The sequence below is a fragment of the Cryptotermes secundus genome, unplaced genomic scaffold (assembly GCF_002891405.2).
Source record: "Cryptotermes secundus unplaced genomic scaffold, Csec_1.0 scaffold1385, whole genome shotgun sequence".
Taxonomy (NCBI): Eukaryota; Metazoa; Arthropoda; class Insecta; order Blattodea; family Kalotermitidae; genus Cryptotermes; species Cryptotermes secundus.
Window position 1 is genome coordinate 1,071 of NW_019729915.1, and position 72,089 is coordinate 73,159.

General features: G+C 39.7%; 3 protein-coding genes across 10 annotated transcripts; 1 reads left to right on the plus strand and 2 right to left on the minus strand.

The window, feature by feature from the left end:
• Positions 1–8,076: 8,076 nt before the first annotated feature.
• LOC111865849 (cytochrome b5-related protein) lies at positions 8,077–17,582 on the minus strand. Of its 4 annotated transcripts, none has more exons than XM_023854207.2 (6): positions 17,358–17,582; positions 14,718–14,949; positions 13,748–14,139; positions 12,254–12,445; positions 10,512–10,733; positions 8,077–9,666 (listed from the first exon to the last, which is right to left on the minus strand). In XM_023854207.2, the coding sequence occupies exons 2-6, from the start codon at positions 14,937–14,939 to the stop codon at positions 9,375–9,377; spliced, it is 1,320 nt and encodes a 439-aa protein (XP_023709975.1). In that variant the 5' UTR covers positions 14,940–14,949; positions 17,358–17,582; the 3' UTR covers positions 8,077–9,374. The 4 variants fall into 4 exon arrangements, with proteins under 4 accessions (XP_023709975.1, XP_023709974.1, XP_023709977.1 ...); XM_023854206.2 differs by lacking the exon at positions 17,358–17,582 and adding an exon at positions 16,262–16,389; XM_023854209.1 differs by lacking the exon at positions 17,358–17,582 and adding an exon at positions 15,724–15,781.
• Positions 17,583–19,688: 2,106 nt separating this feature from the next.
• Positions 19,689–30,988, plus strand: LOC111865850 (cytochrome b5-related protein). 5 transcript variants are annotated; one of them, XM_023854212.2, is made up of 7 exons: positions 19,966–20,206; positions 20,564–20,656; positions 20,774–21,004; positions 22,404–22,795; positions 26,458–26,649; positions 26,797–27,021; positions 30,061–30,988. In XM_023854212.2, the coding sequence occupies exons 3-7, from the start codon at positions 20,783–20,785 to the stop codon at positions 30,341–30,343; spliced, it is 1,314 nt and encodes a 437-aa protein (XP_023709980.1). In that variant the 5' UTR covers positions 19,966–20,206; positions 20,564–20,656; positions 20,774–20,782; the 3' UTR covers positions 30,344–30,988. The 5 variants fall into 5 exon arrangements, with proteins under 5 accessions (XP_023709979.1, XP_023709978.1, XP_023709982.1 ...); XM_023854213.2 differs by having other exon boundaries at positions 20,008–20,022; XM_023854211.2 differs by lacking the exons at positions 19,966–20,206; positions 20,564–20,656 and adding an exon at positions 19,689–19,949.
• Positions 30,989–62,378: 31,390 nt separating this feature from the next.
• Positions 62,379–62,822, minus strand: LOC111865848. The gene has a single exon (XM_023854205.1). It carries the CDS (start codon positions 62,820–62,822, stop codon positions 62,379–62,381), a length of 444 nt encoding a protein of 147 aa, XP_023709973.1.
• Positions 62,823–72,089: the final 9,267 nt, after the last annotated feature.

Genomic DNA, 72,089 nt, shown 5'->3' on the forward strand with positions numbered 1-72,089 from the left:
TTAAGAAAGGAACACAGATCAGAAGACACGGTTTACGCATAATATAAGTAAATCGACTCCCATAGTGGATGAACCCCACACAAGTTTTAATTATGACACATAAGATGAATAATCTTAACAAACTGTAGTGTGTGTAAACTCATTATAGTTGACAAATACGCACTTTTTAAATACTTTTTAAATAATTTTGTAAAGGCAAGGAGTGCAATAGATTAGCGTAATTATGGCACCTGATGATGGCACTATGTTGCCGAAACATGTCGTGAAGTAACAGGCGAAATTGAATGCATTAGAAGACGGCAACTGTATACATATCATGGATGAAAATCAGTGTAACAGGACGCTAAAATACAACATTGTGACAATATGTACTTTTTGCCTAGGATTAGCGATGCTTTGACCTCCATGAATATCGACCTCTCCTCATCTAATGATCTGCCCAACTAAGTGTAAGTTGAGTTCTAGAGAATAATATTAACTTTTTATTAAGATGATTCCTTTACGCGATAGCGCCTAACATTCCAGGCGATACTATGTTATGTGTTTCTGTCGAAATATTTATCGTAATTTATTGTAATACCTACGTATGTTGCCATTTTCTTTTGTATATTTAAACTTCACCCATTGCAACCAGTACTGACAATATAACGCTTTTACTCTACTTGTTATTGCATTTTTGTTCTGCCTACACTTTCGGCCATATTATATTCCATTCGAGCCAAAGGCGGGCCTGAAGAGTGGGATAATTTGCAGGGGCGTTAGAGTAAATCTGGTTCTTGTGATCACGTCCAACGCTTGTAGGCACAGCTGGAAATCGCTGGTTTACACTTTGCTGTGCCACAAGAACGCTTTTAGTTGCAAATAAAGTCTTTCTCTATTAACAAACGAACATATTCCATTAGACACAATAGTCAGTTGAATTAAATAACCCGTCATATATTTCTTAGATATGTGCTTCATGTATATGAAAGTATGGAAAAATTTTAGGGAAATATAATTACGTAAATTTCTCTTCGTAGTAAGAAATAGCAGTAGGGAAACATTCAAAATCAACGAATATTAAATTGTGCGTAAAAACATAGCGAAATAATCGTTGAGAATTCAAAGGAAAATGTTGAGATCCTCATCTATAATTACAATTTCCATGAATAACCACTCCATTGAAAAGTTCTTAAATATCGCAGCTCTTAAAGGGCACTTCCGTATTCATAAGAAAACTCACTGAGTATTCCTTTTTTTTTTCTTTTTTTAGAAATGCGGAGGCTGTAATATCGGCTGAAAATTAGATACCTCTTAACTGCTATTTAGCGCTACCATTTCCATTTTCTGATTCTGTTACAGTCAGAATTACGACTGTTGCAGACTTCACAACACATCATGAACCACTTCCATATATTCATACAACTAGGCATAATTGTTTAATATTTCTTTAAACGTTGAAATGAAATTTTTTAAATTATAAGGAGCTATTGTCTTTGTATTTTAGACTGGCCGTTCTCAGCGGATTGTGCAGTCTATTTGCTCGAGTTCACTAATTCAGACCTCCTTCCCCGCGGGTAATGCGGCCTGGTCGTGAAGCTGACCACTCACCTGCAACTAGTTCCGAGGTTGAGAAAGTGTGGCTCTATACATCCACTCGCACACACACCCCCTTGTCGTAGTGCTTAATTATTTGAGCACAGGGACAACTTTTCCCTACCTTGGCCACTAAGTCAGATGAGGATTTATGGTGAGTATGCTCTATAGTTGCAGTAGGTAATCCTTCCTCCCTCCCCCACTCCCACATTGTAGATGAAACCACTGCCCCACTACCCCTTACCATACTTCCCCTCACTTCTCCTGATGCGCAGTTCTGTGGCCAGTTACGTATATATCACGATCTGTGTATGTTTCACGTTCTATGGGGTACAATCAGTTTCTTGCAATGTGAGCAATTTCCTTATAAATGTGTTAAGTAAAACATAGTCTGATACGGTCCAAGATGAAATTATGTTTAGAATTTAGTACAGTGCAGATGCTGTTTCTGCTTGATGACTTAGCGTAGATATACAGAGTGATTCTAAATTATTGTCGGGGTATTCATGTCCTATAATTTTCAGACCGGAAACAACAAAATAAAAGCGCGCATATTGAAGTTGTGTAGCATTCTGCAATATGGATTCTAACGGCAATAAAACTGTATGAGTTACGCTTTCATATTCCTTAAGCAGTTTTATTTTGTTGCTTCAGGTTTGAAAATGATAGACCACGGAAACGCAGACAATCGTTTAGAAGCACCATGTAGGTTGTTGCAGATATTCGGAGATTTTTATTGTCTCCATCTTCAGGATGAATACGGTGGATAACACATGGCTGAACGCCTAGGATTCGATTTCTCATTGAGGCAGAGATTTTGCTCTTCCTCGTCGCGTACAGACCGTCTGTGCAGTGTCTCCTTCCCAGTGGATGCCCGGAGGTGGTATCACTTCCAAGAGAATTAAGCTGACAATAACCTCCAACTAGTGCCCAGGTTAAGAATGTGTGTGGTGTATGGGAAGATTTTACTATGCTGCCTGTGTCTAACCTACGCAGCGTCGAGTGGTAGTATTATTGATGAAGGATTTACTGAAAAATATTTGGAAAAATAAAGGCCTCATGACGTAATTGAGGTCCTGTCGCAGCATTTTCTTGTAGGGTCAGGAAAACCACAAAACAATTAGGATAGCTGGTTTTCCTGGATGATATTCGTACCCAGCGCCTCTCGAGTTCAAATCTTCAGCGTCATCGCTACGCTAACACGCTCCGCAAGAATGTCTGGAGCTGTAGTTCCACTCCCTTATGCGATTATCAGTATAAAATTCCATTTAAATATATTGACTGTTACGATCTGTGCATTATATGGTAATGTTTCCGCTTTGAAGCACCTAAAGAAGCGGAGTGTTTGATGCAGGTGACCCGAAGAATTCCGGTTACGATGTGACGTCATTCTTACTCCTGATCTGCAGGTCGTATGGTCCCTGCGGTTCTTATAACCTTCATCAGAGTCTAGACCTATCCGTAACCCTAGGTTGTTGCAACAGACAGCGGTCCGTGTAAAGGTTACTTGCACAATTTTATTCCTGCTTATCAATAAACGGAGGTTCATTACTCGAGTCTGCGCACAATGGCCTGACTGGCATTACCGACGGGTGAGGACCCAAATTGTTTTTTTTTTCTTACAATTTGCGTCTTTAGCCCTTTCCTCCCTGAATATCCGTTCACTGATTCACAATAAACAAGTACCAAAGGACATATTGCACATATGAAGATGTAAAGCTATCCCTGTAACAGGCCGTGGAAGCCCATGTGGTTGTGGACGTCGAGGCTCCCACATTTTTCTAGACAATCGGTTCACAGATGGCAGTGAGTTAGTCACTTCAGAAAAATTCCGAGGTATTACCTCTATCAGTCCACGAAGGCCGCCTTTCAGAACTTTTCCAAATTATTGTTTATCAATCACCGTAACATTCACCGCTTTATAGTCGGGGATATTGACTGTGTCGTAAAGTAAACCACAACAAACGCAGGGAGGAATAAACAGTTCGGTGTGGTCTTGTCTCAGAACTTGAGCAGTCACTGTTCGGCTGCATTCATAAACCAAGTATGGTACTAGATGTTTAATGTTTTCCTTTTCTGCGTAATGCGTCTAGGCAGTTGCTTCTGCTGGCTGTAGCTGAGTCCCGCTGCAGCAAAAAGTCGTAACTTTCTGCATATGGCAAAAGCAAGTTGAACAATATTCTTGTAAACCAATATAAAAACCAACCCCTTTTAAGGACCCAATATTAGCTCAGGGTGAACGCCTTAGCGTAGTTGGTTGAGACGCTATGTTACAAACCGGAACATCGCGGGTTCGATTCCCGATGAGGTCATTGGTTTTACAATTAAACTAATATTTCCAGCCGCACTATGGACCCTGGGCTCGACCCAGCCTCTTAACAGAAATGAATACCAGGAATCTTCCTAGGGGTTAAGGCTGACAACCTCACCGACATCTGTGCGCCAATTGTCTAGAAAATATGAGAACCTCGACGTCTCACAACCCTATGGGCCTCACAGCCTGTTACAGGTATAGCTCTACAGTATTAGTTGAGAGAGTCGAGAAATCTTGTGCTTTATATGGAACCCGAAAGTTTCTTTCCTCTTAATAGTACCGTATTCTGGGATGTGTCGTCTTGAAATCTAGTAGTACACCGACATTTCGGAGGAACATATTGCTTCTGTCTTCAGGGTCGAAGAGTAAAACAGGCCAGCAAAATACGTAGTTGAACAGGGACAGAAGCTGGTAACAGTAGTCAGTAGAATGTTATGTTTCCATCGAAATTTCAGTTCCCCAGATATTTCTTTCAGTGACAGGAACCCCATAAACATTCACTGTTCCTCCGTAAGGAAAGCCGTGTCTGATAGGCCTCCGTAAGAATTTCAAGCGACACGTAATGAAATGCACGTCAGAGATATGAATATCCTTACTCAACTGTCCCTTCCGGTATCAGTACGCATTTCCCACTCCGCTGTAGCCTCGACAGAAGTGCCCCTCCCTGTTTATCGTATGGAGGGGTGTTGTGCAAGACTGTCGGGTAGTGAAAGGAGCTCCGTGACAGAGAAAGTACTGTACCCCCTGTGGCTATGACGCCTCGAAGGATGACCTGCGGGCCGACGCGACGGCTGATTGGTTTCGTGGACTCTGTTGCAGCCGATTGTTTACAAGATGACTGAGATAGTTTACTGGCACGCACTTTACTGCCTCATTAGTCACTCCAAAACTTATTGGTAAGTTGAATACCTCAACAACTGTATCATCATAAAATATATAACAACAATATTTCGGAAAAACAAAATAGACATTAAGGTATCAACAGGTAGCCGTTGATGCTACATTTCGACCCTTATATTGGGTCATCATCAGGAGTATAAGAATACTAGTAATTAGTTCTTGAAATGCGCCTTACTTCAGTATGGATCCATATTCTGTCCTCATGAGTTTTATATACTTTTTTTATTGCTAGTGGGGTGGGCCTAAGTCCCTTGTACTGCGGCCACTTCTGGCCTCTTGTACCAGCCCCAGATGATAGGTGAGGGTGATTGCGGAGCAATTGGTGGAATGAAGATTGGCAGGGGAAACCGAAGTACTCGGAGAAAACCTGCCCCAGTACACTTTGTCCACCACAAATCTCACTTGACCAGACCCGGGATCGAACCCGGGCCGCCGCGGGTGAGAAGCCAGCGACTAACCTCTTGCGCTATGGCGCGGCCAACAATAAAAGTTAAAATTAAATTAAAATTATTCAGAAATTAAGATATTTGTAATGTATAATGGCTGCCCTCATTGTGTGTATAATTGATATGACACACAATAGGATGCATACAGTAAAAACGGTATGATTGACTGAAGAATTCGGTATTGTGGTAATTGTTCAAGACCGTTTCTGTGGTCTAGTGATTAGAGTTCCTAGCTACAGATCCAGAGGTCCCGGGTTCGATTCCCGACGCTACCAGATTTTCTGAGAAGTAGTGAGTCTGGAACGGACCCCACTCAGCATCATGAGCATAACTGAGGAGCTATTTAAAGGAAATAGCGGCTCCGGTCTAGAAAACCTAGATTAATGGCCGTGGGGATCCGTTGCGCTGACAAAGCCACACCATCTATCTGCTAAAGTTGGCATTGACTTCGCCGACAAGCGGTGGTCGTTCGGTCGGTATAGTTCGCTTGCGGGCTACAGGCTACGGAGTTTAATTTTTTTTAACTTAATATCACGGGTCTGGTTTAATGAATATTTAACTATATGATTGGCGGTTTGTCCATCCTTAAATTACCACCACTTTAACCAAATATCCAACCGTATGATCATCCTTGGTTCCGAGTACAACGTGACTCATGGCCGTGCTTTATTCCTGACGGCTCTGGGAGCCTTCAGAGGCCGGATCATTGACTCGTTTCGGATCGCGTAAATTGCTGCTGGTCCTTGCCAGCAGAGTTATTCTTGGTTTCGAGCCCCGCGGGACTTATGGCCATATTTTGTCATCTCACGACTGTAGGAGTCTTGCAACTTTAATCGCTCACTTGGCGCGACATATCGACATGTCCACAAACCCATCTCCTTGGTAACGCCAAGAGATGTACACCACGCCAGTTGCAAGTGCTTCTGATACGTGTTTGTTGTATACGTACAAGCTGATATACAAGTTACGCCTAAATATCGAGCTTCCGGCAACCAACACAACATGTGTGCTGGTTCGGTTGTATGATATTAGGCATTTCATACACACATCAGCACAAATTGCGCATCTCCTGCCTTCTAGCAGCAATCATTGGGCTATGTGCAGAAATTAACGATAGTGCTGCCACACCCGGTGGAAAGAAGAAGTAAATTGTAACGTTATAATGTGCTACTGGGGTTTTGGACTTTTTCCATCGTCCGGAACGTTTCGGGAACTGGATCTGTTTCCGTCTTCAGGCGAGAAAGGAAGACGCCTACTCAGTTGGACCCCTTAGAAAGAGCTAATCTCAATCACTGGACTGAGATTAGGATTAGGTAAATTGAAAAAAATCCAGTGACCTCATCGGGATTCGATTCCGCGACCTTAAGGCTTGTAGCATAGTGTCTCAACCAACCACGCTACCGCGTGCCCCCAGCAAGATGGAATATAGGTATATATGTGAGATCCTCATCTTATTCGGTAAGCACTGTATCTCCACACATTAATTGTTGTCCAAATTCAGTAAACTTCCTTAACCAAGTCAAGACCACATTGGGGCAAAATTCTTAATTCGCGCTTCTCCTAGGAAGTGTCTTCTCGCTGATCCGTCTCGAATCGTAACTGTGAAGGGGGGGGGTGTAATATTAGGTTATGTATCGTTAAAGTATCAAGAAGACAGTATATATGTAACCTAGTTAAGATATTTCAACAAAATATTAGGGGAATAAAACGTAAAATTAATGAGTCAGTCATATCTTTATTAAATGAAGAATCCAGTGCAATTTGTCTGACAGAACATCATCTAATGGGCTATGAAATGGATGCTTCACATATTCCTAAATATAAATTAGGTGCAAGATATTGTAGGAAGAATTTAAAAAATGGTGATGTGTGTATGTTTATTCAAGATGATCTGAAGTTTACTACTATAAATCTACAAAATATTGTAAGAAACAAGACATGGAAATTGCGGCCATTCAATTGAAACTTAATTATTCTCTGTATATACAGAGCCCCAGCCGGCGATTATGACTATTTTTTTAAACAAACTGGACTGTATACTTAATTTTCTTTATAGGTATAACTCAGACTTTATATTATGTGTGACATAATATTAATATTATGTGTGACAATATTAATTATCTAGAAAATAGTAATAGGAAATCAAAGTTAGACGACATGTTAAATTCTTATAATTTAAGGGATACTGTACATTTCCTTACAAGAACTGCCGATAATTCAGCCACTTTGATAGATAGTATATTTATTTATTGATAACAGAAGAAGTTATACCATTAAACCATGTATTAATGGACTGTCTGATCATGATGCACAGCTAATAACTTTTAAGAATATTACTGTACTTAATAATACTCGTATATTTGGATCTATTCTTGCTAGAAACATAATAAAAATAATACATATATTTGAATTTCAAATGTTGTTAAATTGGGAACAGTGGGACAATATTTTTGAGAATAATAATGCTAATAATATGTTTAACAACTTTCATAATACTTATTTAAAATGTTTTTACGCCTGTTTCCCAAAAAAGGAAATCGGATATAATATTATTAATAATAAATGGACTACAAAAGGGATAATGACCTCTTGTAAAAGAAAGAGAGAACTCTTGTCATTATGCAGACATAGTGATGACTTAAATCGTCAAATATATTATAAACAATACTGTAAAATATTATCAAAAGTAATTATAGCTGCAAAAAACCATATTACAATAGAATTATTCTTAATTCTAATAATAAAATAAAAGTACTTGGAAAATAATAAATGAGGATAAAGGGAAAATAAAAGGGATAAAGGTATTCATTCCATAATGGTAGATAATAAAGTAATAATGAATCAGAACAAAATTGCAAATGCTTTTAATGAACACTTTCTGTCTATAGCTGATTCTATTATATCAGATAATAATAAATATATAAGCTCCAATTCATCCAATCCAATCCAATCAGTTACATAGTGAATATGTTTAGTACACCTTTTACTAAAATGAATTGGCAGTATGCCTCCACTTTGAAATTGAAAAAATTATGAAATCATTAAAGACTAAAAACTCAAGTGGATATGATGAAATTTCAAACAGAATAAAATTAAGTTCACCATTTATATTTTCTTCACTTACTCATGTCTGTAATGCAATACTTAATACTGTTATTTTTCCTGATGGATTAAAATTTACCATAGTTAAACCACTATTTAAAAAATGAAATATATCATATATATATCATATATCATAATATATCCAACTATAGACCTATCTCATTGTTGACTTCTTTTTCTAAGATAATTGAAAAACTCATATATGTGAGATTTATTACTCATATTGAAGCAAATAATCTGTTAGTACACGAACAATATGGTTTTAATTCTTTAATTCTTTAATGTAATTTAGTCACAACTCCAAATATTAGATTTAATGAAAAAAATATCATGAGTGGAATGACATATAACTGCATTGGGCCTCATATTTTGCTGTACAAATGCACAAACTTTGTTCAAGAAGTTTATGAACTGACCATGAACAGGTCAAGATTGTTCACATTATGTTCTTATAGGTTATGGTACTGAGTATGTAGTGTTGCATATGAAGCGAATTTCCTTGTTGTAATAGAAATATTGTAGTCCTGAGAAGAACTGCTTTCCTTTTCGCTACTCCATTGACCTGGACTGAGTTCTATTTCTGCTTCCCCTCTTATGGATCTGAGTGACCACCTTCCTTGCTACCTGCATATTCTGAACCAGCACACTTCAACACTGAGCATGAAGACAACTGGTTCAGCTGCAAGACTGCATAGTGTCATAACCCAGAAGACCACAATCTGAACAGTCATTTCCATAAAATTCCTAGAATCTGTAGGACAAAATCTTGGGTATGGCAGGTAGAAAACCTGAATATAATGAGTCAACATTTGTAGGAAAGAAACTGCACAAAATCTTGAATGTCACTTGCCACAACTAACCACAGATCACTGTAGTTTCTTGATAATATATTGTTTTATGGCAAGAAAATTATTCTATGGAACCCACTGGTAGGAATTTCCTGTAGGCATCTCGAATGAAGCCCAGAAATAGCTTGTAAAGCAGAAAGAGTAATAACAATAGGGATGTGCAAATGTTAACATTTTATCATAACATTTTCAGTTTATTATCTTTTCTGGAGGGATTAGATTAGGTTCATTTTTAGCAAGCCTTTGATACTGTCCCTTAAATAACTGGCTTAACCTTAGAGGTTTATACTTGACTTCAAACTCTTTGCAGGTTTCCTGAAACACTGGATATAAATGGTGTAGATTGGTATGATCTACTGTTGGGAACAGATGATGAAGGCTGTGCTCACCAAATGTCACGAGCACTATGAACAGATTGTGAGCAAATTCAACATGGTCTCGTACAGCATCTATCTGCCCCAGACCAAAGTCACGGTCAGCCCTGTTGGATGAAAATAGGAACAGCACTGGTAAGTTGATGCCTGCAAGAAGGCTGAGATAGCAGCTGTTGTTGCGTTTAGATATTTGTATCACTGTGGCTTTCAAGTACTGTCAAAAAGGGGCTCAGAGTTTGTAATACAATATAAATGAAGGAATAGAGTCTTTTTAAAATTATAAGAAAAATTAGAAGTGCTTCATTACATTATAACTATGGGCAATAAATTACTTGATATATTTCAGAAATCAGATATCTAGAACAACAATATCAAATAAATTTGAGATGAACTAAGGCAAATACTAAATTCAGGAAATTGTACTATTATTTGGTTCAAAAACTGTTTATCATTGCATCTCGTTTTCCAAAACACTAAAGAATGACACCACACATATGGAATTGTATTTTATTTTTATTATTTATTCATGGTTTACTTAATGATGTTGGCAGTATCATAGACTACAGGATCAAATGGTAGAATGATAAATGAGGAATAAGTGAAAGGGATTTGAAATTAAGTGGATGTGGTCTTATCACTGGTACCACCCCAGCATTTGCCTGGGAGGGCTGAGAAAAACCACGAAAAAGTCAGCCAGCGTGACTGAACTGTGTGTGTGCATGCATACATGTATAAAACAATTCTGTTATGTATCTTGTATGACTCTAAAACATTGTCATTTCATTTGAAAGAGAAAAAATTTAGTTTTTCAAAACAAATGTAATTAGCTAACATACTTATAGCTTCTGATAAAAATAACCTATACAGAGGTCAGATTTATTTGAAAGAAAATATCTAAGTGAGAATACTTTGATCATCCTATAGTTAACCAAATCCAAAAATAAGGGATTACCTTGGAGCATCTCCATCATGGAATATGTCTGGATGGTGGTGTGCACCATTGAAACCAAGGAAACCAAAAATAAAACTGTTGACCCCAACAATCCAAATCCACATACAGAATGCATCCCAAAAAGTTTTTCCACTCAAAGCATACATCAGCAGCAGGGGAATGAAAGGAATTGTAATATCCAGCCTTAGAGCTTTTCTGTTTCCACATAAGATACTTGCCACTCTGTAACAGATAAAAACAAACTACATGATACAGTAATAATCACACTTTAACTGGGAATTGTACGAGACTTGAAGAACGTTTAAGACAGACATTTTTCACTCTATTTCTATATGTTGGTATAACCAAATATAACAATTGACAATCTCAGGGCAGAAGAATGAAAGGTTACCTTAGGTGTAACGGGAATGGTGAGTATGATCAGGTTATTCTAAAGGGTTTTGTTGCTGGTGTATAACTCAGAATTACTGGATCAGTGATTGAGATTAGCTCTTTCTGAGGGACCCAAATGAGTAGATATCTCTCCCCCCCTCACCTGAGGACAGAAACAGATCCAGTTTCCGAAACGTCATGCTCTCTAGTTTCTAGAATACCAGACGATGGGAAAAGTAAAAAAATCCAGTAATTCTGAATGATGAGGTTACTGTGTACAAATCGTGATACAAAAGTAGCAGGAAAATTATATGCAGAACAATACACGTATATACAAGGGTGATTCCTGTTAGATTTATTTTGTAGTGTATAAAATGATGCTGTCAGTAATTAAGGCCATATACTTTTGGTTCTTGAAACAAATAAAATTATGCTGGAGCAGTTCTTCAATACTTCATGTGTCCAAACTACTATATGCCTTTTGTCTAAACTGTGTACAGGAAGTCTGCACTAAAACCTTCTTATGAAATATTAATCTTGAAGAGAGGTTCATAGGATGTATTTTTATGCGTAAATGGATATATTCTCATATTCTATTGTGAAATGTGAATGTTGAATGTAAAACCAAAGGATTAACTCGCATGACGAGTAAGAATTTTATCTGAATACTAATATGGAAATTTGTAGGTAATTGCTGTACCTCATATTCTCCCCAAGTAATGGCTCAGAAATTGTAATTCTGAACGTAGTAGTACTAGTGATTGTGATACCCATGACTATTCATTTCATGATTCTGGTGATACCAATATATGACAAAAATTACTGTCTTAAGTACATGTGAGATTTGAGTAGTCACAGTAGTGACTGAAGAATACCGTCATTTGGAATATAATGCCTTGTAGTCTGACAGACATTTGCTGTCACTTCAGCAGAACTACTGTAAACATCTGTCAGGCTACATGGTACACATCGAAGATGACGGGAATATTTACATTCTAAATGTTTGAATAGGTTAGTAGAAGTATGTGTTTGGTTTTGAAGTAGTAAATATTTTCAAATTTATGTATGATATTATAATGTTCTGAATATTAGATTAAATTGCAAAGCTTAAACCAGTGTTTCCTAACCGCTGGGCCTCGGTCCAGTACCAGGCTCTTGTCTTATAGAAAGAGAATTTACCAGATCGCGGTGTGACAAAGGTTGAGAACCACTGGGATAAACCATAACAGCCTGAGCTCAAATTGTAGCCTGATCAAGTTTGCAAGTTGGAAATGATATCTAAATTACTAAATCAACACAGAAGAGTATGCATCAAATCAAGACATTTTAAAGTGAAAGATTAAAACTCTTGCAGAATCAGCAGATCCTACCTCTGAAGGAAAGAAAGAAAAAAGAGAAGAGCATAGATGATTGGACTGTAGAACCAGGAGCCATATCGTAACCCCCATGGTTTGTCCTTCAGGGGTAGCCATTGGAATATCTGCTCATTGAAACAAAGTTCTATGTCCAAGAGGGTGTTGGGATACATATGGTGGCTGAGAGCATGAGATACACGCCAGTCTCTGAAACACAAAAACATGAACATAATGAACTGCAGCTCTTCAGTAAGGCTGATAAGAGCTTAATATAAAATACAGATATCTGTCAGTTCTATAGCTTCTATTGGACATGTCTTCGATTTTTGTGAGTATTTAACATTACTGTGACGCATATTGTAATATGGGGTAGCAGGGGCAGGATGCATCTCCTCTAGCAACTGCTTCTGAGCTGCCAGCCTTGCCTTCCGGCAGCTCTGACACTCGACTCACAGTGGGATAACAGTTACATCATTGTAGTAGGAAATGTTGGTACACAGAGATTGTCTAGGACTTAAAAGTAGCAACCCTACCATTGCATTAGGTCTGAATTCACAGTTCTTGGGGCCCTGGGGCAATCAAGTGTTGAGGTCCGATTTAGTAACAATAAATTTAAGTTATGGCAATACTATATTTTAGTTACTATAGGATTCTGACGATGGTGTATAACACACTGANGTGATTGAGTGACTGAGGCTAGCTCTTTCTAACGGACCCAACTGAATAGGTGTTCTCCTTCACCTGAGGACGGAAACAGATCCAGTTTCCGAAACGTCGTGTTTTTATTTGTTATCTTAAAAACCAGGACGATGGATAAAGTCCAAAATCCCAACATATCAGTGAATACTATATTTTGTTCTTATTTTTTATAACAATTAAAAATACAAAGTAACGCTTCATAATTTTAGAGAAGCACATGTCTCAGTAATATCTGTGGATTCTGTTTCTATTTTCTGGAGGCCCTGGGGTAACTGCCCCAGTTGCTTTCCCTTAAATGTGTCCCTGCCCTGAACTGTCACTCTTTGGGTAGAAACTAACTGATGGAACTTCTTATTGTTTTCAGGGTATTATATGGACAAGGCCAGACTGAAAATCATCAATATGGTTCAAGCAGGATCATTTGGTGAGGCGTCTGAATCACATCTCAGTAAGTGTAATGCTGCAAAGGATGATGATAATGATGATGTAATATCTGTAGTATGATGAACTTTGCAACAATAGGTTTGCAATCACCGAATATCAAAGCTGAAGAAATACAGCACATCTTGAAATTAATGTTACGATATCCCATTCAACAAAATGAAACCCAAACAAAAACAGAAAAATTCATGAAATTGAAAAATTGAAAAGAGCTCATGAAAATTTTGATTTTACCTTTCCCCACCCGATTCAAAGCATCCAGTTGTCAGTAACAGTCTGCCAGTTACAAAGCAAGAGCATAAATTCAAATCAAGAAAAAACCACAAAGAAATTGCTGCTGATGTGTTATCATATATACTTTGTACTTACTTGCAGCTCATGAAAGAAAAGTCAAAGTAGTACATGCGCATATTATCTCTCAAGTGGAGGAAGTTATGAGCTCCTACAACTGTTAGATTCATAAGAAATCCAGCAAGAAATCCAAGTGCATAGCTGGAGGTGGCAGTTGCGAGGATAGCGGTGGCCATTGTGGTAACCATCAGTATATCTATCCATATTTTTGATCTCAGTGTTGGGCCTGTATGAATGGTTGCTATGATTGGCTCAGCCCTTCTCATGAGTGTACGATAGAAGCCATCCTCATGGAATGTGTATGGCGAGAACCGTGCACCAGTGGCAGGTTGCACATAATACTGTTTCAGATAACTTCTGACTGAAGACTTAACATGATGTGATTCAAATGCTTCAGTTATATCTGTGCCCTGGTGGAAGAAAATGTCAGTTCTAATAATTGCTACACTTAAGCAAAGAAACTGAAATCATCATCATCACTTTATTGACTAGTTATATGCTAGAAGTGAGCTGCTATTTGAGACCAGCTTCTATTAAAAATTTCTTTCCTTATACCCGTCTACAATTCAAGCTTCAATATTTAATTAAATGTAATAAAAAGTAAACAAAGTCTGTGGTAATGTTAATATTACTTTTGGTAACAATGTGATATTAACATTTTCACTGTCTCTCCCATCTCCTGACAGACTTAAGTTTACCATAGGCTTATGGTGCTTATTATATGACAGACTGTTGCCGTTGTGTAAATAATTATCATTTTTCCCTGCAGATGTCACTCAAATGCACAGAAATATTAAGTATGTCTTATGTAAGTATGAAGGAGTTGAAACATATAGTGACTGCAGTGATCATGTTAAATGAGGTATTTGTTGAAGATATAAAATGTATTAATTTAAAATCTTATGTTTGTTCATTTTATCTGAGAAATTATCTTTGATTCAGTTTCAGTCCAGAGGTGTAACATTTTTAGGTGCAGTTCTGTTCTTACCTTTGTGTAATTGAGCCAATCCGAGCCCCCTGGATGTTTGTCAATAAAAGTGGAGAAATCATACAAGCCATCATGCACTCTCCACAATCCATTTGTGTTGTCATCTATTTTTTTACCTTTCAACCAGAGATGTGTCGTTCGAATATTGTCCTTACGGTAAGTAGGTGATCTCCAGAGACCTGGCAGTGATGAACCTGATAGACTTATTTCTCTTGAGCTCATGGTCACATTTCTGTAACAATAACACTTATATCTATAGGTTCTGCAGACTGATGAGTGGGTACGCAAATAACTTTGTGTCACTATCAGACCCAAGTAAGCAGTGAAAAGTGGGTTTTAGGAAGCAACAGAGTCTCGAAGAAAATAAATATACATATTAATTAAATTATATTACATTTTTATTTATTTATTTATTTTTTGCATTTTCTTTTGTTGTTAATATTATTTTTTTGTGACAAAGTTAATACTGTAGGCAGAGATATCCATGACTTACAGTACAGGTTCCCCTGCTTAGAAGTTTGATTTCATGAAAAATAAATACTGCAATGTTCTGGTCTGTGTTTAAATTTGATAAAATTGTAGAGTTTAGGATCCAAGTACCATACAAAGTAATTCCTGGTCAAGGGTATACAATTTGTATTTTAAGACTGTCCATTTAATAAAGATTTGAACTACATAAATTCAAGTCTACAAGGTTACCACTACAGTTAGCTGTTAAGTATAATTTTTTATACCACATCTCTCATAACTTGATTATTTTTTGGTTTTATTTCTGAATGCTTACAGACATTAGAATATGACTTAGTACATATTGCACTATGGTATTTCATGTATGCACCTCAAAAGAGAATTGATTAAGGCTCAAGATAACTTATTTAAGCAGAATCATTCCTGAGTAGCTAATACTAGTTCTATAGTTAATTCTGAACAACTAGTTCAGGAAGTCAATAAATTACCTAATTTTTATAGGACCTGAAGGTTCAGTACTCTGTTCATAAGAACATACCACATGACTATCCAGAGCTAGACGAATCCATTCCACACCATTATACCACTGATACAATTGTTAGTGTATTTCCGCAATGCATGTAATTCATATTGAAAGGGCATGAATAATTTACTTATCTGTTCAGAGGTTATGGGAAACATTTCTTTGATCAATTATTTCAGACACAGAATTCATCAATACCAAATGGCAATTGTTTGTAAATGAGCTTATCCATAGTGTAGGTAAAGCTAACAGTATTTTTTGAAAATGTGTCCTTTGTCTGCAGTCTTCCTTCCATTGTCCCCCCCCCAAATTAAAATCTTATTTATTTTTATTTTGATCTGAATGCTATCACTATTTCTTATGACATATATGCAAGGTTGTTTATGAGATTTTATTTCTGCCTACCAAGCTCTTTCTTTTCATTTCAGCCCTTCCTCTGTCATTCCTACTCACATACCGTTTATCTAATTCTGCTTTAACATGGCACATTCTCTATGAGATGTATCGGAAAGTTCCTGGACTAGGTCAAAAAAGAAATGCTGGCTTAACTTACTCAATTTTGGCTGCCATCTCCTTCAGAATAGTCTCCTTGGGACAGTATACAGTAATCGCATTGTTTTTTCCATGCTTTAAAACCACCATGGAAGTCATTTTCCTTAATGCTGACTTTGTGTGACCTTGGCCTCCCCTCTCATCTTCTTTCACGAAGGCAGTTACAATAATAACAGTCCGGGAACTTTCTGATAGTATATCATAAACAATTTTGTGCTTATGCAATATTTTTTTCATTTCTGCTGATTTGCAACTGAAATCCCTAAACTCCTAAGTACTGATGTCATGAACATTCCTGTGCTCTAATTTTATAATTGGCACTCAGTTTATTGTTTAGTATTATTATCTGTATTATTGTTATTGTTCTATTGTCATTATTAGCAGTAGTAGTAGCATGACAGTAGTAACAATAGTAGTAACATTATTGAAAATGAGACTAAAATGCAGAGACTACAATAATACAATATTAGTGAAAGTATGGCTAACCAGGGAAATATTAAACATGATTCAGAAATGAATCTCATTAGAAAATAATATACTCTTATAGCCCATTATAAAATGTTGTTTATATATATATAGCACTGTGAAAGAAAAGGAGAAGATTACATAGAGGTAAAGTTTTCCCTGTTCTTAATTAAGCATGTTATAATAAAGACAATGGAGGAATGGAAGTATAGCATTACAAGTACAATCTCAGAACTTGAGTAAGGAGATAATGAGTGTTAAACAAGAAAAGTAAAAAAAAAGTAAAGCTATCCCTGTACCAGGCCATGAGACATTGAGGGTTCCACATTATCTAGACAATCGGCTCAAAGATGGCGGTAAGGTTGTCAGCGTTATGCGCTGGCCATGCTTTACTCACCAGGAAAATTACTTAATTCCTGGTACTCATTTCTGTCAGAGGCTGAGTCGACCCCAGGGACATAGTGCAGCTGAAAGGATTAGGTCAATTGAAAGAAATCCAGTGACCTCATTGGGTCTTGTACCTGCAACCTTCCAGCTTGTAGCATAGCCCCTCAACCAACTACGCTACCTTGTTCGCCCCTATACACAGTAAAAATGAGTTCTGTAAAAGTAAGATAATCGACAGTACTTACCAATATACTGAATTCCTTAACAGAAACACAAGATTTCCAGCTCCTCAAATGGATGGTATAAGTCTGTTAACTTACTGAAAGACCAGTACATTAAATCTTAGATAAATGTAAGCCAAAGCTGATTGTGTTGTTTACTGCTGACAAGTTCATAGTCCCAACATGCATTACAGATATCGTTAATCCATTTTTTATATAGCTATGGTTGAATTGATGTCTCTGCGATTTTATCTGTGATTGTCTTGTGACTTTTGTTTGACAAGTTTTATATTCAGTGCCAGTTGCACACTCTGCCAGTTGAATACTCTGACATGCTGATGTATGTATGCAAGGATGATTAGTCAGTTAATTTGAAAGACCGTGGGAGGAAACAGTTCATGGATGGGGGACAAAGTTGCTCGCATCCATGACATTCTTTAAGTCATGTGTGTCCCCTGGGTAGTGCAAAATGAGCAACAAATCTGGCAAAGCTTCCCAAAAGAAAAGTGCAAACTCTTTCAAGATGCAACAAAGCAAGAACTTGAGTGCTCTCTATTGGGAAGCAAGAAGCAAAATGGGTTAAATGATCCCAAATGCAGCCAATGGAAACCAACCAAACAACCAACCAAGAGTTCATGGATTAATTTGGCATGTTCTCCCATAATTTGTTTGGAGGAACTGAGGAAAATCGCAAACAATCTCTGTCATGATAGATGGCAACGGGTTGAGGTCTAATCACAGGATCTCCTAAATATGAAGTAGTAGTGCTATCCATTTGACTGTAATTATTGGACTTAATAACAGGGGATAGGAATACTGTTAACACTTTATGTATGTAATGTGATTCACTTCCGAATTACATTATATTACATTGAGTTCTTACATTCACAAGATACCTTGTCTAAACAATGTGAATGGAATTAGTCCATGAGACATTTTATTATATAAAAAAGCTAAACACTTAATTATAAAAAAGAATCAGAAGGAAAATGAACAAAGTCCTATGTTTAAAAGTTTTTAACTATCTAAGACAATTATAGAAATAAATCAGAGCTTTAAATTGGTTAAATGTGAACTCATTTTACTTTATAAAATATGCAAAAAAATTTCCAAATTTTGTATCTGTACACCAAGGAAGATGCTACTTCTTGCATCACTCATAATATGACTGATTTATACAGTATTGAAGATTTATCCCCATGAATGGTCTGTAATTTCAAGCTGTTTTCACAACAGAAAGTCTAACAGTTTCCAATTATTTAGCCATGTGATTTTAGAAACACTGTTCTACATGAACAGATTCTGATATTTGTTATTGCAAATCATTGATGAAATATATTAATTTTCTTCAAGCTAGATAATATTGATTATGGGTTGACATTAAGATGTAGATACATTTTGAAGGAGTGAGATTATGGTCTGATGGGAAGACTATAATATTAATATTCCTTGCAACCAGAACTTCAAATCTCATATTTTGAAGGTAAAAGATAAAGGAAAAATTATCCTTGTAACAAGAAATGAAGGCCTTTAGGGTTGTGAGACGTCGAGGCCCTCACATTTCCTAGACAATTGACTCACAGATGGCTGTGAGGTCATATTTCAAACCATATTTAAATAAGTGTTCCCGAGGCTGAAAATGTTTCAGATGCATAATACACCATGAAATAAAGTCAGTAACCGTCGAGATAAAATGCTGATCATGCATTTAGATAATGGAATGATGTGGATGTGGTCTGTATTGCTCATAATTGTCAGTAACTGTAGTGGGTTATCTGATGGCTGAAATGTGAAGCTAATATAATATTGAACTCTGAACCAAATGGCCAAGACCCCAGCTGCAAGTGATAATCTTAGTGAGCATCACTGTTCAACGACCACAGTGTGCATAAATTCTCAATAAGTAAGCACTTGTAATAAGATCAGGCATTACTTCAATAGCAGAACAAAGGATATCAATTTATGTATTGAATGTTTCCTTTATGTAGAGGTCCAGGGCCGCTCCATAGCTCAAGCAGTTAGTCATTACCTTTCCACTGCGGCGGCCTGGGTTCGATCCCGGGTCTGGTCAAGTGACATTTGTGGTCGACAAAGTGGCACTGGGGCAGGTTTTCTCCAGGTACTTCGGTTTCCCCTGCCAATCTTCATTCCACCAATTGCTCCACAATCACCCTCACCTATCATCTGGGGCTGGTACAATAGGCCAGAAGTGGCCGCAGTACAAGGTACTTAGTCCCACCCCACTAGCAGAAAAAAAAAATATGTAGAGGTCCATCAGTAGAAGACCATAAAATTGAGAAAGTCTTAAACCCCAAGCTCACTAAATAAAATTGAACTGAGGTGCTGTTTGAGATTTTGAATTCCATTAAGTAGGACCAAGGTTCAGTTGTAGGGCTTGATATCAGTGACCTTCATAGTTATGGTTCAGAGAGGGAGTCTATTTATTTGCCCAGTTTAAGTGTTAGGTCACATTTTTTTAACACTGTGATATCTCTGACATATGAAATTACTTATGTTTGATGTGAACCAGGATAATGTAATCTGTTGGAGTGCTGTGTAAGCAAACCATCTTCAAGAAGGCAAATAATAAACAGTCTGCTTAGTACCAATGAACAGGTCTGTATTTCAATAGTCTGCACATTAACTGACACACTAAACTGCTGATAGGACAAGAATATGTCACAATAGTGTGAAAATTCGTTCCATGAACAAATATTCTGTTTTTGCCAGGATTTAATTTTTGATATTATGAGTGTATAAAGAAAATATATACTCAGTTTTGTCTATTTTTATACAGTGAATTCTTTAAATTTCACAATTTGCTTGTAGTAATGGTAGTAGCAGCAGCAGCAGCAGCAGTTCTTCTTTTTAAGGTTACATTAGGTTTTGTGATATTTACAGCTGACCCACCTGCACACATTTACTTGATTCATTTCATGTTCATATTCATAGTCTACATCCAACGAGATATTTGAGTTGGGAGTATTTGCAATCAAGTGTTAAAGAACTTCAGTTTATTGTCTTGGCCTACCTTTATTTTACTGAACCATTAACTTGTTAATATATTTATACCTATCTAGAAATTCTGACTGTTCCAAATGAGTCTAGCCCAGTAGCAAGTTTCCAACTATATTTTTAGCACACCTTATACATTTAAAATTGAGTGTAATTTTATACATTTTATCAGAATCATTCTCCATGAATACCATAGTTTTAAAGTTGTCTTTCAGTCATGGCAAAAACTACGACAGTCCTGAATCACGTGAAGTATTCCCAACTGTGGATACTGAACAGAAGGAAAGTTGCACAGAAATTTTCTGCTGGTGGGTGTTCTCATTCTTCAAACTGATGTTATTGTCACACTTTGATAATTCTAAAAAATATGATATAATCGTGCTAATATCTTCATACATTTGTAGAACTGAACATTTCTCTTGCAGTGTCTGAGTATGGCACCACAAGCAGATGATATTTTGCAGTCATCTTTGCCTGGTCTCTGGAAGTATCCTACTTACAAGAAACAACCAGTCAAATATGCAGAAATTTGGATGGAGTGCAAGAAGATTGATGATAATACAGATGGTCTCTGGCGAGTTCATGATGGATTTTATGACTTCACTGAGTGGGTATACAAGCATCCAGGAGGATCTGATTGGTTGTCAATCACAAAGTTATATCCAACAGAATTCTGCATTGCACAGAAGGATCTAAGAGATTATTTTTCTCAGCATTTTTCTAACAGCAAAAAAATCGTACATAAACTATAGATTCCTTTTAGCTCTAGAAATCTTATTTTAAAATTTTTTTAATATAGTGAATATTTAATGAAGGGAACAAATTGCTGAGGTGAATATTTGTATCTTCCTGATATCTTCCAGTATCTGGCTAAACCATCGGGTAATAGGCCTTCCAGTGGGTTCGTTTCTTTTAAATTTTAATTCAGTTGCTATTTTTGGTATCACTGTTCTATAGTATATTATTAATTTTCCCATAATAGTTAAAATGGGGTTTCTTCTAAATCTATTAACAAATTTGTAATTCAACCTTATTAAAAATTTTGTTTTTAATTCTATCCCTTCTTTTCCCCTCAGTACTTATCAAACATTCATATTGTGATATGTATACCCATTGCTAAGCAACGACTCATTAAACACATTCCTATGCAAGCAAACTCACGCAACAATAGGATATCTATTGCTAGGCAACGGATCAGTAAACACACTTCCTTAACAATAGAGACTGTTTTCTGTGGCGTCCGTTCAGAGTGGTTATAAAGAAGAATTCCATTGAACAGCGTGAAGTGATGAGTCAAGTTTCGGGATGCCAGCCTGCTGGAATATGAGCTTGGGAGCAGAGAATTGAATGAAGTCTTTGGAATTGGCAGCTGCAGAGCAAGGGCAAGGAAGGAATTAAGTTGTGAAAAGAAGACTCCACATGTGATTTGAAGTGACAGTGAGATGGTTATAAATCTGTTGCCAGAATACGATTAGTGACTGAGGATCTTATAGCATGTGCAACATTGAACTGTAAAGAATGTAAATCAGCGACAGTGCTGTAATTGCCTGTAGTCCCAAGTTGTGAATGTAAAGGTGCAATAAATCTATTTATCCAATTCAGAACCTGTCTTATAAGTCATGCGCACCCTAAACACATGACAATATTTATTTCTTTGTTTGTCCTTTTGTTTCTCTTTGTAAGGGTTCATGTTGGAGGTTTATATGATGGCACTGGTTTGAAATATACACTAGCAATTGTTTAACATTGTTTTATGATCTCTTGGTTCCATAATATTTTGTTTCTAATTTGATAAAGTTTAGAACTTGTTTGTATTCTGCTATTCATCTCTGCATCTATAGGTTCCTTGAAATCCATTGTCACAATCTAATATTTCTCATATGCAAAACAATTGAGCAGGCTCTTGTGAACACTGTAATGAACCTTTGGGTTCTATAAGAGATGAAGAATTTCTTGACAAGATGTGCAAATATAAGCTTCTCAAGGAGAATTCTGTTCCACAGAGTTAATTCAAATAATCTGTGTGTAATTTTAATGTACATGTTTCTTCTATAGGGTTCAGACATCACAGAGGCTTTTGAAGTTCACCATGTAACAAAAACTGCAGAATATTTGCTCAAGCAGTTTTTTGTTCGTCCTGCAACAGAGCCACGTAACTCTCCTTATACATTCATGGATGATGGCTTCTACCACACATTGAAACGCAAGGCACAGCCCATATTGGCACAACTTCCTCCTGGACCTTCAGCACAATCTAAGCTCTGCTCAGATCTCCTGCTGGCTGCATTCCTGTTACTTTCAACTGTTGCTAATGCCACCTATAATTTCAAACTTGGAGTGCTGGCAGGATTTATCCTTAATTTTCTAGTTGTCAGTGCCCACAATTTCTTCCATATGAAAGATAACTTTCGCATGTATTATTTTGACCTCTCTTTTTTGACATCAAGGTGAGAAACAACTATTTCTGTACGTTATTATCTAGTATTTGTGACCATATGTGGGGGCTTGGTATGTCTTGCAAGGGAAGAGGTTAGGTAGCTAAGTACTATAACTCCTTTCACTTTTTTCTGTCATTAATGTAACCACAACCACAGTCAAGGGTGCTCAGTGTAAGGTTTAATTTACATGTCATATGTATACTTTGTGTTCAGGGAACTAATTCATCTATATGAGATTTGAAGTTCCCATGATGTTGGGTATTTACGATTATGGTCTTCTGGGATGTGATGTTATTTTCTATGATAAAGAGATACCAGTGCATCAGAGGATCATGCTGCCTCCTCCTCCAAGGTCAGAGAGACCTAAAATTGAAGGCGTTAACTAATTTTATAATTTTTGTGAGAACTACATTTGGTCCAGAGAAGTTGTATCATGAAGGGATGAGTAAAATTTGTCACATGCATGGGATTTCTGTCAAATATTTTAAGTGTCCCATATCAGAGTATAAAATAATGCTTCCTCTGTTACTTGCACTGATTTCTGAGAACCAAAAAACAACACTTGATATTCAAGGGTTGAAATTACTTTTCAGATGTAGATAGAAACTCCAGTTGAGAAGTAGGTAAACATTCCATTTCAAAACTGGGTAGACACTCAACTTCAGAGTGACATAGATGACCTAGTTCAGAGCTACATGAACATTGAAGTCTAGAGCTAGGTAGACACTCCTATTCAGAACTAGGTAGGTGCTTGAAATCATCAGAGAAACTCAAAGGAATGAGTAACACAAATTAAAAGAAAATTATTAGAATGTGTGCTCATAAATTTGTTCCTAACTAGATGGCATCTACCGGCGCCTACTCCCATTTCAACACCTGATTCATTCATTCATTTTTTCAGTCATTTCCTCTATTTTCCATATATCTATACAGGTAAAAAACCTAGGATGTGGAAATAGTCCCTTTGATAATAGATGTGTCCAGATACATATAATAAATTACATGAGTTACATAATTAAAATCACATACATTAGTCAATTAGCATAGATAAAAAAATAAACTTAATACAATTTTAATTAATAAACATAATTTAAAAAGAACATTACTATAAAACATAAAATTAATACAATTTCATTCAAATTACCTAAATAAACTGAATTAAATGCATTATAAATTTACACACTTATGACCAGTTATCTTTCTTTCTTTCTTTATTTCATTTTCCCATCAATCAAAATACATTGATACTCGTCATATCGCAATACTATCAGAAAAAAACATATACAGTCAATTCTACAGGTAAACAATACATATAAATCATGCTTATCAGAACGAAAAGCTGCATAAAAATCAAGACAAAAGATTACATCAACCAAGCAAAAAACCGTATCAGATCAGCAATCAGATTATAAATTATTTGTAACAAGCAAGGTTTTCCATTCTCCAATCTAGATATTCCCGCGATGAGTAAAAGGAGCCAATATGGAGACTTTTTAAGGCATGTTTAAACTTATTAAAATCATTTGTCATGTTTTTTTAAGATTCTGTAGTAAATTATTAAATATCATAATCCTGGAAGAGTAGACACCTTTTTGGACTTTAGTTAATTTATAAGTTCAATTATGTAAATCCAAACTTTGTCTGGTATGGATACTATGTATATCAGAATTTAGTGTGAAAATATCCATATTTTTAACAACAAACATGGATATTGAAAATATATATTATGAGTAAAATGGAAGAATATTTAGATACCTAAACAATGGATGACAAGAGTCAATTTTTCTAGCTTTCATAATGATTCTAACTTCTTTTTTTAATTTTAAATATTAAATTACTGTTGGCAGAATTGCCCCAAAATATAATGCCATAGAACATAATGGAATGTTCATAGGCATAATAGGTCATCAGTAGACTCTTCTGGGACACATTGGAAAATAAATTTCTAATGGCATACACAGCCGAACTCAGCTTAAGTACTAACTGATTAATATGATTTTTCCAGGACAAAGTACTATCAATGATTAGCCCAAGAAATTTGACATTACAAGTGTTGTGGATTAAAGTATCACTATATATTATATTTAAGTTTTTTAACAGATTCAATTTTGTTGCAAAGTAGACACAATTAGTTTTACTTAAATTTAGCGTTAGCGAATTGTGTGAAAACCACTCATTTATTTTTACCAGAATTGCTTTCAAGGCAGTTTCGAGTTCTGTGGAATTAGAATTTGAACACAGTATACTAGTACCATCGGCATACAAAATTGGTATGGATGATTTATTTACTACATAAGGCAGATCATTGATATACAACAGAAAAAACAAAGGCCCAAGTACCGAACCTTATGGAACACCCTGTTTAACCTTTCGCCATTCAAAAACGCCCTTTCTATAATTATTATTTATTAAAGTTCTTTGATATCTATCAGTCAAGTAAGATTTAACCAGCTTCCCTGCTATATTATTGATGCCATAGAACTCCAATTTAGCAAGGAATATGCCATGATTGACACAGTCAAATGCCTAGGTTAAATCACAAAATAATCCTCGGACAGCTAATTTGTTACTAAGTGCCAATAGGATATTATTTATTAAGGTAAAGGTAGCCATATCAGTAGTTGATTTGGTTTGAAAACCATATTGTTCTTGCACCCATATCTCATTTACATCGATATGATATTGCAGTCTGTTGAAAATGTTTTTCTTGAAAATCTTGGAAAAGGATGTCATCAAAGATATGGGTCTATAATTAACCATATCAGACCTGTCACCCTTTTTGTAGATGGGTTTAATTTGAGAATACTTAAAGTGGTCTGGAAAAATACTGAGGATACTTCAAGCGGTCTGGGAAAATACCAAGGCTCAGTAGTTTATTACATATATAAGTTAATGGAGACAGAATGAATGGTAGGCTTCTTTTTAAAATATTTTGCGAAATCTCGTCATATCCATGTGAACTTTTCAATTTTAAAGACTTAATTATATCTTTAATTTCACTGGTGGTTACTGGAGTCATATTTGTGTTAGGGAATGGATGTTGAAATACCTTGAAGAGATTGTTTAAGGAATCCACTACCTTAGAGGATGAGCTAGGTTGAGTTTGGGGTACTGGGCCAGAAAAATAATTATTAATAGTATCAGCTATTATCTGTACATTGTTATATAGTTTACCCTCAATATTTATACTTGGGACTGAGTTATTAACAAGTATGTTATTGGTGACATCTTTAACAATGCCCCAAGAAGTCTTAATTTTGTTATAGACGATAATGAAATAAGGAATATTTCTGCAATTTTGGAGATCATGAGGGAAATGTCAAACATTTTTTTAAAAAGAGACTTAGGATTGCAGAGAACTGAACCCATATAATGTGTTATTAGTGAGCCAGGCTAGCTTGGTCAGTAAAGTAGACTAGATGGTTGAGGTTTGATTTCTGAGTGGAGTGAGGTTTTTTATTTTGTCACCATATTCAGACCAGCTCCTGGGTCAACACACCCACCTGTTCAGTGGGTAATAGAAACTCTGTCCTTAGTGGTTAATCAAAATGAAACTGGCCTATAATCTTTGTCTTGTGCTGGAGGGAACTTTACTTCCATATCCCACATACATTTTCATGACATGGTGGTACTTAGGCACAAGGGTAAATTTCCTTTATGATGTGTTTCAGAGAGTGGCGCATTAGTCATGCACTGAGCCACCATCTCTACACAAACTCATTGCTCGACCTTGAACTTACCTTTTTTGAGCCACTATTGCAGTGGGTGCCATATCGCACAAAATCTCTGTGTGTTCGTTATGGATCATGGCTCTACAGCTTTGCCTTGTACTTCATCTTCTTCTACATTTCTATTGTTTCCAGGTGAATAATAGCCTAATATACAAGTTGTATGAAGAAAACTAATCACATAAAGCACTGACATAATTACAGCCTACTTAATTGATGTAATTTTCTGCATTCTTTATTCTTGACTAGGTCTTATCCAACAAAATGGCGGTGTTGTTTCAGGTTGTATTTGACAGTTCAAGGCAAATTAAAACCTTCACTGAGGAAAGAGGACTTGATTCCATTTATCCCACTGTTTGTGATGTATGCATACAGTGGTGCAACATTTATTAATACTTTCATCATGTGGTGCTGGATTGTGTTAATTGCAAGCTTCTTTTTCTCCTTGAATGGCTTCAATGCAGCACACCATCACCCAGAGAACTTCCATGATGGAGATGCCCCAAGGTAAATATACAGGTATATCATTAGTCAAATTGTGTTGTAGGAACTGAGGAACCTTCCAGGCTATGGTAAATTGGATTTAAATATTTTGAACATGTGTAACTTAGCACATTGTGTGGGAATGTTCTGTGAAATTCGTGACAGGTTATGATGGTTCGTACTTGGGAATAATAGTATATCTTACCAGCAATAATTTTCAGATACACCTGGCATTTTATTTGTGTTTATCATTGAGTGAGGTAGCCTGTCTGCATCATAGCTTGTGGCAGCTGTTTGTTATGAGTGCATGGTTTCTCTATGTTTTTTCCCTTCTTTGACTTTGAAGAAAATGGCAAGTTGAAAAAAGTCATAAGGCAGACAGGAAAGGTCACTCCATACCCAGCAGCAGGCTATTTAAATTCCAGTAGTAGGTGTTAATAGACATGGGATTATGAATTATTAAAACATCGTCCTTTCAGTCATTACACAGTTATATGGATACTTAGTGACCCAGCTTATTTAAAATATTCTGGACATTTTACAGTTTTCAAATGTTTAATATGCAGATCAAACTTCACAACAAAATGTTCAGCAGTTCTGGTTCAAATTCAGGATGTTATGGATTTGATTTGCAGTCCAGTGGCTGGTTATCTTAACACACTGAGGCTTTCTGTGGTTTTACTTCATCCCTTAAGGTGAATGCCAGAATAGTACCTTATATCAGGCCACAACCATTTCATTCAACATTCTATGTCATTCATATGCAGCTGAGAAGCATCATTAAATAAATGCATTTTTTGTTGCCCAATCTGGAGCACTTCGCTTGGCAGTAAGGTTAAACTGTATAGCAGTGTTGGTATTTGGATTTAATCTCAATGAGAAAACATTTTCTTGTAGGCCATTAAATCAAGAAGAACTGGTTAAGTGGAGTGGGACATATAGCATGCATGTGGGAGATGAGAAATTCCTACAAAGTATACCGAAACCCTCAAAGGAAGAGACATGTAGGGACACCTAATCACAGATTAGAGGACAATATGAACATGATCTTAGAGATTGTGGATGTGGACTAAATAACACACATTTGTGAAACCTTGGTTTATAGAAGAATGGTAATTTCTTGACAAGCTGAGTAACTACAAAGTTCAAAGGAAAGATATTGTCGCGTATCGGGGGTATGACGCGACAAATAAATTCTCGATGTATTCGATGTAGCGAATTTTATTTCACATTCGCACTTACAATCACCCAAATTACAGATTTACGATTACTGCTATCTGCAGTATCACAATTAGTACACTCCAACTGCCGGAATACAACTGACTAGTTGCGGGCTAACTCGGAACTAGCGTAGCTCGAGGACGGACTCGTAGGTAGCTCCTGGACTCGCTGACTGACTCAGTACAACTGACTCGGCGACTGTTACCTTACAACTCGCTGGTAGCCACATTAGAACTGGACTCGTACCAGCTGTGCAGCTCACTTATATAGCTGCAGTTCTTGCTTGTTGCGTAATGAGTGCCACGTCATCCTGTTACGTCACCGCTGTTGATTCGCCTTGCATAGTTACCCGGTTACGGGGCTCGGCTATCTTCGGCTCCGCTCGGCTCTCTTCGGCTCCGCTCGTGACGTCACCGCGCATAGCTGCCAGGATGCGGGGTGATTACTCGCCTATTACGCGAGCGTTACGTTACCGCTGAGGGGTGGGAGGGGAGCGCTGACTCACCCACCGCGTCACTGCTGGTGTGGGGGGGGCTCGGCTTTGCGCAACATGTCACAATATTGAAACATGGAGTTACTTTGGTTGTAGAACTATTAGCAATATTTTTTGTAGTCATACTACGCAGGAAGATAGGCCCAACTAGTGAGAACTTGCATATGAAAGGGGCACAAACATGGACACTGCAAAAGGGAAATAACGTGGAACAGAGAAAGTTTTGTTCTGAAACAAACGCATTTTAATGTGAACAATGATATGCAATAGCAACCTAGCACGGTGTGACGGTTTCAAAAAGTGAACAGTTGCCTAAAGATGGCCAAATAAGGCAGAAACACGTGGCAGTTGATGTGATTTTAATGTTATTTTAAATTAAAGTGAGATTGTAAACATTTTTAAATTGAAGAAAGTCGTCTTCTTGGATCTGGCGCCGTGTATTCTTCGTTTTAACCGACGTTTCGGAGGAACATATCGCCTCCATCTTCAGGGTAGTTGAGTTTGCTGCTACAGCTATCTCTATTCACATGCAACTCAACTACCCTGAAGATGGAGGCGATATGTTCCTCCGAAACGTCGGTTAAAACGAAGAATACACGGCACCAGATCCCAGAAGACGACTTTCTTCATAGTCATCGCCGTGAAAACCTCAAAACTTACATAATTTTAAATTGCACTAAAGATGGAAGTGAGTGAGCTGTATTCATACACTAAACTCATTTAGTGTTTTCTTCTATTTAATGCCTAGAAATGCAAAATTTGAACTGGACATTTGCTAATGCTTTCATCACTGTTCGTTACTGCAACTGAAACTCTAGGTTTGTGAGTGTTCTGAAGTATTTGAAATTTCATCTGTTTAGCTAATTGAAGGTTAAAGATTGTGGTCTTTTGGGATTTTGTGGTATCAAACAACACTGCATCACATCTCAGAAGGCCATAATATTGATACTTATTGCCATGAGAACAACCTGAAATCTCACGTGACTGAAGACTGTTGCTAAACCTGTCTTTACCTTGAAGAAAGCAGTCTTCTGGGATTTGGCACCGTGTATATGTGGTGTTAACCGACGTTTCAGAGGAACGTATCGCCTCCATCTTCAGGGTAGAAGAAAAAGTATATAAGAAATCTGCAAAGCGAAGAGACCATGAGAACCGGTAAAAGCAGACTGTGACTCTTTGCTTTGCAGATTTCTTATATATTTTTTCTTCTACCCTGAATATGGAGGCGATACGTTCCTCCGAAACGTCGGTTAACACCACATATACACGGTGCCAAATCCCAGAAGACTGCTTTCTTCATAGTCACCGCCGTGAAAGCCTCAAATCTTACTATCTTTACCTTGTTTCAGAGCTGATTGTGACTGGGGTATTTGTCAGGTAGATGCTGTAAAGGACCGTACAGAGGTAAACAACTCCAAGTTCCTGGTTTTAGTGACATTTGGTGATCACTGCCTGCACCATTTGTTCCCCACAATAGATCATTGGCATCTTCATCATTTGTATCCTGTATTTTATGAGACCTGTAAGGAATTTGGTATCACTTATAAGTCTGGAACTGTTCTTGACTTGTTGAAGGGCCAGTTTCTACAGCTGGCAAAGAACGAACCAAACCGAAATCCACCTGGAAAATAATTAACTAAATAAAACTTCTTGGAGAAATTGTGACCAGGCATTCATGTCGGCCAAATGAGAAAAATTCTTATTTAAGCCACTCATTACCTGAAAAGTCTTAATATTTATTCTATAAACTGTTTACATGAAATTTCAAATGTATGTTGCATGTTATATTACCACTGTATGTTTCAAATGTAATTGGTCATCTCCAAGTGAGTATTCGCATATATGATGCTATTTGTTTTGCTATGACAGCATGCTGTAATATAAGACAGCCAATTGGAAGACATTGGTTTAACAAAAATGGATGAAATTAATGTATTTTGGGCACAACACTTTTTTGGGGGGGTTATGGTATATGTCTACTGCGTTTTCCATTTGCCTGAAACTACATTATTTTATATCTGCTTTGATGCAATTTTTCCTAATAATTATGGTAAGAAGCTCTTGAAAAATAGGTATAGTGTCCTGCTTACTAAAAAAAATTCATTCCCTCTCCCTGAGTCTTGAAAAATGTTAACTTCATTTGCATATGTGCTAGGGGATCCATTTACCCACAATCCAGTTGTATTTATCAGTGTTACCATAATATCTAGCACTGAAAGATATAGAAAACACGTTTTTTAAGAAGCTCTCTTAAATAAACGTCTTTTATAAAAATGATTACAGCTGATGACATTCATCAGTCATTCTGCCATTTAATGCTATATAACTTACATTCACGCAGCATGATAAAATAATCCACATACAAAAATAAAAATATCAGATCATTGGATCCTAATAGCAGAATTAGTGTTATCTGCAACTTATCAGAACCTTATTGGCACATTGGTTTACCATAATCTCACATGACATTAGAGCAGTTTCTTGTATAGACAGCGTCTGTCATTTGGTCGGTATAGTTCGATTGCGGACTAAAACCACAGAGGTTTCTTTTGTTTTGCTTTTTCCAGCTGTTGTAGACTTTGTGGCTGGAAGAGACGTGTATGTCAAGCACATTTCTTACACCTGATAATGACCGCAGTTTGTCTATCATACACCTTGCTTTATTTATACAGGATACTAAATATGCCAGACAATTTTTATGAACTCTTAGGTGGCACAAACATTTAATGGTTCAATTGCTTTATATCATATTGTCACATCTGAGGGGTTTGCATGACTAATGATAACGTGGTCTGGATTGGATGATTGGATTTATTTCCACTTCTATTACAATTAAAAGCATTTGTAACAGCTCACAATCAATGACTGCCTAAGACTCACTCCATTCCTTGCTGGACTACGAGTGTCTTCTCTTCTACTGTGACTGACTTGGTTCGATTTACGTATCGGTCACTTCTTCAGCTTCCGTTTTCCGGTGGTTAACACTCCACAGCCGAACACAGAGATTTCTCGCGAATGAATCCATTAATATCGCGAATTCACGAATGAACTCTTTTTTTTTTTTATAACTTTGGGAGAACTGGATAAATGCCACCACCCTGAACAGTTAGTTACTTTTCTCCCAATGTCACGGGATTGTGTTTGAGAACCGTTGCCTAGCAAATGGCCATATTCGTCACAATATGATAAAGATGATGCCTGTGAGGATGGCGGTGGTTTCGTGAGTTTATTTTTTTTTTAAGTTTTCATTTTGTCAAAATTCCTTAATGCTGGGGTGCAAAAAAAGAAGAGATTATTTTTATTACATGTTGCATATTTACATATATAATTTAATTAAAGTGCGATGAATAGTTCTTTCCTAACGTGACGATAATAGGATGCCAGAATTTCTTGTGAAGCAGAAGTCTGTTTGCACCTGCTGAAGCTAGTTCTTCCCTTGCGGATTTTCTTCTACCTTGAAGATGGAGGCGATACATTCCTCCGAAACGTCGGTTAACACAATATCTACACGGCGCCATATCCCAGAAGACTGCTTTCTCCATTGTCACCGCCGTGAAAACCTTAAATCTTGCATGTTGTTACAAAGTTTGAGAATCCCTGCCGTAGCCCAAAATCGGACCGTCCTGGGCGAAAATGTATTTGTTGGCAACCCTGGCACTGAATGTAACAGAAGAAACATGCACGCTCGCCGGCTTAGCCAAGATCTGCCGTCGTGTAGAACATCGTGAATAAGAGAACATGGGGCGAAGGACAATGTCTAATTCTGTACGAGGCTTCTATTTAAATGTTCAACGACTAGGTTGTGACATGGCTGAAATCCCTGACCTCTGCTCTCCTTATGGGTTAACTAACTCCATACCGCAGATTCTTTCTTGGGAACACGATACGTGTTAATTTGCCCAAGAAATAACTTTTTTTTTAATTCGCTTAGTTTGGGGGTGGAGTCCAACTGGGTCCACTCGGCACGGCGGCCACTGATTGACCTATTGTACCTGCCCGGGTGATTATGATGATGGAGAATTTGGTGGAATGAAGATTGGCAGGGGAAACCGAAGTACTCTTAAGAGAACCCACCTCAGCGCCACTTTGTCCACCACAAATCCCACTTGACCAGACCCGGGATCGAACCCGGGCCGCCGCGGTGGGAAGCTAGCGACTAACCGCTTGAGCTATGGCGCGGCTTTAAGAAATAACTTGCTCTTAATGACGTCTAACGTTGCTCCTAAGAATCTACATTTGTGATTTATCATGAACCAATTAAACCTAACCTCACACTTTATATTCTTAAGGTCACAATTGGTATTTTATTTATTTTTGTTAACGGTGTTATCAGTATGATGACGATATAGAGTTGGTGACAGTTTGAAAACTGAGTGCGGAGCAGTTGGTTTAATAAGAACTGGTAGAGGAAACCGACTACTATGAGAAAACCTGCTCCAGCGCCATTTTGTTCACAATGAATCCCACATGGCCTAAACTGTGATCGAACTCTAGCGACAGCGGTGGGCTTTATGTATTGCTAGGCTCTTACAGGGATGTGATGGCGTTTAGTCCGCTAAAATTTCGCTGGCATTTCTAAGGAACATACTGCTTACATTGTCACAGACGAAAACATAACGAAGCCAATAAGAGTCTGGTTACAGAGTATTGTAAATTGGCGCTGCGGTCGCTATGAGAGGCATGGCTTCAGCCATACTTTCCTTCCTCTAAATCATCAGTAGGAAATCCAGGCTGCCATGACTCCATCTGCATACCGCCCCGGGACAGTGCCATTTCAGTCCAGGAGCAGGGAAGTAGGTATTTTGGTACTCTTTTGCATGCTGCTATTTGTAGACGTAACAAAAAGAAACCCACCTGACGTAATCATTTCGACATCTCTTCTTAAACCTGCAGAAACATCATAGAATAATACGCAAATATACAGAAAATGGTTTGCATGTCATTATGTCTGTTTACACATACATGAAATTTATTAATTTAAAGAATCTTTTAAAGACCGAATTTGAAAGGCAAGTGATCCGCGGAACATATAACTTCTTGGCACAGTTTTAAGGATCTGCGAACTATGACGCTTTCACTTGCTGACGTCACAGTTCAAATCGCTTTAAGTCCACTGTAACATCCACCAAAAATAATAACTCATAGGATGTGGAGGGGAGAGTGTAAGATGTAGGGGAAAGATTACTTCGTGCACGGCTTACAGTTTGTATTTCAAACTTGACAAATTCCCCTTCGTGACCCAAATACCTACTTCCATGACCTGCAAGTTAAACCACAAGGGAAGAAAACGTGGTACATATATTGTATATGTTTCCTAATGACTCACACTATCCCGAGGACAATGGTGTTGGTTTACTTTTCGAGAAGGATACCAGAGGCGAATCTGTCTATATAACCTATCTCTTGATTTCTCTATAAAACAGAGACAGCCCCAATCCAAACAGAGAACACCTCATGTATAATCAATCTTCAACAGTTTCAGTGCCAATCCCAAGTATACTGTGGTTGCTTGTATGCACTCCCTGCATATGCTTGTAGGATATGAGGTTTTCACAGCAATGTTCATGAAGAGTTCTGTATTCTGTGACATGAAACCGTATAGTCCGTTGAAAGTAAAGGGACGTTACGGAAACAGCACGTTGCTGCCAGTTTGGCTTGACTTCTTGCTTTACGTACTCGTCAACCCTGAAGATGGAGGCGACATGTGCCTCAAAAATGTCTGTTAACTTTCAAGGGACCACGCGTTGTTATAATCCAGTTATGATAGAAATTTTATGAATATATTTTTGTATGTTTACTGTGCTCTGTTTTCATGCAACGCCAAAATGGTTTCTATTATAAGTTTTGTAAACCAAATTCAGACATTCTTAATTGAAAATATAGGGTAGAGTATTACAGTTTCGAGCATCTATTTATTACTTGTCTTAAGGGTTTAAAATATTTTTAAAATTATGCCTATTTTGCCTATTTCAAACAAAAAATATTAATCGGAAGAAAGAAGAATCAATTTTAATTTAAAGCAAGATTGTACTAGTATAAAGAAGAGACCTGTTGGACAGAACAAGCTATGTTTGAAATTCAGTCTTCAAATTAGAGGAAACCAAATGTAGTTAATGTGAGAAAGGGAAATGATATTCTGCAACTACATAGATGCCTCCATTAAGATAAGCGTAACAACGCTGAACTCTTACAATCAACAAACATCAAATTTATATCCAACTATTAATTGTAAGTTGACACTTATTCAAATTGGAGGGAAGTAAGAAATATATATAGTTAATAAAAATCAGCCCTCCGCTTGCTGATTCATTCTTTTCGGTTTCTTGCTTGACCTTCTCTTCAAACCTGAAGATGCAAGCAATAGTTTCCTCTGAAATGAGCACTAACTTTCAACTCGTACAAATTAAATGAGTTCCACTCATGACAGACAACTCCATTTGGGCTTGAAATTCCTTTCCAAAGCTTTCGCCAGCTGATATCACTAACTCCTATCTCATATAGCGCCCTAACATGTAAAATGGGATGGGGTGGTATGGACTGGATTCATCTGACTTAGGTTAGAGACCAGTGGCGGGCTCTTGTGAACACGATAATGGACCTTATGGTTTCATAAAGTTTTGGGAAATTTCTGAGTAGCTGAGCGGCTGGTGGCTTCTCAAGAATGACTCGACTTCATGAAGATGGTTGGTTAGCTAGCTAATCAAGGCCGTGCCATAGCTCAGGCTCTTAACCGCCGGCTTCCTACCGAGGCGGCCCGGGTTCGAGCCCAGGTCAATTCGTGTGGGATTTGTGGTGGATAATATGGCACTGGGGTAGGTTTTCTCCGAGTACTTAGGTCTCCCCTGTCAATTCTCATCCCACCGACTGCTCCACACTCATCATCTATCATCCGGGGCTGGTATAATAGGCCAATTAATTGCCGACGTACCAAGTGGACTGTCTCACCCCACCCGAAGAAACTTAAACTAGCTAGTTAATACGCCGCGAGATCACTTACGTGTGCTGGAAGAACCTTCACTGCATAAGAACTGGTAGCTCATAAAAAGCGAGTTGTAACACGTTGCGAAGTTGTGTGATATCACTGAATCATCGTGACCATGCCCGATACTCGCAGTTCTGCCAACTTTTCCACTATTGGAGATCGATTAATTATGTAATATGATAGAGTGCAGCCAGTAAACTTCATAGCCATTTTGTATGTATACACACAGACACAAACTGCTTGAAAAGTACTTAAAAATAATTTATCCTTTTAATACAGTTTTTTTTTTTCCCATAAAAAATGTAATATATGCATCTTGATGTACCCAGAAGGAATAACAAACAGCTGTACCTGCAGTCTGCCTGGGTTACACTAACATCTAATCTGCCAAAGGCTACATCAACAGACGTTTCTTTTTAATGATGTGTCCATCCATACGCAGACAATGCATTTAACAGCTCAACGCAGATCTTGGCAGAATACAGTTTAAAGGAAACACTAAATTTAATAATAATAATAATAATAATAATAATAAACATTCCGTGTTTTTAGTCCGCAAGCAAACTATACCGACCGAGCGACCGCCGCTTGTCTGCGAAGTTAGTGACAACTTTAGCGGATAGAGAGTGTCCCGTGGTCAGCGCAACGAATCCCCACGGCCGTTAATCTCGGTTTTCTAGACCGGAGCCGCTGTTTCCTTGAAATAGCTCCTCAGTTATCCTCAGGAGGCTGAGTGGACCCCGTTCCAGACCCACTACTTCTCAGAAAATCGGGTAGCGCCGGGGAATAGAACCCGGGACCTCTGGATCTGTAGCCAGGAACTCTGACCACTAGACCACAGAGGCGGTCTAAGTAAATAAATAAAGGGATTTAATTATTTGGATAGAATAAGTTATGAAGTAATGCTGAAAAAAATTTACACTTCAAAGCAAACGGACGCTTACACTAGAGAAGACCTTGAAAGAGATGGAATGAGTATGTCTATGTGATTCAGGAACAGATAATAATAATAGGGACTAATTAATTCTTTTAAGCTCTTATGAGTGAAGCTTTCCAGTGTAGGTCTATTATCTCTTGTTCCAAATGCATAAAAATTGACGTAAAGCCCCGTAAGAAAAAGTAAAATAAGGATGCAGCAACAACCTATGACTACGCGGCTTACTTTATAAAATAAAGCAACAAAAGCAAATCCCTCTGGCAGATGAAAATAAGCATTCAGAATGTGGCGCGACCCATTGTACCGGGCCCTTGTATAACGCGGGGGAGTTTGCATGGAAATGTGTTGAATGGTTGGGGGGGGGGGCGGAGGAGAGGCAGATAGCCAGCAGCATCTTGCCGATAGGAATAGCGATGCGGTGTAGTAGTAGTTGTATGTGTAAGTCGACTCCCCCCAATGCCCCCCTAGCCCCACCTATTGGTCCCGGCATTGTGCCCACAGCCTTATTTAGACAGGAATGTTTGTTAGCTCCCCAAAGAGAAACAGAGAAAGAGAGGGAGACTAGTCAAGTTCTACTCTATAGTTTGGTCTGTTGCTCCTCCTCTCTCGTATGATTTCCCCTTGTCGCTGGTGCCACAAAGGAAGTGAACATCGGCGGACACGCTCGACTCTCATTTGTCACGGAAATACTCTTTCACTTGTCAACTTCGCTCTCATTTCTGCCACCCGACTATTCTGGCGCTGCATGCGCTTGTCACCTTCTTGCCAATGTGGTGCACCTACGATGTATGTTAAATGAGGTTATGTGAATTTATTTATTACGAGGTATTGCAGCATTAAATTGAAATGGAAGCATTTTCATGAAGGAAAAAATATAATATATAGTAATATAATATAAAATTGAAAATAGTAAAATTAAATTGTACTGCAATAGGCCGAAGATATTCCATTTAAGCGAGAGTTTTAATTAAAATTAAAACTCGCCAATGATGCACAAGAGGACATGAATCTTCTGAGATATGACGCCGTGTAGCCTAACCGACATTTCAGAGGAACGTAGCGTGCTGCTTGTTTGTTGCTTGCTTGGCTTATCCTTCAGTCCTGAAGATAGAAGCAATACGTCTCTCCGAAACATCAGTTAACTTCAACCGGATACGTAACACTTCACATCCCAGATGTCCCCGCTGTAAGAGCCTCAGACAAATGGATTTCATTGTAACTTATTTCACTTTTCACAGACCGACTATGGTGACGGAGGTTATTCGTTGCTTTTCTTGATCTGTACAGCAGACCATGTCAGCCTCCTCACTCAATTCATTGTTCATATCCATTCTACTATTTAATAACCTGCACTATATATAAGCAGAAATTGTTTATATTTTAAAAGGTGACGAATCGATTAGCTTCAATCTGTCACAATTTTATTGTTATATATATATGGCGAGCTTGCTACCTGCTTTCACTCTGGTATCTTGCTCGGCTTATTCGACCCTGGAAATGGAGGCGATATGTTCCTCTGAAACGTCGGCTGACTTGAAACGGACTACACGGTGTTATATCCCCGAAGACGAAACTCATGGAAATCAACTCCTATTCTATTTGAGAAGATTTTAATGTGACTGACACTTTCAGACTTTGTTCTTCAACGAGATATGTCAAAGTTGGAAAGATTCTCAGCCGAGCTGTAATGTTTTTAGTATAAACGATAATTACTATGGATACTACTTTTCTTGATCGCATTTAGTTTATTGTTTCTAGTGTTCTTTTTTAATTTCTTTGTTTTTATTGTGTATGTAGTTGGTTGAGGCACTATGCTACAAGCCGGAAGGTCGCGGGTTCAAGTCCCGATGAGTTCATTGGATTTTTTAAATTGACCTAATCCTTCCAGCCGCACTATGGCCCTGGGGTCGACTCAGCCTCTAACAGAAATGAGTATCAGGAATATTCTTGGGGGTAAAGGGCGGCCGGCGCGCAAGGCTGACAACCTGACCGCCATCTTTGAGCCGATTGTCTAGATAATGTGGGAGCCTCAACATCTCAGAACCCCATGGGCCTTTAAGGCCTGTTACAGGGATACCTTTACTTTACTTAATGTGTTTATAGTGCTCGTGCATTTCAGGTTATTTGCTATTGAAAACAACCTATATAAATGATTTGGACAGAAATATTACCATCAACATCATCGCATTAATTATCATCATCATCATCATCATCACCATTTTGTTTTTTAAAAACAAATTATATTTGTGCATCACATGCAGTAAAAATACGTTAGACAGATAACTAACTCCGTGTCCGGTATTCCGCAGGCGAGCTTTATCGACCGAGCGACTGCCGCTTGTCGGCGAAGTTAGTGCCAACTTTAGCAGATAGAGGGTGTCACGTGGTCAGCGCAACGGATCCCCACGGCCGTTAATCTCGTTTTTCTAGATGGGACGTTAGAGATATTTGGACCAGAATTAAACCAGACTTAGTTTCCAGCACAGATCTTCAACACCAATAACAAATTTAATGACAATGAATGTAATAGTTTATGTAGGAAAATGCGCATAAACAGACGGACTTGACCTCATAATTATTCATTCATATTGTACAATTTTCACAGAGAGTATTCTAGTGCTTAGCGTTCCTGGCTACAGATCCAGAGGTCCGGGTTCGATTCCCGACGCTACCAGATTTTTTCTGAGAAGTAGTAGGTCAGGAACGGGGTCCACTCAGCCTCGTGATGATAATTGAGGAGCTATTTCAAGGAAATAGTGCCTCCGGTCTAGAAAACCGAAATTAACCGCCTTGGGGATTCGTTACGCTGACCATGCGACACCCTCTATCGGCAGAAGTTGGCACTAACTTCGCCGAAAAGCGGCGGTTGTTCGGTCGGTATAGTTCGCTTGCAGACTAAAACCACAGAGTTTTTTTAAATGGAGGCCTGTCCTTTTTTGCTTACACTAATATTTCAGGTAATTTTATTAAATTCAGTTCAATAATTTTAATTTTGGGTTATTGAGTTTCTAAATATTAAGGTAATAATTTACCTTATAACTATGTTAATTTTCTTTGTCAGTTTATATAGGCGTGAGATGTATTAGTCCCCAGGCGCTGCGGTTCTGTCCATGTGGCTGTGGTATTCAGTGCAGGCTCTGTCAGGAGTAACATCGGTGCCAGAAAGAAGCAAAACGCATGGCCACTCCAGCAACAGACGAGCAAATAAGCAGGGTCTGGGAATCGTGGTATCTGGTAAGCCGTGATCCAGATCGTAGTGTTTAAAGAAGCTTTGCCTGCCTGAGGCGTATAGAAATAGGATTCAGCTGTTTAGGGGAACACGGAGTGCGTAAGCGAACTTTTTTATACTGTTTTACGACCACCATTGTCAGGGAATAAATCTATTTTCGAATTAAAGTTATATGTGTTTATGAAGCACAATGTTAAGAATGAAACATTGCAGTTCAAACGGGAGGCGAAAAAATGAAATTGAAACCTATATCAACAATTTAGTCAGAGGAATTCAGGGATTTTTTTTCAAGAATTTTGCAGCCAAGACCCAGTCAAATTGAATTATCTTCAAAATCTTTCGCTGTTTACATTAAATGAATACCAATAATTTAGAGATTGTTTCTTTAGTACTCAATTTTTTTTTCCTTGGCACTACAGCCCCAGTGGGCCTAGGCCTACCTCCATGAACTCCGTTCACTTCGGTTTTTCTAGATCTTACACATTCGGTAGGACTCCTTGGGCGGGTGATCAGCTCGTCGCAAGGCCTCTACCTGTGCACAAACACAGAAAAACGCACACAAACATCCATGCCCTGAGTGGGATTCGAACCCACGATCCCGGCTTCCGAGCGAGCGAAGACAGTGCATGCCTTAGACCGCTCGGCTACCGTGACCGGCCTTTAGTACTAAATAGGGACCGGTAAATAAATATGAAGGGTAAAGGTAACGTTGTTCCTGTGCTATTTCTTACATTTTTCCTCAATCAACTCCGACTGCCATCTCCAGAACTCGACCAAATTCTCTACAACTAACTGCTGCCTTGGAACCTCTCGGCACGGACCAGGCAGAAAATACAACCTCTGCTGAGAAGGCTTGTTTATTGATGTGTTGTCTAGGAATGGACGTCCTATCGTTGCGCTCGTTTGTTTCCGCGGGAATGTGTTTACCGAGTCGTTGCCTAGCAGTGATTATACACGTCACAATATGATACGGACTGGACAATAGGACTTAACAGTTTCTCATCACACTTATAGGCTGTTCAGGGACCCGTCCATATTCCTTTGCATTATGTGTCAGGGGGTAAAGCGGTGGCCGGAAGCCAAAAGTAACAACTCACCTCTAGCGTCGAAGTTCGAAATGCATGGAACTATACCTCCATACTCACAGATATCTCCGTGGCGGAGTGCTGAATTAGGCAAAAGGACAACTTTTTTTTGTTCTTATTCTTACAATATTATTACATCTTACTTCGAACAGTGGACAGGAAACGACAGGCCAGTTGTTGACACAGTTTGGAAAGTATGAAGAGATGCAGGAGAGATGGGCCTGGAACTGGGATCATTGTCCCCATATATATTCTGGCTTAGATTTTGCCGCAAATAAAAAAGTGGACTGACGCGTGATGATAATTTTAACCTTGGAGACTGTCCTGTAATAAATTTCAGCTAGGCGTTTTTATTTCCTTTTTTAATTTAAGTTACGCCTTCTGGTCCAGAAGAACGTACATCTGATGTGACGAGGTTTTATAACATACTATTTGTTTACTGCTCCATATCAACTGCTAAGATTGTTGAATATAATATTGTGACGTGCTGCCTAATAGGCGCGGACCCGATAGGGAATACCATCTTTAAGGGTTCATTCCTTTCGCTGCTATCGAAACGTTGCTTCAACAATTCGTGTGTAACGGTGGAAACTTCACCCTTCGAGATTGTATTCCTTATCGGGTCCGCGCTTGTTAGGCATCATGTCACAGTATTGTAGAGTTGTTATGAATGGATATTGTCTGTGAATATCAGTTGTTCCAAGCAATATAAAGGTAAAGTTGTCCCTGTGCTTAACGATCTTTTCTAAGAGACCTTAAGCTTCCAAACTTTTGCTACTGCTTCAACTTGTTACTTGTTTGGTTTATTCTTCGAGCCTGAAGATAGAGGCGATGTGTTTCTCCGAAACGTCGCTCTATCTCAGAACTATATAGCGCCACAACCCAGGAGATCATTCCTTTAATAATCACCATCCTGAGATCCTCAAAACCAATAGTTATCTGCATCTCAGAAAGAAACGAACCAATGGCTGGTCCATACCGGCTCAAACCTTCTGCGCATGTGCCAGATGCTCTCTGCTTAGGACACCTGAAGCCGGGGACTTATAACATAACGGACCCTTGCTCGTTAGGTGATCAGTCTTTCAGGCGAAGGAAAACATCAGCAGCAATGGATGTATAGATCCACATTTTCTTGATCTCGGCACTATCTGGAGGTGAGTGGTCAGCTTCACGCCCGGCCGCTTTACATCCGGGGAATGAGCCCCCGGTACCCATCGGACAGGAGGCTGGTTTGGCCTCAAAGCAGGTCTGGAAGCTGTGGAGAAGAGAAAATGCTTGACCTTACCGGGACTCAAACTCCTATTCCTCGGTCTGTCAGCCCATAGATAGTCGCTATACCGACTACGCTATTCCGGCTCCAAAATAGCGGTTTATATTTCATTTAATTTGTCAGGTGTTCAGTAGGAAATGCTCTTCTCGCGAGGCATCTGCCCCCACAGTAGAGCTTCAGAAAAAACATCGAGGATACAGATTCGTATCATTAATGTTACTGGAGCCCTGACATTGCGAGCGAATCAAAGTCCGCCAAGTGCAATAATTTTTGGCTTCCCGTGATAATGTTCAGGACACGCGTTCCTTTAATTATCCAGGAGTAGGCAGATATTACGCAGAAGAAATTAAAAAAGCAAAGTCAGGAAAGTAAACATTATGTCCTAGAGGAAAGCTATCCTTTCCGAATATGCAGCTCCGTGTGTTTCCCGAAAGGTTGGGCCGTGTAACCACTTGAGAATCCTGCCAGATTTTCAAGAGCGGTAAATGATTTAATACCCAGAGCAAAAACAATAAACTCAGGAACGCAAGCAATAAAGCGGGGTCAGTAAAGAAAAGAGCAGCTTCCTAAACATTCTCATACGAGAAATTGTGATTACAAGAGAAAGAAAGTGGTGTTTGAAACGAACATCTTGGAATGTTCTGCATCCGAAATAAAATTAAGTTTTACATCAGCGCTTTTTAAGCCGTGAATAGAACTTATGAACATAATACAGTGATCCACCGGTGTGTATAATCTCCCTGATGATCACCTTATAAAATTGGAACGTGTTATGGAAGAAACAATTATAATATATCACGTGTAAGGGTGACTTATAAGACGGGGTTTGGATTGGATGATTGGATTTATTGACACCTTATTCACACAACTCGGAACTACAGACAGTACAGCGCTATCTCTGATCTACACGCTTTACAGTTCACCGTTACACACGTACTACAATTCTCAGTCTTCACTAGTCGTATCCTGGCAACGGATTTATCACAATCTCACTTTCACTTCAAATCACATATAAAGTCTTCTTTTCATAGACTAATTCCCTTCTTTGCATTATTCTGCAATTACGAATTCCGAAGACTCGACTCAGTTCAATTCCTCTGCTCCCAAGCTCATGTCCTGGCAGGCTGGCGTCTATAACGGTATTCTCATAGAGAGACTGAATAAAATCACTAAGAATATCAGCCAAGGTATCCGATTTCCGATCCCAGGTTTGAATCCGAAATCTTCAACCAATCCTGTTACCTAATATTTTTAAAACATATATCTATAACATCCGTATTTATTTCGGTCTCCCGTATGTCCTCAGGCTTCCGAGTGGCCATACACCAAACCACATATTTCAAACGTAGCACGAACATTCCGCGTGAATTTTCTCCCCCGTACATCGGCTTCCTTCTCTGTAGACTCTTAGATTTCACTGTTTTAACAACACATGAAAATTTCTCGGGCTATCAGTAGTGGCAGTTGATTAAAAATTATGGACGTATCAGGAACAATCTCTGCCCCCCGTTATCAGAATCTGATGTGATGTCAGATTATAGCCCGAGAGAATTTTACTACAGCCACCGTGAACTCTTCAGGCATTAATCCATCAAATGCAGTAAGTTTAATAACTAACTCCTTCGCGAGAAGCCGTCAGTTGTGCAGCTACTCAAGACTTCCCAGCAATTTACGAAACCCTAAGGTTCATTACCGTGTTCACAAGATACCTCCACCGGTCCCTATCCTAAGCCAGATCAATCCAATCCATACTATCCTACTCCAGCTCTCTAAGATCCCTTTTAATATCGTCCACCCACCTACGTCTTGGTCTTCCTAGTGATCTCCAACAAGTTTAATGTGAAAATATAAATGATTGTTTTTACATGTTTCGGCCACTGCTGACCATCATCAGAATACATATCCAACACTGAAAAGAAATCATCATCGTTGGAAAACCGCCCTTTTTTAGCCACAGCCTTGCTTAGAAAATTCTGCCAGGTTCGTCACCCGGTTATTGACTTCTTTGGATTTCGCAACTACGATCTTTTTACTGAACCTTGCGTCCAACCCCCAACGTGGAGGACCTGTATTTGTGTCCCCCAGTGACACGGTGGCCCAGTTATACCCCCGAGCAAGGGTTTTTTTTTTCGTCACCTTCTACGACTCCCAGGGCTATGGTGGAGGTATTCGACCCCGCCTCCACACGGGAGAACCCTACAGAGAAATGCATTAAAGTATAACGGCTCAAGTTTCCGCTTATAAAGACACTTCAGGTCCCTCTTAACAAAGCCACGTGACCTGTGTGCATTACAGTATTCCTAGAAAGTAACACCCTAACATCCCATCTTATTATGTCCAATAGTTTCCTCATCGCTAACGCTTTATATTGATTTCATTTCCTAAAAGTAAGAGACAACATATTGCACGGCGTGTGAAAGACTGGTAGAAATATGTTTACGAAATTTTCAGAAAAACGTCCGGTAAAAAAATATTATATTTATATTTGTTAATATTTAAAGGCGTGTATTTCACTGTCTTCTGAGCTGAGGATTACAGAGGAACACTGTTCAGGATTAAAAATACGTCAACTCTTTACAAAATACGCCGCGGAATGAAGTTCGCCGATATGGCGATGCTGTTCCCCCTTGTGTCAGATGCTATTAATACCGTTCTGGATGTCCCAGGTCTCAGAATGTAACAGATGTCGTGAAAAAGGTTGAGTCTGCATATCCGGGCTTGTCACCAAGCAAATCCATCTCCGTCAGCAAGGAGGACGGTCATTTCATTTCTGCTCATACCTGAAACTGAGGAGTTTTGTAACCCGCTGAAAGTGAATCGAAATTTCAGCGGGACGTGTCTTATCCATGTTCATGGTCGAAGAATGAACCAATCAGTAACCCATATTGAAATAGATAAGCTCAATTTCTTACTTGGCTCATTCTTCGACATTGAAGATGGAGGCGACATGTTCCTCCGAAAAGTCAGTTGACTTTCCAACCCCCTACACGGCGTTATATCCTAGGCGATGAAATTCTTCATAACCACCGCTGAGGGAACATCATATCCTACAAAACTGAAAGTCTTTTAAGAGTTTGAAAATTAGAACAGAGACATCCGCTTGCCGCGTAACAGTTTAGTGCACAAGATGGCATCCTTGGTGGATGCTGTGTTCTGCTATCCAATGGCTTAATCTCTTTATATGATGCAGGGCTGACAAGTTTTATGGACCTGAGGTTTAGCGATGGGTAGCTGATAGGAATCTTTTACAGGTTGTTAGGTTTATTTGATTTTTATCTTTTAATTTAATGCCAACGGGGTTCGGAATAGCTCAGGCGGTATAGTGACGAACTAGGAGCTGGACGGCCAGGGTTCAATTCCCGAGGGAGGATTTTTCTCTTCTCTACAAGGTCCATACCAGCCCTAGGGCTTGCCTAGTCTTCTATCAAATGGGTACCGGGGGGTCTTACCCTGGGGACAAAGCGGTCGGAGCGTGAATCTGAGCACTCACCTAATGCCGAGATCAAGAACAGTGGAGCTCCACCTCCACTTCCAACACGTCTTCATGGTGTGGTGCTTAACTAATTAAGCATAGGTGTAAATTTACCTTTTTACTTTTATTGCCAAACTGACCGGTCGTTTTATGTGAATATATTGTTATAAGTAATTGTGATTTCTGGGCTTATAGTATGTTTATTAGAGATATTATATATACTGTATTAGTTTTTGATTTACGATTTTTAATTTGTTAGGACAACTTGAGATTACTGGTTTCCACGGCGTTGAAGACTCATACTGTGGTCTTAAGGTATATAACACCGTGTAGTCTGGTATTAGAAAAACACACTTCCCCATCTTCTGCCCTAAAGTATATTGTTTCGAAATTTTGGCATCAATCTACCAAAGTGTACGGTGTGAGGAGCCCTCTAATTCCTGCTTGGTTGCTTTTCTTACTCTTCGATCCTGACGTTGGAGGAGGCATGTTCCTCCGAAACGTCGGTAAATGTCTTCAATAACCTATGGCGTCTTATACGAGAATATAGTAAGGTAAAGTTGTCCCCTGTGCTTAACTAAATAAGAACTATGAAGGTGTGTGGGGGAATGGATGTATGGACCCACATTTTCTTGACCTCAGCACTAGTTGATGAGTGGTCGGCTTCACGCCCCGGGCGCTTGACCCTCGATACCCACTAGATATGGGGCTGGGTGACCATCAGAGCAGGTCGGGATGACGTGGAGAAGAGAAAATTGTTGAATTTAACGGGACTCGAACTACGACTCCTTGGTCGTCCAGCTCGTAATCAGTCGCTGTACCGACTACGCTATCCCTGTTTCCTCCGCGAACATAGTAGCCTTCCTAAATTTGTTTTGAATATCGTAAGGTAGAAGTATGTTAAGAAAGACATATGGTTAATGATTTGCAAAAAACATCACCTTAATTTCACCTTAAAAAAGTAGGGCGTTGTGCCAAAGCATTACTCTGCAGCCTGGCCCACCTACTTGCTGCTAACACTCACTGTGCTGGAAATAGTCCGTGAGAAATGCGACACACTCACACACTCACTGTGTATTAATAATTCGTGTCATGAGAGAAATATCCTTGGGGAAAAAATGATTTGTGGGCTTCAGAGAGCGTTCCATTTTTAGAACAAATTTTCAAATGCGAAATTTACGTAGTGAGGCCTTCGAGCCAGATATTCAGATGATCAGGACTGATGAACTGGGAGGGTCTGAGATGAAGCTGTAATAGTTTGTTTAGATGATAGATTATAGCTACTGGTTCTCGCATGCAGCTGATGAATATGTCTCAATCTCAGATAAACAGTATATAATTCTCGATGTTAAATAACTTAAACATCTACCAGAGAGTGAAGATCTTTCCTAGTACTTCTTGTTTGAAGGGTGTAATGAACCAGATCCAGAAGAAATGAAGAAATTTGAAGCAAATTAACAATTTCTGTGCTACGAACAAGATAACTCACTTGCTGTAGCAAGTTTAGAGTTGTGCTGATGTCATTCAACAGAAATCATGCCTTCCATGATTAAATAATTCAAATAAGGGAACTTACGAATTTCCGTGGAAAAATAAAGGGAAAAAATAAAACAATCCCTGTAACAGACCGTGGGGGTCCGTAAGGTTGTGAGAGATCGAGGCTCCCACATTTTTCTACAAAATCAGCTCACAGATGGCGGTGAGGTTGTCAGCCTTAGGCGCCGGCCGTCCTTTATCACCCAGGAAGATTCCTGGTACTCATTTCTGTTAGAGGCTGAGTCGACCCCAGGGCCATAGTGCGGCTGAAAGTATTAGGTCAATTGAAAAATACAATGACATCATCGAGAATCGACTGTGGACTGTGGACACACTAGTGTCCACAGTCACTTCTTCACTGCCGTTGCTTGGTAGCGGCTTTCAACTGCGGACGTTCCCCTTCCTCTGGGTTCTCGAACTGTCTCCGTACCTCAGCTACCAGCTTCTAACAGCCGCAGATCACAATGACTGAACCTCAGCGGTTATCTAGCTCACCAACCAAAAGATTTCACTAGTTTTAGTTTTTTCAGTTTGTTGGGATGGGGTGAGACTGAGTCCACTTGGTACGTTTGCTACTGATTGGCCTATTGTACTAGCCCCGGATGATAGATGAAGATGTTTGTGAAGCAGTCGGTGGAATGAGAATTGACAGAGGAAACCGAAATACTCGCAGTAGTCATGCGCCAGCGCCATTTTGTCCTCCACAATTCCCACATGACCTGACCTTGGCTCGAACCCGGGACGCCACGGTGGGAAGCCAGCGATTAACCGCTTCAGCTATGGCGCAGCCATAACTGAATTCACTAAATAACTGGTTCTCCTTATAAGCGCACAGAAAACATCGTTTGTCTGTTGCTGTTTACGGGCCGATGCCTAGTAACTGCCGTTTTATATTTTATTATTTTGCTGTCGTTGCCTAGCAGCGGGGTTTACATGTCATAATATGCTGTTGAAAGAGGGAACCCCAGCGTCTGATAGTAACTAATGAATAAAAAAACAAACTCCGTGTCCTGTAGTCCACAAACGAACTACACCGACCGAGCGACCACCGCTTGTCGGCGAAGTTAGTGCCAACTTTAGCGGATAGGGGATGTCACGTGGTCAGCGCAACGGATCCCCACGGCCGTTAATTTCGGTTTTCTAGACCGGAGTAACAATTGAATAGACGGAGAAAAGTGAGCTGACACAAAAATTTCCTCTTCAGAACTTCCAAGATAGAAGAGTACGTTAAATTAAGACAAGGCTCTTTCTCATTGGACCCTCAATGAGTGAGCAGTCCGAGCTCAGGATTTTCATAATTACACCCAGAAGACCAAAGAAATATATCATGTCAGCACCGAACTAATGGTTTCACTTATTCTGCCAACTGCAACTTTGGCACTGACTTTAAACGAATCGCACCTTTTCATAACACACATCTATGCTAGCTCTAGTGTCTCATGAGGAAAGGTCAATATTCTGGGAGGTCATAGTATAGGTCATTCCAAGCAAAAAAGTGTATATGTACATGTGTCCTATTCCGAACGGTTTCCGAGATAGAGCTATTTCACTGTACAGTTACAAAACTGTTGATAAGAAAGAGATATTACGTACTGTTTCTAATACCGGCATTCATTGTTCAAGTGACAAAGTTGGTACAGTTTACCTAGTGTAATACATTTTCGAAAATTATGGTTTAATCTTAAGATATTCAAGTTTCTCTGTCACAGAATATTATTGATATTCTGCTAAGGTCTGCCTTGGCAGACTGCCTCAGTCTATGACCCGAACTGCAAGACTGTCTTACAAAGAAGCTGCTCTATATTTATCCAAAGTACGCGAAATAATTCTTAGAAGTGTATGAAACCACACTCGAGCCATATGATTTGGCTGCATTTAAGATTTATTATGTTTCACTTCCGCTACTGCACTGCTTGAATAAGATGAAGAATGTTTATGCGTGTACTCTTCAGTTCAGCGTTATCTTCATAAGTCAGTGCCCTTAGCAAGTCAAATGTGTGTCAATATTCCCAAAAAGGTTTCAGCAAAAACTAAGAAAAATTAAGTAGTCAAATGTGTGGCAATATTCCCAAAAAGTTTTCAGCAAAACTAAGAAGAATTCAGCAGTCAAATTTGTTTCAACATTCCCAAAAAGTTTTCAGCAAAACTAAGAAAAGTTCAGCAGTCAAATCTGTGTCAATATTCCACAAATTTTTTCAGCAAAAACAATAAAAATTCAGCAGTCAAATTTGTTTCAACATTCCCAAAAAGTTTTCAGTAAAACTAAAAAAAATTCATCAGTCAAATATGTGTCAGTATTCCCTAAAATTTTTCAGCAAAACTGAGAAAAATTGAGCACATATTATTCTACCATGCAACAAAAATTCTGTTTAGTTTAAATAGATGAACTGCAAGGTAGTCCAGTCAATAGTGTAAGTACAGAAAAGATATAAATTTGTCCCTGTGCTTAATCAATTAACAACTACGCCAGAGAGGCATATAGGGAGTGGAGGTATAACTCCACCATGTTTGCCCTCGGCATTAGATCTAAACAAGAGGTCAGCTTCATGTCCAGCCGCTTTGTACGTGTTGGGTGGGCCCCAGAGCCGGTCTAGACGCTGTAGAGCAGAGGTAAATTTCTTGACCCTACCGGGAATCGAACCCCGGGAGTCCGGCTGACAGGGTAGTCTCTATACCGACTGGGCTATATCCACTTCTTTCTTTTATTGCTAGTGGGGTGGGACTAAGTCCCTTGTACTGCGGCCACTTCTGGCCTATCGTACCAGCCCCAGATGATAGGTGAGGGTGAATGTAGAGCAGTTGGTGGAAATGGTTCGGAAGACTCGACTTAATTTAATTACTCTGCTGCAAAGGTCATAACGAGGCAGGCTGGCGTCTCGAAACTTGACTTGACTCGGCTCGACTATGACTTCTCAAATGAACTCTTCTTTATAACCACTTTGCACAGACCACATAGAAAACAGCCTCTCTGTTGTTGGGGAGTCGTGTTTACAGCGTTGTTGCATAGCAACGGAAGTTACTGAGTTGTTACTTGCGTGTTTGTTGCCGCGGTAATATGTTTACAGAGTCGTTGCCTAGCAGTGTACATTTATTCTGACTTCACTCTTTCGGCTTTCGGGCATCGTGTCACAATATTCATTCATGATGACTGAGGCGATAGGCTTCTCCGAATTGTCAGTTTACTTTCAACGCAATACACGGTGACATATTCCAGGAGATAACGTTCTTTTTATTTCGGCATTGACATGGAAGTGCTGAGGAAAAGCAGGAGAACAGAGGGAGAAATGGAAGAAGAGATAGAGTGGAGGAAGTGAAAGTAGACGTTACACCACCGTTTATATAATGAATTGAAGTGGCCAAAACACTGAAAGTGATTTGTTCAGCGCGTTCCACAAGTCTTGCAGAATCCCCCCTCAATATAGGCTTCACGAAAGTGAACCAAATCAACACCAGAGCGCAGCCAGTTCCAAGACATTTCTTGAAAGTTTTCGGGCGTGTCGAACTGTTGGCAGTGCTTCGGCCTATACAGACGCTGTGAAAAGAGAAGGAACCGTACCGACTTCATGTTTGGCCTTCTAGCGCACTTCCACTGCACAGGTGCTTGAACTCTGCGTGTTGCTCAATGTCATATAGCACTCATAAGTTCACAGGAAGCTGGGTACGAGGTGTTGTCAATAGACAGTCAAGATCAGGCCAGATTGTACATATGATGTGGCAGCTGAAAGACCGGAATAGTCGTGCAAGAAGAGACGGCCTTTGCTAGGGAACAGCTGATAAACAAGTAACCATGGCAACGAACACGTGACGCCACAATAGAAACTGTTGAAAGTGGTGTTTTCTATTGGGTCTGTGCCGAGGCTATATAAGGAGAACCACTTGAAATATAAACTATAGGAGCCCGGTGTGGAGGCGGGGTCGAATACCTCCACCGTGACCCTGTGAGTCGTAGGAGGCGACGAAAAGGGAAGTCTCAATTCTGAGACAGTAAAATATGGTAGCGAGTCCCAAGGGACTCGGACCCGAGAAAAACCGCGCTGGAAAGGGCCAGCAGCATATACAAAAGGCAGACCCGTCCTCTCATCAGAGAGGGCGCCCCACAAAAACATGACCGTAAATGCCAAACAGTAATAAATATCTGGTCATGAGCCCCAGATGGGGCTCGACACCGAGACTTACTGACTGACTGACCGTCAGTCGCAATGTGACTTGGACTTGGATATAAACTATAAATTGTACATTGTAAAAGAGAGACGAGTCCTCTCGTCAGAGAGGGTGTCCCACAACAACAAACCTGCAATAGTCTTACAAATAAAAATTTGGCCCCAAGCCGCATAAGGGTGCTTGACACCAAGACGGACTGGCCGACTGATCGTCGGTCGTAACATAACTTCGACTTTGACTATAAACTCTCTTTCTTAAAAAATATGCAGACAACAAGCAGAAGTCATATAAATGTATGAGAATTAATATGTTCGCAGCATAGGAGAAGGCGAAGCCAGTCATAAGAATGTATAAGAGGCTTATATTTGGCGGAGGTCAAGCTTACGACCGTTCAAGTAACTAAGCTGCCGTTGTAACGAAAGATAAGTAAGATAGGCATGATCTGCTTTTCAAAACCTGTACTGACGGAGGACTTGTATATAGTGCAAAAGCAAACATTTTCAGTAACATGCTGTATGTGCGATACGTACACCTGACAAAGGGCAAACATATTCATAAGAGACAAACCTATCCTCTTTTCAGAGAGGATATTACATAAGGGCTATGACTGCAAGGGTTCAGTTGCAAAAAAGATTCTGGTCGTGAGCTTCAAGGGGCTTGGAACCCAGTCGAACTGATTGCCGGTAATCCGCCAGTCGTAAAGTAACTCTGACTCTAGCTCTTACTCTGACTCTGAGGCTCAGTTCAGTAGTTGAGTTGAGTTGAGGGTTCAGCTGTGGACTGTTAACCAGCGGGTAACGGAAGCGGAAGAATCTCCATTGTTAAGATTCGTTGCCAGGAAACGTCTGGTGAAGACATTGCAGAGGAATTGCCATTGTTGAGAGCTGTTACCAAGTAAAGACTAGTGAAAGTAGATTTAGAAGATTTTGTGTGGAGTGATTTGTAGTGTGGAAATTGACAATAATCTTACAGTTATTTGTAGTTACGGCCTGTGAGTGGTCAATAAATCTATTCAGGAATCCAAACCCCGTCTATAGTCACTAATACATTTGGCACTGTATTCCGATTGGGACGTTGTTGGGTGGATCTATGAAACCAAATCCCCAGTGCAATGCTGTACAGCTGAACTCTATAATCTTAAGACGCATATTGGCTGGCGGTGGGTGCCGTGTTTAGCTTGCAGACCTCCCACCACGAGAACCGGGTTTGTACCGTTTGGCACACGTGAAGGGTATATATTTGCTTTGAAGCGGATTCTTATCGATTGTTTTCTGTCTTCTTTTATCGATCATTACACGAGCCTCGCAACTCATTTCGAGACAGAATTGGATCACTTCTTTCTGATTACATTGCAGGGAGTATTTGCATTTTATTTGGTTAAATACGCACAATATTGATTTTTTGTGGCCATTATTCGTAATTTATGTATAAGTGAGATTTGAATTTTTCGGCGTTGAGACTAGTTAAAATTATTTTTGGAATGTGACGCCATGTTAGACTAATAAACAAGGGTTACCACGGTGGAATAAACGAAAACTTCTTCACTTTCAAGCGTAACACAAAAATTTTCCATCATGTCACAATTTTGTTTATTGAATTTTAAACTAAATCAACGAAACTCTCCACATCTCTACTAATTCTTACTCCTTCTGTAGCTGTTGCCAAATATGATGTGAAAAAATTATATTTTTGACTGCGCTATTTCTGAGGTGCTATGCTACAAGTTGGAAAGTCGCGGATTCGATTTCCGATTAGGTCATTGAATTTTTCAATTGACCTAATCCTTCCAGCCGCGTTATGGCCCTGGGGTCGACTCAGACTCCAACAGAAATGAGTAGCAGGAATCTGCCTGGGAGGTAAAAGGCGGCCGGTGCGTAAGGCTGACAATCTCACCCCCATCTGTGAGCCGATTGTCTATAGAATGTGAGAACCTCAATGTCTCACACCCCTATGTGCCTCCACGGCCTGGTACAGGTTCTTTTTAATTGCTAGTGGGGTGGGACTAAGTCCCTTGAACTGCGGCCACTTCTGGCCTATTGTACCAGCCCCAGATGATAGGTGAGGGTGATTGTGGAGCAATTGGTGGAATTAAGATTGGCAGGGGAAACCGAAGTACTTGGAGAAAACCTGCTCCAGCGTCACTTTTTCCACCACAAATCCCACTTGATCAGGCCCGGGATCGAACCCGGGCCGCCGCAGTGGGAAGCCAGCGACTAACCGCTTGAGCTATGGCGAGGCCCTGTTACAGGGTTAGTTCATAACCGAGTTACTCTATGACGCTTTCCATGCTTGTATCGTCGACCGGTTGTTGATTAATGAACGGTGAACTGGAACAAAGTGGCCGGTGTCTAATCCAGGTACTATCCCAGCTTTTGTCTGGAGGGTCTGACGAAAACCACAAGAAACTTCAGCCAGTATAACTATTGCCCTAGACCGTATCCGAACCGAGTATCTCCCCGCTACAAATCGTGAATATCATGTCCAAATTAGCCCGCTCGGTACCTGTTATGTTAATGAATAGAAATTTATTAATATTTAAGTGGTTTGTGTATATACTCGTACCGGCCACAGTGGCAGCGCGGTCTACTAGGGTCGTGGGTTCGTATCGCCCTCGAGGGATTAGTGTCTTTGTATGCGTTTATTCTGTGTTTTTGTTGTCCTATGTAAGTTGCAGCCTTGCAATGGGCTGATCCCCCATCTAAAGAATTATATCGACTGTTTATAAAATTAAAGAAACTGAAGTGAAACGGTTCTTCACGGATGTCCTGCGCTTCACAGGGAGCAACAAGTATAATATACTTACATAGGTACATAGGTTTTACATATGAAAAACAGACATCAAGTAAAAAGTCAATTTCACAACTACTTGACTGTCATTTTGTGTTCAGCTCACAAGACTTAGTCGAAAGAACGAGTTTCCTCGCGCACATTATCTGAATAAATTAAAAATATGGTGTCCTGTGCTACTGACTTCGTGATATTAGTGACTATAGAAGGTTTTTGCCTTCACGAACCATTCATAATAAATTATTTGGTTTAAGAATTAACTTTTATCTGTAATTTTTTTCCTTGGCACTACAGCCCCAGTGGGCCTAGGCCTACCTCCAAGAACTTCTCCGTTCACTTCGGTTTTTCTAGATATTACACATACGTTAGGACTCCTTGGACGGGTGATCAGCTGGTCGCAAGGCCTCTACCTGTACACAAACACAGAAAAACCTACACATACATCCATGCCCTGAGTGGGATTCGAACCCACGATCCCGGCTTCCGAGCGAGTGAAGACAGTGAATGCCTTAGACCGCTCGGCTACCGTGACCGGCTTTTACCTGTATTAATCTCCGCAGTTTATAGATACAGTAACTCCATCGTTATAGATCATTCTGGAAGTTTTTACGTTAACGTAATGGTTAGGTACGAAAACATCTGCAATTACATTTTTATTTTTCCTCCAGTTTCGAGAGATATTTCGCTTGTCGTGACGTTTTCCCCGACCATTTTGGTGTAGGTCTAAAAATCTCTGCTTCTATTCGTGAAGTGTTTGGTTCAAATATCGGCGGTGGCAGCTGCCATATTAATTTAAGCATCTCCTGGTTTTCTTCAGTCCGCCCCAGACAAATTCCGGAATTGTACTTCGATCAGGTTATGACCGATTTCTTGCCCGTTTATTATTCGTGAATCATCCTATAGTTTAACGCTATATAATTCAGCTACTTTCTGCGTCGTAAAGTAAAAGGAAGTTCCCGAACGTGGTTTGTGAACTGCTCCTTTAAATCTCTAGTAGAAATAACATTTATCTCCATGCAGTATCAGATGTAGGGCTGTAGAAAATATTACGTATGGAATGTTATGCGTGGCTGTTGCTTCTTTTGAAGCAGTGCTTCTTTACAGTCTTTACACCAAACGGAACGTACAAATAGTTTCCATGGCCATAAACATTTAAGGGAAATAATTACGAGTTCTTTCAAACAACCAGTCCCTTCAGAAACGCCAAATGATGCATTTCTCAGAAGTTTAAATAAAGAAATGGGATTGGACGAGTCTGATTAAGGAAGGATGTAGTTCCATTTCGTAAGTTTGTGGAATCGAAGTAAGATCCTAATAATCTCTGCGTGTTTTGGTGTCAAGACTACATTTACAGATGATATGAATAAAAGCCCTTTGGTTCTATACGAGAAGGGCTCATTTAGTTTACTAAACAAATTCGTAAAGGGAAGGTAAAGCTGTTCCTTTGCTCAACGAATTTAAGCAGTACGCCATGAAGGCGTATGGGGGAGTGGATGTATATATCCATATTTTCTTGACCTCTGCACTAGCTGGAGGTGAGTGGTCAGGTTCCCACCCCGGCCGCTTTACCCCTGTGGAAAGAGTCCCCGGTATCTATTGGGCAGGAGGTTGGGTGAACCCGAGAGCTGGTCTGGACGATTTAGAGAAGAGAAAATTCTTGACCTACCGGGACTCGAACTCCGACCCTCAGTCGTCCAGCCCGTAGCCAGTCGCTATACCGACTTAATTCGTAGTTAGAAATATTTCGAAATTTATTTATTGTGTATCCATTTTGCACTAAACTTCACAAATCTATTTATATCCTTCCGGAATCAAATTTGAGTCACTTCCTGTCGGCAGCAAAAACAGTTCTCTGGTTAGATGCGTAGTATATATATATGGGAGGATATCACTGTTTACTAATATATGATATTTCAGACATAAACTTCCACTTTCTGCCATTCCCGACGAATTCCGTTTTGCCGGATGCTGTCATTCGGAGTAGTGACTTGTTTGTGGGATTCGATCCAAGTTTTCGTTCCGAATCATTGCTCACAGACCTGGTTCGGAACCCAATAAGTTTTCTGTCCAATTGGCATTGACCAGAACAACGACGGGCTACGGACTGGACAGTCAGGGTTCACTTTTCGACAGAGGCAAGAGATTTTTCTCTTCTTCACGGTGTCCAGACCAGTTCTGGGGCCCACTCAGACTCCTGTCCAAAGGGCACTGGGGACTCGTCCCCAAGAAGTAAGCCACTCACAACCATGTAGCGCCGGGGTGAAGAGTGTTTCGCCTTCATGCTGTAGTGCTTAATTGTTTAAGTAATTAAGCACGAAGATAATTTTACCTTTATATATCCACCATTTGGAAGATATGTATATATACGTGTATGTGAGGATGTAATTGAAGTGCTTGTTAAATACAGTTTGAGTGTGTGTACTGGACTTCTGTTGCTCATTATAGGGACCGGAGGATATCTCTTGTGAAGGTAACACATGGTTGGTCTAGTGGTCAGAGTTCCTGGCTACAGATCCAGAGCTCCCAGGTTCGATTCTCGGAGCTACCAGATTTTCTGAGAAGTAGTGGGTCTGGAACGGGGTCCACTCAGCCTCGTGAGGATAATTGAGGAGCTACTTGAATGGAAAAATACCGACTCCGGTCTAGAAAACCGAAATTAACGGCCGTGGGGATCCGTTGCGCTGAAAATTCGCTTAGTGGGGGGTGGAGTCAAACTGGGTCCACTCGGCACGGCGGCCACTGATTGGCCTATTGTAGCCTGCTCCTGGTGATTATGATGATGGAAAATTTGATGGAATGAAGACTGGCAGGGGAAACCGAAGTACTGGGAGAAAACCCACCCAAGCACCTATTTGTGCACCACAAATCCCACTTGACCAGACCCAGGATCGAAACCGGGCTGCCGCAGTGGGAAGCCAGGGACTAACTGCTTGAGCTATGGTGTGGCCTAGGCAGTGCATTTACTGCCATGCATTTAGATATCTGTGCAAATCTGCATGCCAATCAGCCATGCCTAGAGAGACTGTCAAAAGCATTTATCATGGGAAAACAGATGTTTCNTGATGAATTATTTGTGTGAAAATAAATTAATATTGTCGCGTGTTGGCTGTGTGACGCGTTTCGTACGTAACGCGACGAATAACTTCACGTAGGTCTCGGATTCAGCGGATATTTATTGAACACGCGCTTTTACACACTCATGTACACTTATTATCACTTTTGCAGCTTCTACGATTCCATTCCATTCCATTGCCTAGCAACGGATGCATTCCGATTGTAGCGCTATAGCGGGAACGTGGATCGTTGCCTAGGATATGAGTTCTTCAGCCCCTTACAATATATTCCTGAATTAGTTATAGATACAAACACGAAACAACTTGAAAATAGCGAGGAATTTGATTAAATTGTAGTTGGCAATATTGTTTATTACATATCAGCCCCGAGAGGCGCTCCGATCGCTATCAAATGAAAATGGCGTCTCAAGTGCAAAAGGCGCAGTATTGCTTGTAATAGGACTAGCAGGACGGATTCCTCGGTCCAGTAGGTGTCCGGACCTTACTCCTTGCGACTTCTACCTATAGAGGATATGTGGAGGACCGGGCATACTGACCCTTCGAAGCCACAGTCCCTCCGAGAGCGAATTTTACAAGCCACAGCCAAGGCAGATTTGTTACAGTTGTGGCATGCATGGGAAGCAACCGTATATCGCGTTGGTGTTTGCGGAGTAATTAATGGAGCATATTTCGAGCATCTCTAGATAAACTTCATGAGTTTTCATGTTTGTTTCTACCATCGTTTCGAAAAAACACTAACATCTTTTCGTTCTGTACTTTGGTCCCAAATTAACCAGAATATTTCTCAACCAACTGAGTAACTATTAGATTCTTATCAAGGACTCTGCTATACGGAGTTAATAGTTCCTACATAAACATACTGCTTCATGGATAATTATTATCTGCAATGGTTCTAAGCACTGAGGGTATGTATACGTTACAGGTTATGGATGATGATATGAGAATATGGAAGCCTCTATCTGCCCCAGCTGAGGCAACGTCATTTGCCCCTGGTACAGTTTTATTTTGGTTTCAAGCTATTAAAGTGCATGTAAGAATTCATTCATTAACACTTCCGTTCGCCTCTGTTTTACGCACTGAGCCGTTGCGTCACTTTTATATCGGTATGTTGTGAGTCACCAGACTTAAAAAGAGTTAATTTTTAAAATGTTTTTTCTCTATCTATTATAAATCCGTGACTAGAATGTATTTTCATGTATATTAGTGACTATAGACGGGGTTCGGTTTGGTAAATAGATTTATTGACCACTCACAGGCCGTAACTACAAGTAACTATAAGACTATTGTTAATTTCCACACTACAAATCACTCCACACTAAGTCTTCTCAGTCTATTTCCACTAGTCTTGATTCGGTAACAGCTCTCAACAATTGCACAGAAAACACAGCCCCTCTTTTGTTGTACAATCATGTTACCAAGCAGTTGCCTAGCAAACTATCCCGGCGCGGACAACATAGAAAACACCTTTCATTCTTTTTGCGTATTGTTATAGCCGCGTGTTTATTGGCCCCATACCCAGCAGCGGATTTCATTTATTGTCACATATTGTTGTACACATTATCCAACAATGGCTATTTACCAAAATCTCAGATGGAACGTGTTTATCGAGCCGTTGCCTAGCACAAAACAAAGCAAAGCAAACAAAATTTATCAGAAAAATACATGCTGTAGTCGAAATTATAAAGCATGTTTAAGATACACTAAAGCCTTATCCTCAAGAAAAATCGAATATTTTGGTTCGAAAACCACCAATGCTTTCCGTGTGCGTGCAAATTAAGAAACAGTGTGTGAAACTAAAACAGTAAAGTAAAGGTATCCCTGTAACTGGCCGTGGAGGCCCATAGGTTTGTGAGATGTTGACGTTCCCACACTTTCTAGACATTATGCTCACAGATGGCCGTGAGGTTGGCAGCCTTACGCGCCGGCCGCCCTTTACCCCCAGAAAGATTCCTGGTACTCATTTCTATTAGAGGTTTGGTCGACTGCAGGGCCATTATGCGGCTGGAAGGATTAGGTCAATTGAAAAATGCACGTCATCGGGATTCGATCCCGCGACCTTCCGGCTTGTAGCCATAGTGCCTCAACCGACTACGCTACCGTATACATAAAACAAAATACTGCATTTGAATACTTGATACAAATGGAAGCGAACCGATACATTAAGAAGGGCGGTTGACAAAATCACGGTTGGTGAGGGATTGCTATATATCTGGAAACTCGAAATGGCGCCGACTGACAGCTGTAATGGCGTCCCTCCAGTGGATCCGGGCACAACGAGCTGGGCGTGCGTGTGCTCCACTTATTGTTTATTCTGAGCTCGGGTGAAGAAATATATAGACTTGGCTGCCAGCTGAATCATTCTTTTTGCTCTCACACGTGTTAGCAAAGTAGGTTAGAACAGCTCAGATTGGCAACCTATCCTCCTAAAGGACTGGACATATCTGTGCCTAATGAGAGATTCTTTCGCCCGGCAACAGTCTCGTTTTATACCGTAAGGTTGGTTGCCCTGCGCCCATGACACCCAGACAGACTATAAAAGTATCTGGAAGTATGCATTGTACACTTGAGAAGAACTTTCGGCAGAAGGAATTATAAACGTCAAGTTATCCATGGATTAATTAAACACCACTTCATGAAGATGTTTTGAGGAATGGAGGTATAGCTCTACCATTTTTAACTTCGGCAGTAGATGGTTGTGGGTGGTCAGTTTTATGATTCTGTCGCCTTATCCCGCTTGGGAAACAGCACAAGGTATCCATTGCATAGGATGCTGGGTGGGCCCTAAAGCGGGTTTAGAATTTGTGGAGAAAATAAAAATCTTTTGACCCTGCCAGAAATGGAATCCTGAAACATCGGTCATCCAGCCCATATACTAGTCACTTCATCGACTGAGCTATGTCATTAGGTGGGCCCCAGGGCCGTCCTGCTCTCTTAAAATGTAGAGAATTCCCTGCCAGGAATAGAACCCAGATTCCTGTGTCGTCAATCCCATAGCCTAGTCTAGAATGAATTACCCGTATGTGTGACGTGCTAACATATATACACTTGGTCGTCGAATTACGACCTATGCGACTTATGACCGGCCGCACTTACGATCACAAAAAAAAAGATAAATAAATAAATTAATAATAAATCAGGATAAAGATAATAAAAAGATTAGATAGGTTAAAAATACTGTTAATAAATATATGGTCGACATACGACCAGATCGACTTACTACCTGTCAGTCAGAACGGAAGTCGGTCGTAAGTCGACAACCAAGTGTACTCAAATATTTTTATTATTTATTAAATAAGCTCAGAAGTATTTATTTTCTTATGCGAAATGATGTTTTAATTAAGTACACACTTATATACGCATGGGACGAACCTTAGTTTGATAGTTACTGACAATATAAAACAAAACGAACTCAGTGGGTTGTAGTCCGCATGTGAACTATAGCGACCGAGCCACCGCAGCTTGTCGGCGAAGTTAATGCAAACTTTAGCGGATAGAGAGTGTTGCGTGGTCAGCCCAGCGGATCCCCACGGCCGTTAAACAGTTTGATAATATGCGAATATGTGCGGAAAACCATTGTTGATTATTCGGAAATTATATCAAATGTTCGGAACAGTCTAAAATCGCAATACTTCAGGGAAAAAGAAATATTAATATATATATATTCATTATAGTAAGTGTTTCATACTCAACTTTTGTTCGAAAAAGTTTCTGCTGTGAAAAATATGTAAAATATATGTTACGTACTTAAGGGTGTGACTATAGACGGCATTAAGTTTGGATTGTTGGGATTATTGATCGTTTATGCACAGTGCATAAGATGAGAAAGACGTCTCTGTGCATTTATAAAATCTTTGGCAAGTGTTATCGGAAAGTCAGTGTAACATTTCCACAATTTGCTTACCTCAAAAAAAAATCAGGTTGAATGTAACCACTAAAGTAAACTGTTGCTAGGCCAAAAAAGTATCAGCAAAATTAAAGTTCTGGCTAATTAATAGTTGCTTTGCATAAATCCATCACAGAAGCGAGCTTACATACTTTCCCTTACTGTCGACTAGATTTTCATGGTCTCAGTTGCAACACTACTATGTTCCATATAATTTTTATTTCAAGTTGTTCACTTTTCAAAATGTAAAAAATTTGTCACTATACGTTTTGACAAATATGGCTGTCATCAGGCGTTAAAATTATTGGGTGAGGAAAGTGCTGTCTTCTGTTGTTGCTTATGTTGTTAATAAAAAATTCCCTAGATGTGCATGTGTGTTTGAGTTGGTGGGTTGTGTTGTGCTGTGTGTCTTGTTTTTGAATGAATAACTTTAACACCTGATGATGACACTAAGAGAATAGTGCAACAGGATGCTACAATATAATAATTTTCAGCTCGGTACTTTAACAATACAAAATCGTCTTTCTTGATGCATGACTTTATTTCACCATCATATACAAAATAAGAAGCACTGTGATATAAAAATATGCACAACAGAACTGCATCAATAACCAGACACAACAATATTAAGTAACCAAATCACAAAACAAAGCATTACATGACAATACTCTGACATCATCTGACCATAATGACCCTTTTGGATATACAATATACTAGAATGTGAAAAAGACAGTGATTTCTTTTAAACTGCACAACCAGAAATTTTATTCCACTGTTATTTTGACGTGTGGAGCTGCCACATGTAATTCTATATAAAGGAAACTAGGGTAAAGTCAGTTGTCTGCATGAAGCCAATTATACACACACACACACACACACATATATATTGCCTATTCATGGTTCCCAAAAATCACATACATATAAACACACAAAAAGAATGAAAACTTGAAAACACTGAGAGAACAACACAATATTAACAATTGAAAGTAAATGAGAAGATGTGTTCATCAAATTTCCATCGCTGTTTCTTAAAATTTTAATTTCACGAAAAGCAACCGGGACCCGGGCAAATTAAAGTAAGTCCATGACTGAATTTCCAACTAATCAGAAGAATCTGTCTGTTGCTCATCATTTTCACTGGATAGGATCACCTTATTCTGTCGCACCATCTCAGCTTCTCAAGTCTTGAGCTGCTTGAGATATTCACGTCTTGTTAGCACCTGCTCCTCATGTTCTCTTCTCATTTAGCCTCTACTCCACTGCATCTGTCGCTTCATTCTCTAGGCTCCCTATAAACCGTTTTATCTTCTCCAAATCCTCCCTTACTCTAGACTTTAAGTCATTTTCAAACATTTCTCGATTCGCAATTGCCGTTTTCATTTTTCGTTCTAGGTCTTCTTGTGTTTTTGAAATGAAATTATTTATTAGCTCCTTCTTCCTCTTTGATGCCTCCTCAATCTTTGATATCTCGGTAGCCACAACAGCCAATCTTTTTGCTTTTAATGATAATCTTCTCTTTTCAGCTGCTTTCATTTTCTCCATGAGGTTTTCCGCTGAAACATTTTTGCGAGGCGAAGGTCGTTTGGGAGGAGTCACAGTCACAGGCACTGCCAGGATTAGCTCATATGATAGATCACCATTAAGTTTCTCTTGATACCTCATTTCGGTGGGTTCCTCATTGGTGACATCGGCCATGGTTCTGCTTGTCTCTCGACTAGGGAGTTCTTGCTGATAGAAATTGCGTCTAGCCTCTTCTGAGACACTGAGTTACGCCCACACACTAAGGTTCTCAGTCTTAATTAGTCGTAACCTGATAACGGTTTCAACAGAGTAATTATACCAGTCTCACTCTAACTTTAAATCATATGCTAAGTCTTCTCTTCACAGGCTGGCTTTAGACTATCAAATGAACTGTCAGTGTCAAAGTTATTTTTCGACTGAAGTGTCAATTATTATATAGAGTCGAATGCATCCGCAGAAAACACTGTTCATTGTCGTATGCTGTTTCCAGGCGAATGTGTTTGCTTCGCCACGTTACCTTAGCAACGGCGTTGTCACGGTTATTGCCTACGTTGAAACGTGTTTACCGAACCGTTGCGTAGCAATGTACGTCTTATCTCGCTCCACGATTCCGGTCTTTATGCTTCATGTTACAATACTAATTCACAATTTTTTGTTTGTGACAGTCTCTGCTATGAAAATTATGTAACGAGTTATGCTCAAAACAAGCGAAATATTGCGTGTAGGTTTACGTGAAATTTTTCCACTATTTTTGTCCAGTTTTACCTAAAGAATTTTATAAATGAGGGTTCTATCTTGTAAGATAATGTGCTGTTAAGTTTGCACGAAAATAAACACGAATTGAATTATTTCTATTTGTTTATGTCTCAAGACTTAACCCTTCAACAAGGTGCGTCACAGCAAACAACATCAGCAAATCTCTGGACGTTTTCAATGAACATAGCATCTCTTTCAGTGTACATTTTCCTTCGCTTAATCCCACTGAGTTACGTCATATCCTGTTACCTTTATTATTTTATTGAGGAGGATTCAATTCCAGTCTATTCTAGTTCTAGACTTAATTCAGCTTTTGTTACGTATAATTTCAGTGTCTGCCTGTTATAGGCCACCTGCCGCTTGCAAGCACTTATATAAAAGGATTGCATTGTTGTTGTTGATGTCACTGTTGGAAAATAGTTGAGCCAAAGTAGGAGTTCATTTCTAGGCAACAACCCGTTAAACAGGTCCCTGCTGAAATAAACACGCACGCAACAATAGAACTGCCGTTTCTACGAAACGGCGAGCTAAACGCACCTCTGTAACGCTGCTTCTGTTGGATCAGACCCGAGGCTATATAACGATAATCCGAGTTCATAGTATAAGAGATGGAGGTGGGGTCGAATACCTCCACCGTGAACCTGCGAGTCGTAAGAGGCGACGAAAAGAGAAGTCTCAATTCTTAGACAGTAAAATATGGTCACGAGTCCCAAGGGACTCGGAGCCGAGAGAGACTGCGGTGGCAAGGACCGGCAGCATATACAGAAGACAGACCCGTCCTCTCGTCAGAGAGGGCGCCACACAAAATCAAGACCGTAACTGTCAAACAGTAATAAATATCTGCTCATGAGCCCCAGATGGGGCTTGACACCAAGACTTACTGACTGACTAACCATCAGTCGCAATGTGACTTTGACTTTGACTAGTATAAGAGGTGGAGGCGTGGTCGAATACCTCCACCGTGACCCTGCGAGTTGTAAGAGGCGACGAAAAGGGAAGTCTCAAATCTGAGACAGTAAAATATGGTTTCGAGTCCCAAGGGGCTCAGACCCTACAAAGACTGCACTCGCAAGGGCCAGCAGCACATACAAAAGGCAGACCCGTCGTCTCGTCGGAAAGGGCGCCCCACAAAAACAAGACCGTAACTGTTAAAGGTAATAAATATCTGATCAGCCCCAGATTGGGCTCGACACCAAGACTTACTGACTGACTGACCGTCAGTCGCAATGTGACTTGGACTTGGCTGATGTGGAACCGAGAGAGTCTCTTGAGAAGGAAATCTGAGATGATTGAGAAGAGATATCAAAATGGAATTAGACTATACAGAGAAGACTTCATGTGTACTGCAGTTACAGAGAGACTGGTATAATTACTGTGTTAAAACCCGTTGCCAGGATACGGCTAGTCAAGTGTATGTGTAACTGTGAACTGTAAAATATGTAGATGAGCGATAACACTGCATTATTTGTATTTCCGAGTGGTGTGTAGGTAGATGGACAGTCACGACAATCTCGAATTTATTAATTTTGTGCACTCCATGAAAAGGACATAAATATCCAAGACAAACAAGGTCATACATTTGGATGCGTTAGGAAAATTTCATACGTTCTAGACGAAATATGAATAATCCGTTGTTTTTACTGCGAAAACATGTTGACAATACAGAAGGAAGCTTCATGCAATGGGATGATTCAATTTACACTCACTGCATTGGTTCTCTCAAAAATAAACTTTTCGCTGCGTGGAAAGGCTGTGTCATTCCTTTGCACTGACACGGCTATTATTACATATGTGAGGCTTTGCCAGAGTGTAACACCTTTCAGAATCCACAAACGTGTCCAGTAATCCTGCGTCAAACCAGCAGCAGAGCAACTAATTCCAAAATAAAATCCCTCGAATAATACCAAAACATAAGACATTTAGGACATTGTGATTTATGTGCATTATACTACATAGATAACAAATTATTATATTAATTAATTAATTAATTCGAATTTTTGTGTCTCTTCGGGAGTTCAAATGCTAACATACGTTCGAATTAACTCTAATTCACTCATTTTGTGTCATATAGGCATGCATACAGAATCTTCACTATTTTTCCCTGAAGAAGACGGCATCACGTTATCCGAAACATTGATAAACATATGGGATTTTTGGTTAACAAATAGGTATTGGAGCGGCTTGTCTTCTAGTACTGTCTCCTACAGATTCCTATCCCAACAACCACTCCGTGGCCTATAGTCCGCAAACGAACTATACTAACCGAGCAACCGCCGTTTGTCGGCGAAGTTAGTTCCAACTTTAGCGGAAAGAGGGTGTCGCATGGTCAGCGTAACAAATCCCCACGGCCGTTAATCTCTGTTTTCTAGACCGGAGTCGCTATTTCCTTGAAATAGCTCCTCAATTATCCTCAGGAGGCTGAGTGAACCCCGTTCCAGACCCACTACTTCTCAGAAAATCCGGTAGCTCCGGGCATCGAACCCGGGCCTCTGGATCTGTAGCCAGGAACTCTGACCACTAGACCACAGAGGCGGTCCTAACAACCACTCTACATTAATGAATTATCCTTCTATCGACATTGCATAATCTTGATACTGATATGACCATGAAATGACTAGTTATTTTTTTAGTTTTTTGGGGTGGGTGAGGCTGAGTTCACTTGGTACTTTGGCCACTAATTGGCCTATTGTACCAGCCCCGGATGATGATGACGATGAGTGTGGCGCAGTCGGTGGAATGAGAATTAGCAGGGGAAGCCGAAATACTCTGAGAAAACCTGCCCCAGTATAACTTTGTCTATCGCAAATCCCACATGATATGACTTGAGCTCGTACCCAGACCGCCGCGGTGCGAAGCTGGGGACTGACCACCTGAGCTATGACATGGCCTCATAAAATAACTAGCTTAAGAATTATGAAATAAAACGTACACGGTGTCATATCCCAAAATACAGTGATTTATCAAACAGGTGTTTCCGCTTTCTCATACACGATGTTTGTGTCTCGTCTTTTGCGGGCTTATGCCTAGGACCTATGAGATGTTTGAGTCTCGTCTTTTGCGGGCTTATGCATAGGACCTGTGAGATATTTGTGTCTCGTCTTTTGCGGGCTTATGCATAGGACCTGTGAGATGTTTGTGTCTCGTCTTTTGCGGGCTTATGCATAGAACCTGTGAGATGTTTGTGTCTCCTCTTTGCGGGCTTATGCATAGGACCTGTGAGATGTTTGTGTCTCGTCTTTGCGGGCTTATGCATAGAACCTGTGAGATGTTTGAGTCTCGTCTTTTGCGGGCTTATTCATAGGACCTGTGAAATGTTTGAGTCTCGTCTTTTGCGGGCTTATTCATAGAACCTGTGAGATGTTTGAGTCTCGTCTTTTGCGGGCTTATTCATAGGACCTGTGAGATGTTTGTGTCTCGTCTTTGAGGGCTTATGCATAGGACCTGTGATGCGGTATATGCAAAGCAGACACACGAAATCAAAACCCTGTCCTCTTGTATACAGCCTGGTATGACAGTTGACACAGTGCAGCGCCTGAAGTTTGTCTGCATGGTTTGCCCACCATGGATGAAACAGTTGGTTCTGCGGTGTTTATGGCATTCGTCCTTAGATATATATATTCCTCGTTTTAACACCTAGAAGCACGGTACAGAGAGAGATGTGAAAGTATAGCAGAAGAGAAGGTGAAAACGAAAAATCACGGGGGAGGTGAAGCACGATTTGTCTCGGGGGAGGAAGGGAAAAAAGAGCATTTTTCAATTAACCTAATTTTTCCAGCCGCACTATGGCCCTGGGTTCGACTCAGCCTCTAACAGAAATGAGTACCAGGAATCTTCCTGGGGAGTGAAGGGCGGCCGGCGCGTAAGGTTGACATCACCGCCATCTATGAGCCGATTGTCTAGAAAATGTGGGAACCTCGACGTCTCACAACCCTATGGGCCTCCAGGGCCTGTTACAAGGATACCTTTACTTTTTTACTTCAATCCTTCAGTCACCTTAGTACTTGTAGTTCTAAGAGTTTGTGCAAATGCTGTACTAACGCGAGAAATTTATTTGGACAAAGTCCATTGTCTGGACAAAAATTGTACCCAGCATTTCTGCAGCTGGCTGTCTTCGTCTTGAAGCAGAACGAGGCGGTATCTACTTTCGCTTGGTCTAATTATAATGAAATGTTCTCCCGTCGACCTGTGCATCTCTCTGAAGACGAAAGCTGGGCCCCACGGAAGACATAGATAATATTAAATCAGAGAGTGGAAAGAACATACAGATAAAATGATCCCATATTGGCCCAATTTCTTGGAAGTTTGATTGGACATTTTTCTTTATTTCACGGCTGTTAATATAAAAAATATGTCGTTGAAGGTTAGTACAGTAAGATATATATATATATATATATATATATATATACTGTACATTACGAATAGTCTCACAAACGTGTAATAAAGAAACCTATAATTGTTTCACATTTCCTTCTCACTTACGTTTCGAACGCATACATCAATATTNCCAAGTATTATTAGAGTGATCAAGTCAAGGAGGATGAGGTGGGCAGGGCATGTAGCAAGAATGGGGAGACGATTAATGCATATGGGATATTGGTGGGAAAGCCAGAAGAAAAGAGACCACTGGGAAGACCAAGACATAGGTGGGTGTACAATATTAAAATGGATCTTAGAGAGATAGAATGGGATGATATAGATTGAATTGATCAGGCTCAGGATAGGGACGAGTGGATGGCTCTTGTGAACACGGTAATGAACCTTCGGGTTCCATAGAATGTTGGGAATTTCTTGAGCAGCTGTAGAATTGGCGGCTTCTCAAGAAGGGTTCAGCTCCACGAGTAAGTAAGTAAGTAAGTAAGTAAGTAAGTACGCACTAGTTCATCACCACATCATGACATATTTAGATTTTTGGTGAAACATATTGTGGCATGTAAGACTCGTAGCTAGGCAACGATCACGAAATAAGAGGTTATACAACATCTGTTACTGAGTAACGGCTTCGCAAGCAAGCATGTTTTTACGATGAAAATTCGAAACAGCAAGAGAAATGATGTTTTCTGTGCGGTCCATGCCGGGATGTTATAAGCAGGACAGTTAGTGAAGTGAAGACAGTTTCAGTGGTTTTAGTAGAGAGATGGTATAGCTGAGACTAGGGACAGTTCGCGACCCCGGAATAATACGAATGTCCGCCGTTGGAAGCCGTTACCAAGCAACCACTAGGGAAGACTGAGAGGACTTTAATGCCTGTTGGACTGTGTAGCTCATTAAAATTATTGTATTATTTGTAGTTACGTTCTGTAAGTGCTCAATAAATCCGATTACGAAACCAAACCCCGTCTATAGTCACCCTAAAAGAGTGAAAATATATACAGACTGAGTGTTCCTTAAAATTTAAAGCTATATAACAATTTAAAATAGATAAAATGTAGTTAGATTGGTATGATCCGGTCTGATTACAAAAAGCGTGTGTTTAACAGAACTTTATGCGTATAAACCAAAATAATTTTGACACAATTTTTTATTTATTCTTCCTCGTATCCGTTCACATTAAATGTCACTGGCATTCTTGCAATGAAATTAATGTAAGAATATGGTAGTGCTATTGGTGAATTTGGAAACATTTGGCAGCAATCGTTTGTAGTTTAATCGAGGTATTCTCAAGGAAATTATTTGGAGAGACTGGGGAAACCCAAGAAGAATATTACTCATTGTAGCTGGTGTCCCAGCTTTGTAACCAGTAGGAATTAATTTATTTAATTTTAAATAATTGAGGATTATCACACAACGTCGAAATTTGTTTTACATCTGCCCTCCAAGAGGTTGCTTATCTCGCCTTCCATTTGCTGACGTGCTTCACTCGTCAAAATATGTCAGTGACTTGCAGAAGTCTGCATATGACGTACATGATTTTATTTTACTTCCTCGTTGTACCGTGCAGAACTGTGTGCAGTTTGTTGACAAGCATTCTTTGCCAGATCCTGGTTATTTATTTTTATATTCTTCTACCTAAGAATGTCCGGTCGTTTGAAAAACAAATTATTTGCGAGCTCTAGAAAATGCGCAATGAAAACATCTCCGTCTGTTCTCATCCGAGCCCATTGCTCGAGGAACCTAAGCTCATAATAACATAACCGAATTTGAAAGCAAATGAAAAGTTTTATGAGTTTGATTTGTTTCATTCTGGTCCGTTATTCGTTCTGTTATTGTGACGGACCAGAATGAAACAAATCAAACTCATCGAAGCTAGTCAAGCTAAACTGGTAAATCAATACATCAATACGAAAAGGAAACTACTAAGAACCAACGCGCATATATGGTTCAATCGAACCTGTCAAAACAAAAACATCATACCAAAGTACGCCAACCTATGTTTAAAAGGGACAAGTAGGGTGTTAAGTTTTTATGTAGTAAAATCTTACAGATCACATTGGACGGAGTGTTTTATAATTTGGAAAAGTTTTATGGCTAAGTGAATCTTATTTTTATTCCTAGAATGGAGTGAAATTAGGTCTTTTGTTCGCAGTTCGTAAATGGTCCATTGTACGAGCAAAGTGACCCATTGGTTGAGGCATTGTGCTACAAGCCGGAAGGTCGCAGGATCGAATCCAAATGAGGTGGATTTTTTCAATTTACGTAATCCTTTCAGCCGCACTATGTCCCTGGAGTCGACTCAGCCTCTAACAGAAATGAGTACCAGGAACGAATTAAATAATTTTCCTGTGGAGTAAAGCGCGGCCGGCGCGTAAGGCTGACAACCTTACCTCCATCTATGAGCCGACTCTTTAGAAAACGTGGGAGCCGCGACGTCTCACAACCCTATGGGCTTCCACGGCCTGGTACAGTGATACCTTTACTACTTACTTTACTTTTAGGTGCTCTAGGCAGTACACTTAGGCAGGCCTCGTTCGGACTCTTATTTCTGAAAGCTGAATTCGCGACCCCCCCCCCTTTGGGGTTCAATACTAAAGCATATAAACTGAGAAAGAAACGCTACGTGAAGCTAGGAACATGCGTTTTAACAGAGAAATATTTTGTAGGCGAAGATGGCTGTCAGCATGCGTGTGGGGCCGTATAACCTGCTAGATCATTACAGAAATCTTGGAGGTGAGTTCTACCTACATCTCGAAGACAAAAAAAAAATCCTGTCCTGGAGATGGAGCAATAACTTCCTCCGAAATGTTTGTAGCGAACTACCAGATTATACGTCACATTGCAGAAGGCCGTAATCTTCATAATGACTGCCTTTAAAACCTGAAATCTCAAATATAATTTGCAGATAACATCAAGGATCATTAGCAATTAAGAACGAGATTGGTAAATCTCAATTCTTTATTGGATCCGTCGTAAAGTAACAACGAAACGGTCCAGGTCAGCATCACCTTAGCTACATGTTTCAGCTTTTAAAGCCGTCATCAGGCAAAATACATGGTTACTGCACTCACACACTATTGAACTGCATTTCAATGTGACAATGGAGCTGGATACTTGACAATTGTTGCACTATAATGATACAAGGTATAACAATACAATAAATTATAAGAACAGATCTTTATTATTTTCAGACCGTTGCAGCCTTGCTGATGTGTGGAGCCCCCTCTGACGAGAGGACGGATCTGCCGTTTGTCAGAGTCACAGTCAGCAGTAATAAGTCTGTTGTCAGTATGTACAACTTACATTTACATGTTATTAAATATATATATATAAGGCCTCTGTCATTCCAGGCTCAGTACAGTTGCCTATTCTTTCTCCAGTCTTCTTTTTTATAACCTCTCGGCACGGACCACCGTAGAAAACCCCTTTCCAACAGTATCTCCAAAACTCCCACTTTTGCGCGCGGACTGGTTTTTTTCTTTTTGTGCGACAGTTGTCTAGAAACGAATGTTGTTTCAGAGCCGTTCCCTGGCAATGGCTGTTTCTCTGGTTACACAGTTCTTGCTTGGAGCAAATAGGCCACAGTACTCATGATTCAGAAGAAAGAAATGATACAAAACATAAATTTAGACATTTAAATTGCGTTCACGTACCCCTCCCAAAGTTTTCTCGCGTGTCTTAAAGTTGAACTTGCCACCGGTTGAGAAATATAACACTAGATGACTGCTGGGTGTCATAGGTTTTCTCGGGTATGTCCTCTATCCACCATATGGAGATTTTATTGTCATTCTCTTGTTCTTTGATAATGAAAGTTATTCAGTAAGATCTGACTCTAATAATCCACTACAGATTAATTTCAAATAATTTCCAATACATTATTAACTAATTATGGCGCAATTCGGTGTTGTATAGTCTAAATACTGAAGTCATAAAATAAACCAATAACCTCATGCGAAGTGCATAGATGCATATCTCTAGTCTTAATGCATAAAATTGGAGTTAACCATGACGAGACAACTGGGGCGAGCGGAGCAGGCCGAAGAGGGCACAGGTTTCTCGAGGACGGATTTCCTTCAAGGTAACTGAACGGGAGAGGGGCAGTAGTTCGGAGTCCTCGAACTCTAAAGTGTAACAACGATGGCGTGACTAAGCTTGGGACCACAGTTCGCTACCAGGCCACCTCAACAGCCTCCACTCCACGCCGGCCGGCAGTCAGTGTATTTTAGTAGTAGTAAAGGCCCCTGGTATAAACTTATTGGCTCTTCTCCGCCTAAAAAGGTAGAGAGGGTTGTTATGCGTCGCTGTACCTGATTG

Bases quoted from the DNA above. Each gene is read 5' to 3' on its own strand.
- LOC111865848 (XM_023854205.1), bottom strand. From the start codon at position 62,822: ATGGCCGATGTCACCAATGAGGAACCCACCGAAATGAGGTATCAAGAG.
- LOC111865850 (XM_023854210.2), top strand. From the start codon at position 20,165: ATGGTAGTAGCAGCAGCAGCAGCAGCAGTTCTTCTTTTTAAG. The intron at 26,650-26,796 runs GTGAATAATAGC...GTGTTGTTTCAG, and splicing joins TACATTTCTATTGTTTCCAG to GTTGTATTTGACAGTTCAAG. The intron at 27,022-30,060 runs GTAAATATACAG...ACCTTGTTTCAG, and splicing joins CATGATGGAGATGCCCCAAG to AGCTGATTGTGACTGGGGTA.
- LOC111865849 (XM_023854206.2), bottom strand. From the start codon at position 16,359: ATGACTTCCATGGTGGTTTTAAAGCATGGAAAAAACAATGCGATTACT. The intron at 14,950-16,261 runs GTAAGTTAAGCC...TTATTGTTACAG, and splicing joins GAGATGGCAGCCAAAATTGA to AAATGTGACCATGAGCTCAA. The intron at 10,734-12,253 runs GTAGGATCTGCT...TATCTGTTACAG, and splicing joins TTTCTTTCTTTCCTTCAGAG to AGTGGCAAGTATCTTATGTG.